We start from the raw sequence: 72,089 nt of genomic DNA on the forward strand, positions 1-72,089 counted from the left end.
AAGAATTCTGTGAGTAGCGTGCCTATGAACTGCGGGCCATTATCGCACACGATTTCTTTTGGAACTTCAAACCGACAGCTGGTCGATGCATGTTATTGCCATATCTTTGGCACTTGTCACATTTGGCCATAAAATGTTCTGCCTCTTCTATTTTTGGCCAGTAATACCCTGCTCTAATTAAAGTTTTTACCAAAGATCTTCCTCCGGCGTGATTTTCACAATGTCCTTCATGTACTTCTCTCATCACATACTCCATTTGAGAAGGTCTGAGACACCTTACTAGAGGACCACCGAACATTTTTCGATATAGATTGCCCCAATCAAAACAATAACGGGCAGCTTTTCGATGAAGTGCCTGAACCTTTTTCTTATCTTCAGGTAGTATTCCGTACTGCAAAAAATTAACGATCTCGTTTATCCAATTCCAAGTTAAATTATTGAAATTTACCTCGTTTTTATCTTGGTCGAGTGCCGAGTGAAACAAATGTATAACATAATCATTATCTTCATTTGTCTCTTCTGCAGCGGATGCAAGATTAGCTAACGCATGTGCTTCAATATTCTCGTCTCTCGGTATCTGCATGATTTTTCAAGTTTGGAATTGTCTAATCAAATCTCATGCTTTTTCCAAATATTGTTGCATCCTCGCCTCTCTAGCTATATAAGTTCCCTGCATTTGATTAACTACGAGTTGCGAGTCGCTTTTGATTATGACCTCTTCTATTCCGAGCTCTCGTGCCAATTCTAAACCTGAAATCACTGGCTCATATTCTGCTTCATTATTAGTAATAGGATGACATTTTATGGCCTGCTGAATAGTCTCTCCTATAGGTGGGATTAGGACAATGCTTAAACCCGCTCCTTTTACATTTGAAGAGCCATCAGTAAACAGGGTCCAAGTACCTGGATTAGACCCGTTAAATACCTATAATTCATTTTCCGCTTCTATTACCATCCCTGGACTAAAGTCTGCCACAAAATCTGCTAAAACTTGTGATTTTATTGCAGTTCTAGGTTGATATGTGATGTCATATTCACTTTGTTCTATAGCCCATTTGGCTAACCTACCTGATAATTCTTGCTTATGCAATATATTAAGTAAGGAGTAGGCAGTTACTATAGAGATATGATGACATTGAAAATAAGGCCTTAATTTTCTAGATGCCATAATTAATGCTAAATCATGCTTTTCTAAACGAGGATATTGAGTTTCAGCATCTAATAAAGTCTTGCTAACATAATAAATCTGAGATTGTTTACCTCTGTCATCTCAAACTAATACGGCACTTACTGCCACTTCTAAAACAGCGAGGTAGATGAGTAGCTTTTCCCATCCTTTGGTTTAGCCAGCAACGGTTGGTTTGACATGTATGCTTTTAAATTTTTGAGCGCTTGTTGACATTCTTCAGTCCATTCAAATTGACTTTGCTTTTTCAAAACTAAAAAGAACTTAAAGCTTTTCTTTAAAGATTTAGAAATAAATCTTCCCAATGCTGATATCCTACCAATGCACTTCTTTTTTGCTCGTAAGTATATCTGGTATTTCTTCAATAGCTTTAATCTACGCGGGATTTACTTCAATTCCACGGTTAGAAACAAGGAAACCTAAGAACTTACCTGATGACACGCCAAATGCATATTTCTCGGGATTTAACTTCATATTGAATTTGCGGAGAATTTGAAATGTATCTGAAAGATGTTGAATATGATCCTGTGCCTGTTGTGATTTGACTAGCATATCATCGATAGAAACCTTCATGGTTTTTCCCAGATGTTCTTGAAACATCTTAGATACTAACCTTTGGTACATGGCTCCGGCATTCTTTAGGCCAAAAGACATAACTTTATAACAGTAAATCCCCCTGCCTGTAATAAAGGAAGTTTTTTCTTCTTCTGAAGGATCCATTTTTATTTGATTATATCCTGAATAGGCATCTAAAAAACCTAATAATTCGTGTCCTGCAGTAGCATCAATTAGTTGATCTATGTGTGGTAATGGAAAAGAATCTTTAGGGCAAGCTTTATTCAAATCAGTATAGTCTACACAAACTTGCCACTTGCCATTCTTTTTGGGCACCACTACAGTATTAGCTAGCCAATTAGGATATTTTACCTCGCGGATAGACCCAATTTTTAAGAGTTTTTGTACCTCATCCCGAATCATCTGGTTCTTGAAGGATCCTTGCTTCTTTTTCTTCTGTTTGACAGGTGGATACATTGGATATTCATTCAACTTATGGTTCATTACCTCCGGCAGTATTCCTGTCATATCTGAATGCGACCAAGCAAAGCAATCTGCGTTAGCTTTTAAAAATAATTAACTTACTTTTCATCTCTGGGTTGAGGTTGGTTTCGATGTAGACTTTTCTGTCCGGCCAATATACAAATAACACCCCATCTTCCAGTTTCTCGATTGTTGTTTTGATGTTTTCGTTTTCTTCTGGTTCTTGAATAGTATTAGCCCTTGAGTTTACAACCGTTTGTCCATCTACAGTTGAGGTTTGTGTTGCTAGATCCTCAACTGAATTGTGTAATTGCTATTTTTCATCTGCAACGTCATTTTTTGCGCTTGAATCTACCACTGAGTTAATGCTTCGAGAAGCATGTTGATCACCACGAATTTGTCTTATTCCCCATTGTGAAAGGAACTTGATAACCTGATGCAAGGTAGACGGAACAGCATCCATCTCGTGAATCCACGGTCTACCAAGAATCATATCGTACGCCATGTCCATATCTATCACTTGAAATTTGGTATCTTTGACTACTCCTTCTGTGAATGTGGTGAGTATTATCTCCCTTTTTGTTACAACGCTCGAGTTGTCAAAACCAGATAAGGTCCGTGCTTTGTGTACCAATTTATCATCGGCTTGCATCTCGTTTACCACTCTTAGAAGAATGATATTTATAGAACTACCTGGATCAATCAACACTCGTTTTGCATTAGTATCATGTACAAGTAAAGATATTACCAGTGCATCATTGTGTGGGATCAACACGCCGTCTGCGTCTGCATCATCAAATGTTATGCTATCTTCTTCCAAAACTTGACGAACTCGCTTCCCATGGGTGACTGTGATTTTTGACACCTTCTTTGCTTCCGTATATGTTACGCCTCCTCCCCTCAACTTATGACATTAACTGTTCTCTTTGGTGATAGAGGTTTTGGTGGCTCTTGCCTATTCTTCATATATGCTTGCTTACTCTTCTCACTAAACAATTAAGTTAGGTAGCCTTGTTTTAATAGGTGCTTTACGTCACCTTGTAGCAGTATGCAATCTGCTATTTTGTGATCGTGATCATTGTGAAACTTGCACCAAAAATTGGGGTTTCTCCTATTTGGGTTCGATCTCATTTCTTTTGGCCACCACACTTTATCTCCCATGCTTCTTAAAACAGCGACCAACTCGGACGTGCTAACATTAAAACTGTAACCACCAAGTTTTGCCTTTGAACTTCTGTTGTTGTCTCACATATCTGGTGTGTCTCGCTCCTTTCCCAACCTAGACAACGAACCCAAATATCTGTCCTTTGGTCTGGAATCATACCCTGGGTTTTCTTGTTTTGAACGTGAATCCCTTCCTGCTGGTCCCATATAAGGCTCGTACCTGTTCTTACTGGACCTTTTTTCAGTTTCTGGTCACCTTGAACTTACCCTTTCATCTCTCCGGGACTGAGTGATAGTGTCTTCTTCTATCCGCAGCTTCGTGCTATACCTGTTATAAACATCATTCCAAGTTGTTGTGGGAAATTCTCGTAAGCTCTCTTTGATTCTTCTCGTGGCTTCTGAGCTTTTTCATTTAAATTGCTGGCAAATGCTATAGCTGCCCAATTGTCAGGTACACATGGCAGCATCATCCTTTCACATTGGAACCTATCTACGAATTCCCTGAGTAAGGCTGGCATGTGGGCCGATAAGGCCCTGGCCGACCCAGGCCTGCGAGCCCATATGGGTAGTGGGCCTAAACGGTCCTAACCGTTTAAGCCCGGGACCAGGGGAGGTAGGCCTACTAAGTGGGCCGGTTCCTTAAAGAAGCCCGTTAGGACCAGACCGTTTGGGCCCGAGACCGGGTGCTAAGTGGGCCGGTTCAACCGGTCCTAAACGGGCCCAACGGCTATTTTTTTTAGACGTTACAACATTTAAAAAATGGTCATTGGCCTGAAAAAATAGCCGTTTGGGCTTATTAAATAGCCATTTAACCCCCCCCCCCCCTCCCCAACTTTGTTTTAACCCCAAACATTTTATAATTATACTTTTTCCCTATTTTCAACTATAAATACCCCCTCATTCTTCATTTTTCTCACAAAATCATCAATCTCTCTCATTTGTCAAACTCAAATTGAAGTATTCAAGTCTTCACTCATCTCTCATTTCTCAAACTCAAATTCTTAATTAAAGTTAAATCATGCCCGGTGATTCTAGAGTGCGCCCATTTGTTTTGGAACACTTTAATGTGGTAGAAGAAAATGAAGAAGCTTACATAATAAAGTGCAAGAACTATGGTCGAGTCTTCACTCATCGTCCAAAGTTGGAGGGCAAAGGCTGCTTAAGGAGGCATATAAAGAGTTGTCTTGCGCGTTCTCCAAACATTCGTATTTAAGATTTTAAGTTGATTTGAGACAATTTGTGTTATTTTAAAATTATTAGACGTATTATGCTTAATGTTTTAGTTTGTTAGATTAATTTGAAGTATTATGTTGAAGGCATTGAACTTTAATTTGAAGTATTAAATGTAAACTTTAATTTGCAACTTTGATACCGAGTTCATCTTAATATATATAAGCTATATAATTTACAAGAAATTGCCTTAGATAAAAAAATTAAAAAAAAATAGGCCAGGCCCACTTAGGCCCACATAGGCCCGGGACCGACCCACTTAGCCCGGGACCATTCGTTCGTAGTCCCGGTCTTGGTCCAGTTACCTCCAAAAGCCTACGAAGCCCGAGACCGTTTAAGCCTGGGCCCACATAGAACCAGCCCACGAGGCCCGTTTAGGCCCGGACCCGGCCCGTTTTCCAGCCTTATACCTGAGTAATTCCGTATCTCCTTGTTTTATTTTGAAAATGTCTTCCATCCTTTTTTAAAATTTTTGAGCTCCTGAGTGTGCTTTTATAAATGAATCTGCAAGCTCAGCAAAAGAATCAATGGAATTTTCAGGTAAAAGAGAATACCATGTCAGTGTTCCCTTCGTGAGGGTTTCACCGAATATTTTGACCAATACTGATTCAATCTCTTGCTTGGTCAAGTCGTTGCCCTTCACACCAGTTGTAAATGCAGTTACGTGATCTCGTGGATCAGTTGTTCCATCGTACTTTGAGATGTCGCGCATCTTAAACTTTTTTGGAATAGGCAAATGAGCGGCACTTGGCTTCCAATGTTGTTGAGAATATTTTTACATATCTACTCCTTTGATTATAGGTGGCACACCCGGTATTTGCTCTATGCGATCGTTCTGCTTCTTGAGCTATTTCTGCAAAGTTAGTACTAAACTTTGTAAATCAAAATTAACTGGGATACCTGACCCTCCATCACGAGATTCGCTGGGAGTTCCTCCGCTGCCTAAATTAGCGAGTCCCCAACGTGGATTCTCTATAGTTGCGGTGTTGTTTGGAGGTGGAGTTGGTGGTACAGTTGGCAACCTATTGACAAAAGCTTGAATAGCATTGTTGGAATGTTCGATGATTAATTGCTTCAATGCTGCATCAATAGATTGATCGTTCTCATGTTAGTCATTCATAATAAATTCAGATTTATCAGGTGTCCCTTCTTGAGATTGTCGAGGAGAGTTTCGTAGTGAGGGGATTGGAGTTCCATCTCCTTGTTGATTTTGCTGATTCAACTGATGTTGCTGATTTTGTTGGTTATTGTCATTGACGTTCGACATAATTTTTTGGCAGAAGAATAGATTTGGAAAGTGAAAAGATTATCAGATTTCCGGTAACGAAACCAATTTGTTTAACCAGAAAATTAGAATTTTGGTCAAAGCCTATTTTTAGAAGCACTCGGGTTACTGATAATCAAGAAAAGGAATATCTTTGCAATAAGAAAGGAAAATTAGAGTATGAATAGCAAAGCAATCAATATAAAGCAAAAGTAAATAAGTGTATTCCAGTAATAATTAGAATGTGTCCATATAAATGACATTTCTCTTCCTTATATAGCCATTTCTAAGTACAACGTCTTTTCCCCTTTATGATCGAGTCATTATGAGCATTTAATGACATTAATGAAATGTTATAACTGGCAATCGTAACTGTTTCGTGAAGATTCGATAACGTTTCTAATCATTCATGCTCATTAATTGAAGACCAACGAATCTGTACTTTTTACTGTCTTAATTCATTCCACCGGTTTCTCTTCAAATTACTAAGAGACTCGAGCATCCGTCTCTTCTTATCTTTTAAACGTTTAGCTCATACCTATTAAGATTCTCATCTCTTTAAGTACTCTTCTCCAACTGTCACTTTTCTAATTATCCACGTGTCTTGCCATGTCAGCCACATATTTAATTCCACGTGTAATATTTCCCCAATGCAGCAGTAAAATATAAAAATTTATCAATTTAGGCTTTAAGGACGTCAATTTCTTTTTCTGGTTGTAAGCTATGTTTTTATTGGAATCATTTTCTACTTCAACTTTGTCTTCGGCATTTTCAGCCTTTGTGTTTGAAGTTGGCATTGACAGAGTTTATACTTTTTTCATCTTAAGTTCTTGTTAATAACCAGCATTTTCATAGAGTCGACGAAGAAGAATTTAGGGTTAGACAAAGGTAAGAGAGAAAGTTCAAGATATTTCTGATAGAACAAAACAAAATGAATTGTTATTGTGTTACAACTGGGTCCTTCTGTATATATACATGGCCCAATACTAGGTAAGAATAAGAGACTAAAATGGACTATACCAGGCTAACCATGTTACCAAATAAATGGGCCTAAACTAATGTACATAAATAAATATTGGGATTTTTTCCTTCCTATACCATATATGAAACTTTATTACCAAATATGTGCATAGTTTCTAATTTACCCACCATGTTCTTACTTTTTCTACAATTATTATACCATTAATTAAATACTAATTATTAGTAGCTGAATCTTCCTAATTAGGCGCGCTACAAATCAGGAACAAAATATTCTAATTGATTTAGCGACCTTCAGATCAAATTTGAAACGGAAATCCTTTATCTTCAATTTAAAATCAAATTACATAGACTCTTTTCTGCAAAAACTCTGTTCTTCGATATTTTTCCTTAAACCACAAATCAAAAAAAGACAAAATCGTCAACAAATTCGAATCAAATTATAGAAATCAGTTCTGCAAAAGCTCAGTTCGTCGACTTTTTTCCTCAATCCACTTATCAAAAAAGCGACAAAATATTCAACAAATTCAAGTCAAATTGTAGAAATCAATTCTGCCGATACTCTGTTCTTCGTCTTTTTTTCTTAATCCAAAAAATAAAAAAAACGACAAAATATTGAACAATACTTCAGCAACGACACGCAATCATACTACAATTAAATGGGAATTGGGATAGCTATGGCAGATTTAGAGATTTTCAAGTTGATGGCATTGTGCTCGATGAGGATGCAAGTTACAGTATGTTGATTTCTATAATTGCGGAGCAATTAATGATTGATATTTCGGAAAAATTGTAGAAATCAAATACATTGTGAATGAGAATTGTCCTCCAATGGAAATTAGGAACGATATGGGGGTTCGTATGTATATGGAGACAAAAAAAGAGAATAAAAACTTAGGATCATATCCGTTATTTATAATTGTATGAGATTTCAATATGGAATTGACTATTACCAATGAGAACACAAGTGCAGGTTTGTTATGTTTCAAATTTTATGGAAGTCTGATTTTACGGTAATATCTATAAAATGCCTACATTTATCTACAAATAAACTACACATCAATTTTAGGATGTATAAAGCAATATTATTTTCATGATTATCTACAAAATTACTACATTTATACTACAATTAAACTACAATCTATGTTGAAAAAATGTTGACTACAAAATTTTTCTCTTCATCTACAAATTTTCTACAAAATTTCTACAAATATACTACAAATCAGTTTAAGTATGTATAAAGCAGTATTATTTGTAAGGGTATCTACATAATTACTACAATTAAACTACAATCTATGTGGAAAAATGTTTACTACAAAATTTTCTCTCATCTACAATTTATCTACAAAGATTCTACAAAATTGTAATGACACTGTTTATCTTTATTTTCATGCAGGTTCATTTGGGACAATAAAGTTACTTGATATGCCAGCCTCTCCCATCATAGAGGAATATCAAAATGAAATAATAACTGAAGGTACACAAAGTGTTATCGAAGAAGGACAAGTGTATCAAGACAAGCAAACAATTGCAACTGTAATGAAGCACTATTCTGTCATGCACAAGTATCAATTCAGGGTTAAAAGATCTAGCCACAGAAGGTATGAAGATATTAATGGTGAAAAGATCATTATAAACAGTATTTTCCTTGTGATATGTGTTTTTCAAACATTGTAAATGAAAAGTAGTTATTTTGTATAGTGTGTTACTTTATGTTAAAATAGTCCTTTGTTACATCTACATTGATAATATGTATTATAAATGCTTTTTTTGTAGCTACTGGCTTATATGCGTAAGAGAAAACTGTAATTGGCACTTCAAGGTAACATCAATTAATGATTCTGCAATGTTCAAGGTCAAGAGCTTCAACCGACAACACGCATGCACCTTAATGAACGATACATTCATACAGCGCAAACGTACTGCAGTTGTAGTTGGTAGCATTATCATTCCAAAGTATTGTGATCCTAAGACAGTTTACACACCAAAGGACATATAAACTGACATGTTGTCCCAACACGGAGTCAACCTAAGCTACATGCAAGCATGGAGAGCAAAGGAAAAAGTTTTACAGTTTTTGAGAGGTCATCTGGCTGACTCCTACAACAAATTACCAAAATATTTTTATATTCTTGAGAAGACGTATCCTGGTTCATTTGTTAAATTGAAGAAGATAGCAGATAAATGCTTTTTATATGCATTTGTTGCTCTTTGTACATCAATAAGTGGTTGGGAATATTGTAGACCAGTAGTATTGGTTGATGGGACATTCTTAAAGTCAGCCTACAGGGGGATTATGCTGACAGCAAGCACAATGGATGCAACAGGTAAAATTGTAGTTATTTTGTAGGCAGTTTACAAATTGTAGATACTTTATAAATATATTGTAGTTTATATGTATTTGTATTTTTATATGCATTTTCAAAGCTGCCAGTTAATTATTTTTTGACTAATAATGTAGGAACAATATTGCCTTTGGCATATGTTGTGGTTGATTCAGAAAACGACGCATCGTAGAAGTAGATTTTTGAGCAATTCAAGCAAGCATATGGTGAAAGAACTTCAATGTGTGTTGTTTCAGATAGGAATAAGAGTATCCTGAAGGCAATATCAATTGTCTATCCGTGCATGCCACATTACTCTTGCATGTGGTATATTTGGACAAATATAAGGGCAAAGTTTAAGAAGGGTCATCTACAATTAAATGAATTGTACTTTGCTACAATACGGTCATACACTCTGGATGAATTTAATGAAAGGATGTCGAAGATTGAAGAGATAGACCCGCGTGTTAAATCATACCTCTATAATATTGGCTATCATAAATGATCAAGAGTACATGCAACGGTGAATAGAACTTGGACTATAACATCAAACATTGCAGAGTCGTTGAATGCTGTAACAAAAGATGTAAGAGAGCTGCCAATATTTGACCTATTAGAGTATATGAGGACACTTCTTGAACGTTGGACGAACGAGAAGTTATTGAAGGCAAATGGTACTTTCACATTCCTTGGTCCAAATTCAACAAAGAATTGGAGAACAACAGAATATTATCTCAGAAACTTAGGTTAAGATTTGTTTATTTGGTGCAGAAAAATAATATTTTAATATACAGTGTTTCCAGATTGTAGATAAATTGTAGACAAATTGTAGTTAATTTGTAAATTGTAGATAATTTATAGATAAATTGTAGATAAGTTGTAGATTAATTGTAGATAATCTATTTTTATGATTGTAAATATTTTTCTTTCTGTTTGTTATGTAATTGTAGGTGAGTGCTTCAACAGATCATATCCATACTGTGATAGATGGTGTGAAGCGGTACATTGTGTGTCTTGAAAGCAAGAAATATAGCCGTGGCTAGTTCCAACTTGATGAACTTCCATGTGCGCATGCTTTGGCAGCTTTAAGGCACATGAATGAAACTTATGAAAACTATTTCTCTCCGTATTACACAAAAGAGAGCCTACTACGTACGTATGAAATACCAGTAACTCCCCTTCCCGATGAAAGCAAATGGAATGTGCCACAACATATATATGATGAAGTAGTAAATCCACCTACGGAAAGAAAAGGCAGGTAGGAAGACCTCAAAAGGAAAGATACAAAACATATGATGAACTAAAGTCAAAGAAGTACAAGGTGTCATGTGGCAACTGTGAAGGTGAAGGGCATAACAAAAGATATTGCAAGAATGCGCCTAAAATGAAATAAATATCATGTAGTTAGAATAGTATTTCAAAATAATTGTTAGTGTGTTCAAGTTAACAGAATTTTGTATGTAATCGTTTAAGTTTTTAAAGATCAAAATGTAGTTAATTTCAATTTGTTTCTGTGTTTGTTAACATGTTTTTCTGTATTGTGTCAAGCATCTACCTCCATTTTTGACATTCTGTATATAGCAGTTAATATTTGATATCTACAATATAACTACAAGTTAAAAAAATTAATTTAAGTTGAACTGACAGTTATATATAGAAATTAAATACAACTGGAGGTATTCCCTACAAATTATATACATATTCAACTATAAAATTATATACAATCTCAACATTCAGTGTTTCCAGATTGTAGATAATTTGAAGTTTTTTTGTAGATAATTTGTATTCTAACAACATAATAACTATGTTTAAGATAATGAAGAACAAGTGCTGTAAATATTAAACAACTGGAGATAAAATCACCAAGTTATTTTCAATGAACTACTACACTGGATAGAAATTAACAAAACAAAAGGTCTGCTACAATAAAAACACAAATGAATTGTTCAGAAAGTTGTGTACTATACTTCTCCTACAAACTAGCATCAACTAAATTACATATACATGACACTACTTCTTCTTTTTCTGGACTCTTGTTTTCTCATTCAATGCAGGTGCACCCTTCCTCCTTGCTAGTATGCCTGTAACCTCACTTTCACTGATTGACCCATCTTCTTGCTTCTTTGTAGCATAGTCCCATAGGAGCGCTCCATAGCGTCTACGATGTTGGTCAATATCAGAAAGGTCTTCTGCGGGAATTGACAAATCTCCAAGGCTAACATACTCCGCAAAGGCAGCAACAAATACACCACAATCGCTGCAGAACACAATTTTTTTTAAATATTTACCAAATTATTAAAAATAAAAAAAGAATTAAATGCATAGAAAGAGAGAATAGATTTTTTATAGTGACCCTTATTTTTGATTGTGTAATCTCTCCAACGATCCACTGAATGTTAAGAGGGTCGGTAACAGGTTTCTCGATGTATGCCTTTGTATTCTTGAAGTTAATGTCTTTGCGCTTCTCATAGAAACCAGTACATGACAAATACAAAGGGATAGTAACAGAAAACTTTTCGACACATGATTCAACAACTTGATGGTTACATGAAGAGACCATCGAATCATACGCATAAAGTTGCCTGTCTGCAATGTCGAAAACGACCAACACCCAATGGAATTTTTCTACAATATTGGCAACTTCATCCCATGCAACATTGGCAAGTAGTCTATACCCCAGAATATATTCTACAACAACATCTTGGGGTTTAACAACCGAATACTTCTTTTGTGGAGGTGAATTTATGAACTTTTCATAAATTTGTTCTATCCTGGTCTTGAACAAACAATCCGTTGTGGTAAACCTGGTCTTGTTATTGGGGCCATACCTGCCTCTTTTCCTCAAGTAATACATTAAAACATCAATGTGCTACAACGAAAAATAGTTGGCATATAAACAACAAGTCAACTTCAAATAATCTACATAAAACTACATTATAACTACAATTTACTACAAAACAGAAACAAAAAATCTACAATGATGTCTAAAAATAGCTCTACAATTTAAACTACAAAGTCAACTTCAAATAATCTAAAAATAACTACAATTTATCTACAGTTACTGGGCAAACATGTAACACAGCATCTACAATCATGTCTACATTATATCTACATTTTATACTACAATTAATCTTGTAATGTTCTACATAAACTACAAAATAATTACAATTACACTACAAGAAATACAGCAACAAACTATTATGTCCACAAAATATATATAGAATTTATATTATAAATAATCTTCAAATATGATACATAATCTGAAACCTAAATACAATTACACTAGATACAAGAAAGACAACATTTACAATCATATCTACATCATATCTACAATTTATACTACAAGTCATCTTCATATATTATAGATATCTATAACATAAATACAATTAAACTACAAAACAGAAGACAAAATATCTACAAATCATATCTTGGGAATAGACTCCTTGATACTTACCGAGTCATTGAGGACTTGTCCGGGGTGAGCCAGGGAAAAGAATCATTCCTTCTTATTAACCTTTTCCACTCCAAGGTCTAACCAAGGCTTAATTTTGTCACACCTCCTTTTTACATACCCGCGAGGGTACAAGGGAGTTTTTTCCAATTAAAGGACAATCGAAACGGGATTGGTTTGTTTATTTCAGAGTCGCCACTTGGGAGTTTTAGGGTGTCCCAAGTCACCAATTTTAATCCCGAATCGAGGAAAAGAATGACTCCATATTACAGTCTGCGTACCAGAAATCCGGATAAGGAATTCTGTTAACCCGGGAGAAGGTGTTAGGCATTCCCGAATTCCGTGGTTCTAGCACGGTCGCTCAACTGTTATATTTGGCTTGATTATCTGATTTTATACAAATATGAACTTATGTGCAAATTTTAACTTTTTACCGCTTTCATAATTGTTATTATTATTATTTTCTACAAGGAATTGCAACGTTGTGAAAATATATCCCGAACCACGTTACAATCAATGTACCCGTGGTCGTCGACACATTTTGACTCTATTGAGATTTGGATTTGGGTCACATCAATGTGCACCCGTGTTTAAGAAGGTTAAATTATTAAAGGTGCGCCTAAAGCAACTAGCGTATTGTTATTTTGGGAAGGCCGTAAAATTCGCTAAACGGCCTGTCCCGAATTCTAAGTATTTTAATATATACATTTAGAGGGCCCCGCAGCTTGTGCATTTTTGTTTGTCGAGGCTCGTCTCATTTTTATTTAAAAGGATAAACCTACAGTGACTATATTTTCCTATTAAGTTCGTCTCTAAAATAAAAGAAAATCTCTTAATTAATTACATGCTAAAAACGTAACTTATTAATTATTAGTTTACGGCTAATGCGAATGGAAAATTGCGACCGAGTTTGTACAAAGAAAAACTGCTTTCATTCTATATTCTATTATTCAATAATACTAAAACGTGAGATTGACACACCATAATATCAAAACAGATTAACTATTCTTTGATTAATTTAAACTAACATTATTAGATGAAGAAGTTATACATATGTGACATCGTTACTAATTTAATCAATCAACTACATTTTTATACAAAGAAAAGAAAATTATATTCAACCACAAATCTAAACAGGAGGAATTCAACAGGAACAAAGCCTGATTAATATTTCATTTTTGCTTCAAGCCGAGATTGTACAAATGTGTACCTGGAAACAGCAGTACAAGAACAAAAGAAGGAGAAGTCAGCAGCAGTAATAACACAGCAACAGCAGATTCAGCAACACCGCAAACCAGTACAGTAGGAATAGCAGAAAACCCAGGAGACTATAAACGACTCCAAGTATAGAGAAGAAGTAAAAGGCAGGAAGGTTCTGACTATTTCAGATCTTAAGCGAGGCAATGAAGCAGTAACTATTCTTTTTCAACTTCAAAACTCTCCAAAATGAATTCTGCCCCTGTATATTCAGTGTATCCAGAATGTATATCGGGTGTATACTTCTCACTCCGCCCCCTCTTTTTTTCTTCTCTCTATCTAGTTTTTCCTCTTTTTTTCCACCCCTTCTTCCTAAATTTTCTCTTCTATTTATAGCAAAATTTTCGAAATTTTCAGATTTGTTTTTTTATTATTTTATTATTTTTTTAATTAAAAGAAATCCCACTTACAAATTGCTTTTATTTTTTTAGAAAAAGAAATCCCACCTTTATTTACTTTTATTTTTAAAATTCCAACTTTAATTACTTTATCTTATTTAAAATCCCACTTTTTATTTTTTTAAAAGAGAATCTCACTTTATTTAACTTTTCTTTAAAAAACAAACCACTATCTTTTCTTTTTCTTTTAAAAATGCTACTTTCAATTACTTTAAATTTTTTAAATTTTCAGATACCTTTATATTTATTTTTTAATTCCAACCTTATTTTACTTTTAAATTTTTTAAAACTTTTTACTTTTTTTAAATTTTCTACATTCTTTTACTTTTTTTATTTTTTTATTTTTTATTTTTTTAAAATCATTTCCGAAATTACTATATATATATATATTTTTTAAAATAAAATATTTTCGGATTTTTTTATATATAAAAAAACAAAAAATAAAACTATTAATAGTGATAATTCACTTTTTATTTTTTATTTTTTTGGTTTTGTTTTGTGTTGGACAAAAATGAAGAAGGGGTGTTGGGTTAATGGAGCGGACCGGATCGACCCGGTTTGAAACGGACCGGGTCATGGGGAAAGTTGGGCAATTATTTGGGCCTGTGGTTTGAAATTGAAGAAGTGGCCCAATCCGATTTTTCTTTGTATTTTTGTTCTCTTTTCTTCTTTTATTTTTCTAAAACTAAATTATAAAAGTACTTAAATTATTATTAAGAACTAAATTAAGTTATAAAAGCGCAAATTAACTTCCAATAACAATTAACGCACAATTAAGTAATAATTAAGCATAAAATTGTTCATTTGGACATTAAATGCTAAAAATGCAAAAGATGCCTATTTTTGTATTTTTTATTAATTTAACAAATAAACATGCATAGACAAACATACAAATAGTTACACAAAATATCACAAAAATTGCACACCAAGAAAAATTATTTTATTTTTGAATTTTTTGGGAGTAATTCTCATATAGGGCAAAAATCACGTGCTTACAGCTGCCCCTCTTTGCCCGAAGACACGAATGGTTTTCGTGCAAAGATAAAGCGAGCGATTTTTGCCCATCCGAGTACTCCGTGTGAAGCATTTTTTTTATTTTTTTATTTTGAAAAAGATTTGACCGAACCTTTGCTTCAAAGGTTTCCTACATATCCTGGGCTAAACAGGAATCAGGTCAATGTAGTTCGGGAAGTTTTGGTAGCTGGGACTACCGTGGGACTGCAATGTTACTGTTGTTGCATGCTATTACCACTGCTTACCGATCTCTTTGTTACACCGTGCTTAAAAGAAAACAAGAAGCTAGGCTAGACTGCAACTTGTTCTTGTTGCCTTCCTTTCTTGTCGGCTTGTGTTTCCTCCGGTGCTTTTCTTCCGTGAATTTGGGGATGACACTGGCCCTTTGCTTTTCTGAATACCAGTTTTCATCATTTTGTTCGGTCCGCTGGGGACATGACTTCCTTCATTAAGCTTTTTGGCGGTTCCTCTGGGGATACGGCTCTCTTCATCAGATCTGTTATGCTGGGCATAATTTAATGTTCACAGGCCGCTTCTTTCAAGACGCGTCTTTTCTTCCTTTTGACTCATGCGCTTGAACTTGTGTTGGGACCTCTTGTTACAACTTTCTGCTTTCCGGTGCTGGGGATTTTTATTGTTTCCTGCTGGGGATTCCTGTTGTAACCTTCTACCTTCCGGTGGGTTACTGATTTCAAGATTTGCAGTATAAGACTCAAAAGTATTCCTCTTGTTATACAGGTGGGTGCCTGAATGCAAAAATATGAAATGTATGCCCGCATTATACTGGTGGGCGACCTAGAACAGAAATGAAAAGACAGAAATGTATTCCCGCATTATACTGGTGGGCGACCTAGAATAGAAATGAAGAGACAGAAAATGTATTCCCGCATTATACTGGTGGGCGACCTAGAACTGAAAGTATTCCCGCATTTTACTGGTGGGCGACCTAGAGCTGAAAAGTATTCTCGCATTTTACTGGTGGGCGACCTAGAACTGAAAGTATTCCCGCATTTTACTGGTGGGCAACCTAGAGCTGAAAAATATTCCCGCATTTTACTGGTGGGCGACCTAGAACTGAAAAGTATTCCCGCATTTTACTGGTGGGCGACCTAGGACTGAAAAGTATTCCCGCATTTTACTGGTGGGCAACCTAGAACTGAAAGTATTCCCGCATTTTACTGGTGGGCGACCTAGAGCTGAAAAGTATTCCCGCATTTTATTGGTGGGCGACCTAGAGCTGAAAAGTATTCCCGCATTTTACTGGTGGGCGACCTAGAACTGAAAGTATTAAAATTGTTTCCTCGTTCTTCCGAGAAAATTTTTGACAATCGGCAGAAAATTTTTTGCCCCGGTTTTGGTGATTTCCCTGGCATCGCGTCCTGCTGTCATCATCAATCCTTCGCTTTCCTGCAGCAGACAAAAGGATTTAGTTAGTTTTAATCATGGTGGGTGGAGGTGCCTTTCCGGTGGATGATTTTTCCTCTCTTTCCATTTTCTTGCTCTGTGCCCCCATAACTGGTTGGTGGACAAAGTTGCTTGCTGGGGGTTTCCGGCCTGCTGGGGATTGGTTTTCAATTTATCCCCTTTTCTGCTTTCTCTTTACAGTACATGCCGTGGGAGTCTGCTTTTACTCCCGGAAACACTCCCTTTAGGAGTTTACTTCCTCCAAAACTGCAGGGCACAACATTGCATTGCCTGGGGCTAGCCTTTAGGACTGTTGGGGTTACCCTGCATCGGATGAATCCCTCTTCGGTCTCTGGTAGTAAGCTTTAAAAAATCCTTTTCAAGACAAATTTTTAGAAAGAGAAATAAAAAGATAGAAAAGGAGAAAATCTTTCTGAACCAATACTTGGCGGGAAAAGAAATTCAGAAGAACTTATCTGGATGACATGACTGGTCCCCGTGATCATGACGTGCACCATAGATTCCCGACCCAGTCTATTTGTATTAATCAACTTGCCCGATGGTCTTACTTGCTGGGGATAAATGAGTGTCCATTTCTTTGCGAATGTGGACCCTTTTGTTGATCTGTCTTGTCGCCTCATAGTGCCCTTCGAGGGGTTTTCACTAATGAGCCTTATGGTGCCTGTGAAGGTTTTCACCGATAAGACTCTCTCATTTTATATCTCTCATCTTATGTCGCCTTTCGGTGCCTATGAAGGTTTTCACCGATAAGACTCTCTCATTTTATTTCTTCATCGAGGAATCGGGGTGTTGTCGATGTGACTCTCTCTTCTGGAGATCCCTTTGGACTATCAATTCATTTCCAATTTCATGATCCTCTTCTTTGCTGGGGATCGGCGTATTATTCTCGGCTTTATTTGCATGACTTGGCACCTCTTGGATATTGATCGGGAGGTCTTTTGGACGTCGATGTTGGTTTTGGTGTGGGGCTAAAGCAAGGCTATCAAAATGAAATAATTTGATGGGTGATCTGCTACAAAATTAATAGTGATAATTCACTTTTTATTTTTTATTTTTTTGGTTTTGTTTTGTGTTGGACAAAAATGAAGAAGGGGTGTTGGGTTAATGGAGCGGACCGGATCGACCCGGTTTGAAACGGACCGGGTCATGGGGAAAGTTGGGCAATTATTTGGGCCTGTGGTTTGAAATTGAAGAAGTGGCCCAATCCGATTTTTCTTTGTATTTTTGTTCTCTTTTCTTCTTTTATTTTTCTAAAACTAAATTATAAAAGTACTTAAATTATTATTAAGAACTAAATTAAGTTATAAAAGCGCAAATTAACTTCCAATAACAATTAACGCACAATTAAGTAATAATTAAGCATAAAATTGTTCATTTGGACATTAAATGCTAAAAATGCAAAAGATGCCTATTTTTGTATTTTTTATTAATTTAACAAATAAACATGCATAGACAAACATACAAATAGTTACACAAAATATCACAAAAATTGCACACCAAGAAAAATTATTTTATTTTTGAATTTTTTGGGAGTAATTCTCATATAGGGCAAAAATCACGTGCTTACAAATTTGGTTATCCTTTATGGAAAACGGAACTTTCCTCCTGTAACAACAAATAAATGTCAAAAAAAAATTGTAGATTGAATTAGATGTGTAAAAGATAAATGCTAAAATGCAAGTGTCAAATTATGCATTCATACCTCTTTGAACCTTTGTCGCTATAGTGGTATAACCACTTGTTGAAGTTATCTAAAACCTCCGGATCTACATCTTCACCCATAACATAACAGTAGTAAAAGGGTGCTTGAGGTAGAAAATTTTAGGTCCAACCGAGTTGCTGCCCCCAGAACTGTATAGAGGGATAAATGTTGATCGGACATACTTTCTGGATGCCTTGTTCTCCCCAGATGCATAGGTGTTACATCGTCTTGTATGGGCTCGCCAAACTTAACCAACTGGGATAAGTTTTCAGGAAACTCAAAATCATCTAGTGTGACCCCCTTCTTCTCAACTCCTGATCCTTCTTAATCACCTAGATCCACATATTGTGCATCTGCACCTTCATTGTCATGTTCCTCAATGACCTGTTATGTCTGAGCTGCTACTGTCGCTCCATGAATTGGGGACTGTACATTGATATCTTCCATCACTGTAACACAATTCATATCTTACTTAACAAGAATGTTAAAATTTATAAACAACAAGAAAATATCTCTGAATGACAGTATGATACATGTTTTGTCTTCATCAGCTGCAACTTGAAAATGAGTATATAAATCACCATTTGCTGGAAGATTTTCTTGACCAACTGCACCTTCAACATGCTCTATTTTATAATTAAAAATGGTAAATAATACTGGATAATGGTGGCTTGAAAGTTGTAGCATATGTGTATCAAAATTGTAGATAATTTGTGGATAAGTGTAGATATGTTGTATATACACTGACACAAATTGTAGATACTTTGTAGGTATTTTGTAGAGACCTGTTTTGCTGGTGCTGGCCTACACTTGTTCCCTAATATTAAACTGAAAATGCTGATTGTTCAAGTCTTTTTGTTGATCATTGTTTTTTGTTGAACTGCCAGCAAACTGAATGTTTTATGTTAGTTTGTATATATTTTTTCATATGTCTAAATTGTTTTGCTATAAAAATAAATGTCAGATCTTACCTTTGCATCATCTTGCACATTTCTACTGTTTATCATCTGCAAAACAGTCTGCACAGACTCATTTATAAACCCTCGAAGGCTATCGAGTTCTACAAAGACAGCTTTCCTAAAATCTTCAAGCTTTCCATCAACCTACAAGTTACAATATAGTAAGTTGTTAACTTCATAATATGTCCTAACATACATTCAAAAACATATGCAATTATATATAGATATATATCAGAATTTACAAATTTGTAGATATTTTGTAGACAGTTTATGAAATGTAGATATATTGTAGATATTTTGTAGATATATTGTAGTTTATATGTATTACCTGCTCAATTCCTTTTTCTAATCTTCTTAGCAATAGACTCCCTGTCCTCTTCTCCATCTGTTTGTTTGGGTTCCAACGTAGGAGGATCAGCATTGGGAACCTCAGATGTTTGTTCACCTTCTTAAACTTTGTACTCAATTTTGTCGGGCAAAATCAGCACTGCAATCTCTTCTCAGATTCACATAGTTGGTAAACTGAATGAGGAAAAATAAATTAGTTTGATCAAGGCAGAAAATGCAGAATAATTGTAGATATTTTGAAGGTAAATGTATAATCATAAAAAAAAGAAATTTTACCTTTATCCACTCAGGCTTTATCATCTTCTCTTCAAAGGCAGCTAACCAAATCTGCCCCTTACTACCTGACCATCTTAGTATGCGAGGTATTGAGTTAGAACACCTCGTAGCTAGATCAGTGCTGACAGCAGAGCAACACTCATAAAGTCATATTTGCAATGCTAGTGAGCATCTCCGTATAAGATAAGAATGTACATACGGATTTAGTCTGTGCCTAACAGATTCCATCATCTGGGTGAAAGATTTAATACCCCATGGGTATGACTCATACTGCCCAGATTCTACCAAATAGAACCTAAAGTGATCTACAAAAGAAACATGATCTTTGTCCGAAGGACAAATGAAAAATTCTAAAAGAAAAGGATGCACAACTTCACCGCATCCTCATCATTTACCCAGGATCTAGTGGTTACTATCTATTTCAAATAAGACTTCTCCACTCTTAATTTGTTAGGAAAATAATTGCTTATTATTTTGCTAACATAAGTGGGAGCATAACCAAAATCAGTAACCTGGGTAACACATCTTAGACCAGTAATTAATGCAAACTCACTCAATCCAAAATTTAATGTTTCACCCTTTAACTGTACAGAAAAATATGATGCATTGGATTTGGTCAATTCATACTTCATCAGAAGATGAATGACTTGGTTTTTCTTGCATATGGTGGGAAGAGACAGTAAGTATCCAAAACACGTCTTTTTGAAAAGCTTCAACCCATTTGAGGATAGAAGCTCTTTAATCTGGCTAGGAATGCTAGGATCACACAAAGTGTGGAATCTAAGCACCACATAATCAACATTATGTGGGGCAGTGTCCATTCTGCACAAATAATAAATTATTTCACATTGATAAAATGCATAAAAAGAATAAATTCATTTAAATTTTATCTACAACATAACTACAAATGATTACATAATATCTACAATTTAAAGCATTTTCTATAAAAAGGCAGCAACAAAAGATAACTACAATTAGTACAAGTTACCTAACAATATAACTACAAAAAAACTACAAAATATCTACAACTATAAAGGCAGAACATCACAACTACAAATAATCTTTAAAATTAAGACAATTACTCTACATTTGTCTTAAACACGTATAACACAGATTTTACCACCATAAACCAAACTAAAAAATTAGAAAAGAAACTAATAAATGTTTACCTTCACCAATGATTGGTTGCGAATAATTTTAGGGTATTTTTTTGAATGTTTCTTCATTTTTGGATTTTCGAACAAGGAGACACCTTTGTTTTCTTTCCTGTTCGAAGATTAGGGACCTCTTCTACAAATTCGTCATCTACCAAAATCTCTTTTCCTTTTCGTTTGATTTGTTTGCCTGGTGTAGAAGTTTCTCCAGCATCTACATCATGTTTTTGTTTGGTTCTCATCTCGGATCTGATTTGTCGGGGAGAGGAACTATGAGTAGTCTCTGCAATTGCATGTGGAGATTTGCCTTGCGTTTTGGGTGATTTTGGTGATACAACACCCAAATCAAATGAGGGTATATCAGTTACTGCTGATTTTTTAGGACTTTGTTTCGAAGCTTTGTTGTTTTTCATTGATGAACTTCAACGGGAGTAAAATGGGGAACCAATTTTATTGAACGGTTTCTTTAATTTTCTGTGAATTTAGAGGGAGAATTTGGTTTCAGAAGATGGAAAATGGTAAAAAGAACGTGGGTATGGGTAAAACGTGGGTGGGGCTGAAAGGTTAGGAGAGAGAAACGTGGGATGAGTGGAGATACTGGGATATACAGATTCCTTTAATTAAGGAGTAAAAAACGTACAATTAATTATACCCTTAATTAATTATGGTATAGAATTGGTAATTTAGTATACTAAGTGTAATTAAATCAAATCTTAAATATTAAGGGTAATAAGGTGTAAAGTCCCAAAAAATTTTGCTAAGTAATCTAAGATTTTGTGGTGCCAAGATAGGCTAATTATTTTATCTTGTGTGCAAGTGAGGGTTCATGATATAATGGATATCAATTAAATAAGTTAATAACTGTATAAGTCATATTATAAGTAGTTTGGGGTCTAAGGAGAGGCCTAAGTCTAAGCTAAGTTGGAAAAATTTCATAAGAAGCTAAAGTTGTAAGTGAATGCGCACAAGACCTCACTTTGGACAAGCATATCTCTAGTTATATAACGTGTTGAGTGATGCACAATACTATCAAATTAAATCCCTTTGAGTCTAGTTCCCAAAGCAACAAACCGTTCGTCAGTTGGAGGTGTATACAGAAAGTTATGACCATTTTACTAAACATGCGTCACCAGCGCGCCCAAGAGCGCGGCCACGGCGAACCGCGGCAAACCAAGGTTTTTCTGCCTGTAAATCACGGAAGACCACGGTGGAACGCGGTGGAACATGTAAAATGTCTAAAATACCCCTGGTCAGCGTAAAAACCGAAGGGGTATACATTTCCTTCATTTTTTGATCATTCAAGCTCGAATTTTAGGGTTTTCTTCACCCTCTCAAGACCTCCAACCCCTCCCATCTTCAACGTAAGCAATCTTCATTAACTTGGTGTAAAATCCCATTATTCTTATGCTAGTATTGATGAATCTACTCATAAAACACATAGATCTTCAAGAAATTCCTTCAAGAACTCAAAGGAGGGTTTTGCAAGATTTCTTCAAAAAGGTAATCCTACCCCCCTTAGACTTACATGTATGAATTTATTATGGGTATATGAGTGTGAATTAAGTATTGGGACTCTTGGTGTGGTGATTAGAAGCCATAAGTTCCTAATATAAATACATAGTCATTGTAGAGATTGGAAGGTGATTATTTGATGGAATTTTGTTGGTTGGGTGAAGATGGGTTGTCACACATATGTTGTTGGAAGTTATAAATTGGTTAGGAATGATGGTGGAATGAATTGTTGGTTAATGGTGATAGTTGGGTGAACCAATACTATAGTTATGGGGTGTAAAGATCTATACCTACAAGGTGTTTGATGATATGCCTAAATGGCATAAGTTACGGAATTTATTACTAATATTGGCCCTATTGAATGTTGTATTGTAGATTGAGGTTGCTTAAGTGTATTGGATCATTGTAGTATCACTAAAGGCGAATTTGAGGTATGTATGGCTAACTTTAACCTTTGTAAAGTCACCTTGTTTGGTGTACGAGTAATTGGTATGTGTTATTTATGTGGACCATTTGTGAATTCTTATGATTAATATGCCTTGAACGTTGTTGGCTAAGTTTCCTGATATAATGGTGTAAGTAAATGGAAACAACCCAAGCATGTGTGTGTGAAGGTTCTTATGTGGTAAGAGATGTGTAACAAATGATGGAAAGAAATCGTAATTGATGCAATTGAAACAGCTGTGGTAATATCATACGTGACTTGTCGCGGCAATTATCGTTGTGACTTAAATTGTATACGGACTGTTTCATATAATGGAAATGGTATTGATGTTTATGAATACTCTTTGTGAATTGTTGTGCTGTCGTGTGAAATGTAATTGTCCGGTGGGATCGGGTTGCGCGCCGCAACACGAAGTTATAAGGTGTGGGTTGTGGTGATAAGGGTGGCCGATATAATAAGGGTGGCTGAGGTAATAAGGGTGAAAAAGTGATCGAAATCAATATTGAAATGAAAATATGTGAAAGTTGTGAAACCATTGATGTGATGAAATAATATTGAAAGGGTAAAAGGAGAGATTGTGGAACTTGTTTGGCTTTGGTTGTTCCTTTCATGTGCATTGTGTTGTTGATTCTATTACTATTTATTACCTGTGTATTTCTTGATTTTACTTGGGGTAAAGTTTGTTCATACATGTCGGTACAATTCAAATGTACTGACGTCCCTTTTGCCGGGGGCGCTACATTCGTGTTATGATTGTAGGTGGTTCTATAGCAGGTACTCCAGTCCACCGACAGTAGCACTCCTTCACTTTCCGTCAGTTGTATTGGTGAGCCATTTTTTCCTCTCGGGGCCCTGCGTGGCTCATGCCGTTTTTCCTCCCGGAAATCTTATTTTGGTAGTTGCATAAGGTATAGCCGGAGCCTTGTCGGCAAGTATTGCAACACTCTTTTGTATCCCTAGAGGCTCCGTAGACGTTTGTGTGGGTTATGTATGGGTATTGGATAGGTCAATGGACCGTGTTGTAACCTTGTACTCTTGCTTTCTTCTACACTATAACTTGTATGGAACCTTGGAAGTTTAACTACGTTTTAAATGTTCTGATATAAAATGAACTAAGATGTTGAATGTACTATCTTTCCTAGTTTAAATAAAGGTAAGCATGTCTTCTTTATTCCTATCGAGTTGTGTAGATAGCGGTTGATAAGGCTTGCTCAGTTGGGTTCACTCGGTTGAGCGCCGGTCGCACCTCTGGAAGTTGGGGCGTGACAAACTTGGTATCAGAGCATTAGGGTTTTAAAAGGGTCCTAGGATGTCTCGGAGCCATGCCTAGTAGAGCCTTTCTTATCGGTGTGTTGTCAACCACATCTATAAGTAGGGGGCTACATGGGCATTTAGGAAATTACCCTCTTCTTTGTTATTCTATATCGTGCGGTGAAGTGAAAAGTGGAAGTATTCACGTCTAACTCGTGCTCTGTTTCGAATTTTTCAGTAATGGCACCTAAGAAGAGGGATAGACTCGGCCTTGGGGCCAATGCTACCCCAAGTGTGGCTATGAATCATGTACCTGATGTCGTTGGTGAGAGTGACTCCCCGGTCTTGAATCTGCCTGGCCCATTTATTCCAGATCCAAGTATTCCTGTTCCAGCTGCGGTAGAGGGTGATACCATCCCTTCCGCTGATATTCCTGATCCTGATGCAGTTCCAGCTTCCAGTCCCGGGGTTTCTGATGGGGACCTTAGAGGAGCTATCCATATGTTGACCCAGTTAGTGTCCGCTCAGGCCCAGAGATCTCATGATGCCCCTGCATCCTCCAGCGGACAGGGAGATTCCGCCAGCTCCAGAGTCAACCAGTTTCTGCGGTTGGCCCCTCCAGAGTTCACAGGCACAGACCAAGAGGCCGATCCGCAGGATTTCCTTGATGAAATGTATAAGACCCTTCGAGTGATGAAGGCTACAGAGACGGAGGGGGTTGAGTTGGCTTCATACAGGTTGAGGAGAGCAGCGTATTCATGGTTCGAGATGTGGGAGGATTCCTGTGGGGAGGGAAGACTTCCGGCTAGATGGGGTGAGTTTATAGATGCATTCATGGACCACTTCTTTCCTACCGAGACAATGGCGGCCCGTGCCACTGAGTTTGAGGTCCTCAAACAGGGCAGTATGAGTGTTTGGGAGTACCACATGGAGTTTGTGAGGTTGTCCAAGTGTGCTCCTCAGTTAGTGTCGACCATGGATGCTTGAGTTCGGCGATTTGTTCAGGGTCTTAGTCCTTTGGTGGTGAACGAGGCTGCTACAGCGGCCTCACACTCAGATATGAATTATGGGAAGATTGTGGGATTCGCTCAGGCCACAGAGGCTAGGAAGTTGAAAATACGGGCAGAAAGGGAGAGTAACAGCAGGGCCCGATCAGTGGGTCACTCAGGGAGACCAGTTCAGAGAAGGGGGCCATTAGGGTCATCCCAGTCATATTCCCAGTCCACAGCGAGTGCACCGCCATCTGTGCACAGTTATCAGCAGAGTAGTCACTTGAGACCAGGTTCAGATATTAGGAGACCCCATCAGTCCGGTCGTCCAGGAGGTAGATCACAACAGCAGGGGAGGGCTTCATGCCCCGAGACTTGTTATTTGGATATCCCGGTATGTTATAGATGCGGGGTGAGAGGTCATATCCAGTGGGACTGTCGTGCGCCCAGTCAGGGCACGGGTAGGGGATTTGCTCAGCCATCCGGTTCTTCAGCCACCACATCGTCCGCGCGCCCTCCAGCTCAAGCAGGGCGTGGTGTAATTAGGGGTGGAGCTCGTGGAAGAGGTGGACCTAGCCGGTTTTACGCTTTGAGTGGTCTCCAGAGTGCAGAGACTTCTCCAGATGTTGTCACAGGTATCTTGTCTGTTCAGGCCATTGATTGTTATGCTCTTATTGATCCGGGGTCCTCTTTGACTTATGTCACCCCATTCATTGCTTCAAGTTTTGGGGTAGAACCCGAATAGCTTTATGAGTCGTTCTCTGTATCGACTTCGGTTGGTGATTCTATCATAGTCGTACGAGTTTATAGAAATTATGTTGTCACGGTATGTGGTCGTGCTACCACGGCCGATCTTATTGAGCTTGGAATGGTGGATTTTGATGTGATTATGGGAATGGACTGGCTTTATTCGTGCTTTGATAAACTTGACTGTCGAACGAGAGTCATGAGGCTTGAGTTCCCTAATGAGCTAGTTATTGAGTGGAAGGGAAATGGGGTCGTGCCGAAGGGTAGGTTTGTTTCTTACCTTAAGGCTTCGAAGATGATTAAGAAGGGGTGTATCTTCTATTTGGTCCGGGTGGCGGACACCACTTCTGAAATGTCTGTCCCCGAGTCCATTCCAGTCGTGAATGAGTTTATTGAAGTGTTTCCGGACGAGCTTCCAGGGATCCCGCCAGATAGGGAGATTGATTTCGGGATTGATGTATTGCCAGATACGCAACCAATATCTATTTCACCATACAGAACGGCGCCCGCGGAGTTAAGGAAGTTAAAGGAGCAGTTGAAGGATTTATTAGAAAAGGGGTTCATACGGCCAAGTGTGTCGCCGTGGGGTGCTCCAGTTCTTTTTGTCAGAAAGAAGGATGGGTCGCTCCGGATGTGCATTGATTATCGGCAGCTTAACAAGGTCACCATCAAGAATAAATATCCTTTGCCTCGGATAGATGATTTGTTCGACCAATTGCAAGGTGCAAGGTTCTTATCCAAAATTGATCTGCGGTCCGGGTATCACCAATTGAAGATCAGAGAGCAGGATATTTCTAAGACCGCTTTCAGAACTCGCTATGGTCACTTTGAATTCTTGGTCATGTCTTTTGGGCTAACCAACACCCCGGCAGCTTTCATGGATCTTATGAATCGGGTCTTCAAGCCGTTTCTAGACTCCTTTGTGATTGTTTTCATTGATGACATCCTTGTTTATTCGCGGAGCCGGGAGGATCATGCCGATCACCTCAGGGCAGTTCTGCAGACTCTTCATCAGCACCAGTTGTATGCTAAATTTTCAAAATGTGAATTTTGGTTGGAGTCCGTTACCTTTCTAGGTCATGTTGTTTCCAGTGAAGGGATTCAGGTGGATCCCCAGAAGATTGCAGCAGTGAAAGATTGGCCTAGACCAACGACCCCGACGGAGATCCGTAGCTTCTTGGGTTTAGCGGGGTATTATCGGAGGTTTGTGGAGGGATTCTCTACCCTCGCCTCCCCATTGACTAAGTTGACGCAGAAAGCAGTTAAGTTCCAATGGTCCGACGCTTGTGAGAAATGTTTTCAGGAATTGAAGTCGAGATTCACCTCGGCGCCGATATTGACCTTACCGAAGGGCACGGAAGGATTTATGGTTTATTGCGATGCCTCCAGGGTTGGCTTGGGGTGTGTGTTGATGCAACATGGGAAGGTTATAGCGTATGCTTTAAGGCAACTCAAGAATCATGAGAAGAATTATCCGACGCATGATTTGGAGCTTGCGACAGTTGTATTTGCCTTGAAAATATGGTGGCATTATCTTTATGGGGTCCATGTGGATGTGTTCTCAGACCACAAGAGTCTCCAATATTTGTTCAAGCAGAAGGAGCTGAGTTTAAGGCAGCGATGGTGGTTAGAATTGATCAAGGATTATGATATGGACATTTTATACCATCTAGGGAAGGCGAATGTGGTGGCCGACGCTCTCACTCAGAAGTCCATGGGTAGTTTGGCTCATTTAGGAGCGGATCAGAAGCCTTTGGCTCGGGAGGTTTATCAATTAGCCAGTCTGGGGGTTTTTATTTCGACCTCAGACGAGGGGAAGGTTATGGTGCGTAATGGGGAAGAATCGTCACTTGTAGCGGAAGTCAAGGAAAAGCAGTTCACTGATCCAACATTGGCACAGATGAAAGAGGTAGTTTTGAATAACAAGACTTCGGCATTGTCACTCGGTGGCAGGGATGGCGTATTACAATGTCAAGGTAGGCTATGTGTTCCAGATGTGGATAATCTTAGAGAGAGGGTAATGGCGGAGGCTCATAATTCCAGGTATTCTATGAACCCAGGTTCTACAAAAATGTATCATGATCTCAAGGAAATTTATTGGTGGAACCACATGAAGAGGGATGTGGCGGATTTTGTAGCAAAATGTCCAAATTGTCAACAAGTGAAGGCCGAACATCAAAGGCCCGGTGGATTGACTCAAAGCATAGAAATTTCAATGTGGAAATGGGAGATGATCAATATGGATTTTGTAGTAGGGCTGCCGCGCACTCCGCGTAGGTTCGACTCAATTTGGGTGATCATTGTCCGACTCACAAAATCAGCGCACTTCTTGCCAGTTAAATCTACCGACACAGCGGAACAGTATGCTCAGTTGTATATCAAAGAAATAGTCATGTTGCATGGCACTCCAGTCTCAATCATTTCAGATCAAGGGGCTCAGTTCACGGTCAACTTTTGGAAGAAATTTCAGCAAGGTTTGCGTACGCAGGTAAACCTTAGCACAGCTTTTCATCCACAAATCGATAGGCAAGCAGAGCGGACTATTCAGACGCTTGAAGACATGTTGCGTGCTTGTACTATTGATTTCAAGGGTAGTTGGGATGACCATTTGCCACTCATAGAATTTGCTTACAACAACAACTTCCATGCTAGTATCTAGATGGCACCATTCGAGGCACTATATGGTAGGAGATGCAGGTCTCCCATTGGGTTGTTCGAGGTTGGAGAAGCAGAATTGATAGGGCCGGACCTCGTGCATCAGGCCATGGAGAAAGTCAAGATTATTAAGGAGAGGTTGAAAACTGCTCAGAGTCGCCAAAAGTCTTATTCGGACATTCGTCGCAGAGATTTGGAGTTCAAAGAAGATGATTGGGTATTTTTGAAAGTTTCCCCCATGAAGGGCATTATGCGATTTGGGAAAAAAGGGAAATTAAGTCTGAGGTATGTCGGACCATACAGTATCATTCAGAGGAATGGTCAGGTAGCATATAAGCTCGAGCTGCCACCCGAGATGTCGTTGGTACATCCGGTCTTCCATGTGGCTATGTTGAAGAAGGTAGTGGGAGATCCGTCCACTATTGTGCCAGTTGAAACTATTGAGGTTAATGAAGAACTATCTTATGAAGAAATTCCAGTTGTCAGTCTTGATAGGCAAGTCCGAAAATTGAGAAATAAGGAAATTGCCTCCGTAAAAGTGTTATGGCGGAACCAGCAGGTTGAGGAAGCCACTTGGGAAGCCGAGGAAGAAATGAGAAAGAAGTACCCACATTTGTTTGAATAGTCATGTAATAGCTTTTATGCATTTGGTTCCTATGAACTCTTATCTTTTGATTTGATCCATGTTAAACTATTCCATTTTGATTACATGTGTTGCTTATGCGGCCATGGTTGGTGTTGTACAAGTTATGTTATGTCTATGAAACATGTATATGCTGTTAGGATATGTATCTGGGGCCCTCTAACAGGTGGATAAGTCTAGTTACAAAGGAAACTCTAGCGAAATTTTTCGGAAATTTAAGGAGTTAGCCAAATTCGGGGCTGTTGATATATTTCATGATGTAAACAAGACGAAGTTACATAAGGATGTCTAGTGAATAAACCTTGATCCTCATTCGAGGATGAATGATCCTAAGCGGGGGAGAATGTAAAGCCCCAGAAAATTTTGCTAAGTAATCTAAGTTTTTGTGGTGCCAAGATAGGCTAATTATTTTATCTTGTGTGCAAGTGAGGGTTCATGATATAATGGATATCAATTAGATAAGTTAATAAGTGTATAAGTCATATTATAAGTAGTTTGGGGTCTAAGGAGAGGCCTAAGTCTAAGCCAAGTTGGAAAAATTTCATAATAGGCTAAAGTTGTAAGTGAATGCGCACAAGATCTTACTTTGGACAAGCATATCTCTAGTTATATAAAGTGTTGAGTGATGCACAATATATCAAATTAAAGCCCTTTGAGTTTAATTCCCAACGCAATAAACCGTTTGTCATTTGGAGGTGTATACAGAAAGTTACAACCATTTTACCGGACATGCATCACCAGTGCGCCCAGGAGCGCGGCCGCGGCGAACCGCGGCAAACCAAGGTTTTTTCTGCCTGTAAACCGCGGCAGACCGCAGTGGAACATGTAAAATATCTAAAATACCCCTGGTCAGTGTAAAAACCGAAGGGGTATTACATTTCCTTCATTTTTTGATCATTCAAGCTCGAATTTTGGGGTTTTCTTCACCCTCTCAAGACCTTCAACCCCTCCCATCTTCAAGGTAAGCAATCTTCATTAACTTGGTATAAAATTCCAATATTCTTACACTAGTATTGATGAAATCTACTCATAAAACACATAGATCTTCAAGAAATTCCTTCAAGAACTCACAGGAGGGTTTTGCAAGATTTCTTCCAAAAGGTAATCCTACCCCTCCCCACCCCCCACCCCTTAGACTTACATGTATGAATTTATTATGGGTATATGAGTGTGAATTAAGTATTGGGACTCTTGGTGTGGTTATTAGAAGCCATAAGTTCCTATTATAAATACATAGTCATTGTACAGATTGGAGGGTGATTATTTGATGGAATTTTGTTGGTTGGGTGAAGATGGGTTGTCACACATATGTTGTTGGATGGTATAAATTGGTTAGGAATGATGGTGGAATGAAATGCTGGTTAATGGTGATAGTTGGGTGAATCAATGCTATAGTTATGGGGTGTAAAGATCTATACCTACAAGGTGTTTGATGATATGCCTAAACGGCATAAGTTACGGAATTTATTACTAATATTGGCCCTATTGAATGTTGTATTGTAGATTGAGGTTGCTTAAGTGTATTGGATCATTGTAGTATCACTAAGGGCGAATTTTAGATATGTATGACTAACTTTAACCTTTGTAAAGTCACTTTGTTTGGTGTACGAGTAATTGGTATGTGTTATTTTTGTGGACCATTTGTGAATTCTTGTGATTAATATGCCTTGAACGTTGTTGGCTAAGTTTCCTGATATAATGGTGTAAGTAAATGGCAACAAGCCAAACGTGTGTGTGTGAAGGTGCTTATGTGGTAAGAGTTGTATAACAAATAATGGAAAGAAATCGTAATTGATGCAATTGAAACAACTGTGGTAATATCATACGTGACTTGTCGCGGCAATTATCGTTGTGACTTAAATTGTATACGGATTGTTGCATATAATGGAAATGGAATTGATGTCTATGAAAACTCTTTGTGAATTGTTGTGTTGTCGTGTGAAATGTAATTGTCCGGTGGGATCAGGTTGCGCGCCGCAACACGAAGTTATAAGGTGTGGGTTGTGGTGATAAGGGTGGCCGAGGTAATAAGGGTGGAAAAGTGATCGAAATCACTATTGAAATGAAAATATGTGAAAGTTGTGAAACCATTGATGTGATGAAATAATGTTGAAAGGGGAAAAGGAGAGATTGTGGATCTTGTTTGGCTTTGGTTGTTCCTTTCATGTGCATTGTGTTGTTGATTCTATTACTGTTTGTTACCTGTGAATTTCTTGATTTTACTTGGGGTAAAGTTTGTTCATACATGCTGGTACAATTCAAATGTACTGACGTCCCTTTTGCCGGGGGCGCTACATTCGTGTTATGATTGTAGGTGGTTCTATAGCAGGTACTCCAGTCCACCGACAGTAGCACTCCTTCTCTTTCCGTCAGCTGTATTGGTGAGCCCATTTTTCCTCTCGGGGCCCTGCGTGGCTCATGCCGCTTTTCCTCCCGGAAATCTTATTTTGGTATTTGCATAAGGTATAGCCGGAGCCTTGTTACCGGAAAGTATTACAACACTCTTTTGTATTCCTAGAGGCTCCGTAGACGTTTGTGTGGGTTATGTATGGGTATTGGATAGGTCAATGGACTGTGTTGTAACCTTGCACTCTTGCTTTCTTCTACACTATAACTTGTATGGAACCTTGGAAGTTTTACTACGTTTTAAATGTTGTGATATAAAATGAACTAAGATGTTGAATGTACTATCTTTCCTAGTTTAAATAAAGGTAAGCATGGCTTCCTTATTCCTATCGAGTTGGGTAGATAGCGGTTGATAAGGCTTGCTCAGTTGGGTTCACTCGGTTGAGCGCCGGTCGCGCCTCTGGAAGTTGGGGCGTGACATAAGGTTTCCTATGTGGCATAGGAATGTAAAAATTCCAATATACAATGAATGGGACGCATCTGTTTCAGCCCAGATCTAAACTCCCAACAGTTGTCATCGAATGTTAGGATGAAAAGTCTTTCGCCAACTCTAGAAGATATATTTAGTTTATAAACTCTCAAGTTGTACTCAAAACTGAAGTTGATACATAAAATATCTTTTGTTATGTTGTGATAATTCAATTTACTCTCAAAGGCTATTCAGAAGTAATTCCTGTTGGGCCCGTCTAATAGCACGGGTATACAATATACTAGTAAGAGATAGGTATCTGAGAGACATGGTTGTTCTGCTGGTTTTTACCAAACCTTCAGCCCGTCACCTTTTGTTTTCTCTATAATTTGAAATTTTACCAAAAATCTTCAGCAGCATAGGCAAAGAGGTTAGTCCTTTCGTTCCACAAAGTGAAGACATGTCATTACTCTCCAAGGCAAATATATACCCCCCTTATTTGATTAGTACACAGAATGTAAAAGATAAGAGAGCATCACGCACCAACTAAAAAGAAAGGTAACATAATTTGCTGTTAACCTGATGATAAAATAAGGCCCACTTGTGTTCTCTATAGTGTATTGACAAGAAAGCAAAAAAAATAAGCCTTAAATTATCATCTTGAATGGCATTCATATTCAGTTGCGTTTTCAATAATTATGGCGTTTTCTGAAGCATGAATTTCAGTGGACAAAGTTGAATTCTGAGGAACAATTAAATTATTTCGGTACTAGTAACTGTTAGGAAATTATCATCTTCTACCTGTGATAACTGCTGAAGGGCCGTGGCGGACCTATGTTGTAAAGAAATGAGATACTGGCACCCGAAAAGTTCGACAAAATTCAATATATACATATACATTTCCTTAAAAAATAGTGTTACTATATTAATAGTTATATTCTAGGTACAAAACAGAATTTGATTGGGTACAAAAATACCTTATCGACCTTTAAATCCTAGGTCCGTCGAGAAGGTACTCTCAAAAGTAAAAGCTAAAGGAAAATGAGACCAAAAGCATTACGTATTGTTGACCTTCCACTCTGAGGACATCAAGGGTTGCTGCAGAACTATGTGTGGAAAAGAATTAATTTAGTGAATGAAAAGGACAATAGGAAGGGGGTGGGGAAGAAGGAATTTTTTGGGTTTTACATTGGAAAAAGCCAATTATTGACTGTTCTTGATTCTTTCACCCAAATGATTGACTTGTAGAATTAAAATTTCCATTACAATCTCTTAATTCCTTTAGTTTCTGTCACTACATGTTCTCCATTATATGGTCCAATTCCCCCACCCAAAAAAAGAAACTAATAAAATAAAACTTCAAACCAGGCACAAACGACAACACCACATCAAATTTTATAAAGTAGCATTGATTTCAACAACTTGAAAGGAAATATAGAATCAAGAACCAAAGCAAGAATATATACTTCTTTATGTAGTGCCTTTAAGCAGATTCCCATTTTTACATTTCAAAGAGAATGAAGAAATTCCTTTTCTGATTTTGTAGTCTTGGCTAGTCATTAGGGTGCACGGATCGGATCGGATCGGATCGGATTTTAAAGTTTGGATCGGATCAGATATCGGATCGTATTATTATGCCTCAAAGTTAAACTAATATGTATATTTTCTTTGTAAAAGAGGCAATACATTAAGAAAAATTCATGTTTATGCAATTATGAGAGTATTATGGTGCCAATATAGCTAAATCTAGCAATTGTAAAGGTAATAACTTGGAGGTTGATGTAAATTAAAGTGTAGTATTTATACATGTCCTAATAATTTTGGATTTCGGATTGGATTGGATTAAAATATACCGATCCGAAATCCGAAATTTTAATAAACATAATCCGAAATCCGATCCAATCCGAAATCCGAAATTCAAAATTGAATGGATCGGTTCGGATTTCGGATATCCGATCCGAATGAACAGCCCTACTAGTCATTATGTATACTTGCTTTGGTCTTCAATAAGTTGAGGAAACAGTAATTAAAAACTGATAAATCTTGTATAAAATTAAAACAACAACTATCACAGTATAATCCCACAAGTGGAGTTTGGAGAGAGTAATATGTACGTAGACCTTACCCCTACCGTGATATAAAAAGACTGTTTCGAATATACCGTCGGCTAAAGGAAAGATGCAAGTAAAGCAATATCAACAAGCAGTAACGACAACAACAAAAAAACAAGGCAAAGGAACAACAAAGTGATAAAAATCTACCAATAATATAATACAAGACTGCCACTAAAAATCTTGTATAAAATTGATAGATACAATTTAGTGTCTAGTAATAAACAAGTTTGTGTTTTGTGTTGGATTTACTTAAGAGTGAAGATGTTTGGAAAGTCACTCATGTCAATTTTAAGTTTCTTTCTTTAATATAAAAGGCAAAGAGCAACCTGTAATATATAGTAGCATTTCACTTTAGTAGCAAGTGGCTAGAACCATAATAAAGCATTGATTACTTTGATGAATGTCCAACCAACATGATCATGTTAGTCAACATACCACTATCTCCAATAAAGCAAATTAAAGAAAGAAGAACAAAAAAAAGGAAGGAAAAGGAAAACAGAACCCACAAGAAAAAACAAGAAACACCAATCTAAGCATTCTCATTTTTTCTGTTTTTGTTATCTGCTTTCCTTCTAAGCTGCTTTGGTCTGCCCCCTTTTCACCTTCATTTGCTACTACAATACTCTTCAAAGCCACACTTCAATCTTTCACACCCTTTACTTCCTTCTATCTGATATTAATATAACCAGTCTCAGGTAAATTCTTTTCATTCCCCTGCCTTTCCCCCTGTTTTCTCCCTTATTTTCTAATTTGATTCATTGGTCTTGTTACTATATTCTTAATATTTTGTGTTGTTATTACTTGTCGGCACTGCTTCTTCCCATCTTTTCTTCAGTCAAGGGTATCGGAAACTGTCTCTCTGCCTTTCAAAGGTAGGGGTAAGACTGTGTACATTCCACCCTCCCAGACTCCACTAGTAAGAATACACTGACTTCATTGTTGTTGTTGTTGGTCTTGTTACTATTGCTTGAGATAGGAGAGTAACCTCTTTTGGGCTACACCATTTTTATTTTCTTTTTCTGCAGCCCCATGTATAGTAAGAGTCTTTCCAACGACGAGCAATTGGTACCTATAAGTAATCCAAGAACTTGGGTACCCTATATGAGTACAAAGGACTGTTCTCAAGGATTTTGCAGTTTATACTGCCCACAATGGTGTTACATAATCTTCCCTCCACCACCTCCATTTGAATTCCCTGATGATGATTCTAGCCCTAATTTCTCCCCTCTAGTTATCGCGATCATCGGAATTTTAGCCAGTGCTTTCCTATTAGTCAGTTATTATGCTATAATATCAAAGTATTGTGGTAATAGGAATGTTACAAGAAGAAGAGAAAATAATCAAGAAGATTCAGAATTAGAAGATGAAGATCATGACCCTTCGAATCACGAACCATGGCATGTAAATCCAGGTGGTTTAGATGAAGCTTTAATCAAGTCTATTACTGTGTTCAAGTATAAGAAAGGTGGTGGATTATTGACTGAAGGCACAGATTGTTCTGTTTGTTTAAGTGAATTTCAAGATGATGAAAGCCTTAGACTTTTGCCAAAATGTAGCCATGCTTTTCATGTAATGTGCATTGATACATGGCTTAAATCTCACTCCAATTGCCCTTTATGTCGAGCTAATATCATCTTTCCAAATGCTTCACCTCCTCCAATCATGGAAATTACTCCTCTAACTAATGAACCAACTCCACAACTCCAACCTGAAAATGATATAGAAATGGGCATTAGAGAAGAAGAAGATGTAACAAGCCATATAAATCAAGAATTTAGGAGATCAGTGTCAATGGACTATGGATCACAAGGTCGTTTATCGATAGCTGATGTACTAGGAATTGATCACGAAGAATTCCAAGATTGTGTAATGGAAGAAAGCCAGTTGCAAAGAGATGTTGGAACATCAAAATTACAAGACAATAATGGTGAAGAAATGAGTAGGAGTGGGATTAGAAACAATGTACTTACACATTGTGTGGCAAGTCCAATGGTGATGAAGAGATCATTATCCAGTGGGAGATTATTGTTTCTCAAACGTGGGAGAGGACAAAACATTGTCATTCCTTTGTCAAATATTTGATTATTTTTGTGTCAAGATTTAGGAGGATTTTTCTATGTCTTTAAACAAATTAAGAGTCAGTAACCATGAGTTTGAAAGGTCTTTTTTTCTTTTAGAAATTGAGCTTTTCTGATTTTATTTTTCATCCACTATTTTTGTATGGTTGAGTGAATGGAAGATTGTTCTATGCGAAAATCAAGGGAAAGTTCATGTCTTAGGGATTCCATTGGCTGTTTGATTATTGTGTCAGAGGCTAGTCTTGTTACAGTTGTTGTGTTGGAGTTGGATTTAAAAAATGTTGCACCAATAGAGGGATTTAAAATTGTAAGGGGATGGGGATGAAGAGTGGAAGAAAATTTAGTATTCAAATTTCATAGAGTTTGCCTAAGAAAGCATTTGGCAGGGGGTTGTTTGGTTTCTGTATAAAACTTCACATTAGTGTTACAATATTTGGTTAGCTTCTGAAATTTGCATAAAATTTAGCATTATATGATAGTATGATCGGCATTTTTATTGCCTCAAAACTAATGCCTACATAAGTTATGGAAGAATTAATTTATTAATTCGAGATAGAAGGTAGAATAAAAGTAGGAGGATTAGTAACACTTGGGTTACAGCAACTAAAATGACCATAATAACCCGCATGTGTTAAATATTTTTTTGTTAAAAGTAAACAAATCACATTTTAATCCTTATTCTACAATATTTGCATTAGTAATCCATGCAATTAATAATTCTTACATTATAATCTCTCTATTATTAATCTTTGTATAACTTGTCTCCAAACTAAATAATCCTGATGAGTATTACTAATGATACTTAAACATTGTCATTAGAATTTGCTATAATGTTTAATGATGAAGTATGTTTAAATTGGGTAATTGCGTAGGGCCTGGGGTCAGGGCTTTGGCTCTAATCTTAAGGCAGCCTATCAGCTCCCCAGTAATTGTCTTGTACATTTTGGAAAAGCCATAGACAACAAAATATTGTTATACTGGCACTATAGTTAATTTTATCACATTATTCATGTAATGCTAATTTATATAATTCTTTTATGTTGGAGTTCTCACTTTTATAATAATATCGATTAAAAGTTTTTAAAAATTAAAGTAGAAACTAAGATTTGATGTTCTAATCAAATAATAGTACTATGGTTTGAGAGAAAGTAACAATTACACATTGGTAACATCAATTTGAAAAAAAACAAATAAACAACTACGGATGTACGAAAAATATACACTGGGCCAGTTGATCAGGAAATATTGGGAGAAATTCAAAAATTGTTAGATTTACAATTGGTCATTCAAAAATAGCACAATTTTAAAATTAATCAAAATTTAGTCACTTTTCATGTAAAGATAAATTTGAACGAAAACATTGTTCAAAATTCGAAAAATACTCCAGCATAATATACTGGACTTCCAGCATAATATACTGGAGTTTCAGTATAATATACCGATCCAGCATAATATGTTGGAAGTTTATACACATGTGCTCCAATCTCCAGTATATTATGCTGGAACTTTCCGCGTGTTAGAGTTCCAGCATAATATGCTGGAAGTTCATACACAGGTGCACCGATCTTTAGTATATTAGCTGGAACTTTTCGTGTTGCCGCAAAAATAGTGGTTATTTTCAATAACTTTATAAACGCTAGTCATTTTTTAAATAACCAGTCTGAAACCTGGCTAGCCCGTGCTATTTGTACGGAAATATTCAGGGCCTCTACACTAATAACTTTTAAGACGGGCTTTAATTAGTTCAAGTGGGTAACCCTACTCAGTCGAGCCCATAAAATTATTGGAATATATTGATTTAGTTGTTATTGTAAAAATTGCATGGGGCGCCCTATTTGGTCACCCTCATTTAACCTATACCCATTTTTTTAAAAAACTTTTAACTTGTACCCGTTTTTTAAATAACTTCAGCCCTCTTTCTCCTCCTCCTTCGTTTTCTTCTTCTTCTTCTTTCTTCTGTTGTTGTTGGTGTTGCTATGGAACTTCAATTCATGGGATGATTGCCATAAATATGTTTATCAGATTATTTAAAAACAAATTGTGAATAATTACAAATGAACTAAATAACTAGCTGAAACTATATTAGATGGGTAGATTCTTGGTGTATATGTTTGTTTGGGATCTTGTTCATCTGCATTTTTGACCCTTGTATTATCATTCACTTTTTTTCTTCTTTCAAAGCTATGTAATAGTAAATTTAGACTACGTTACTTATTGATGTAACCAATTAGTTCAGAGGCACGTTAGTTTCAGTTGCAAGATTTTTGTTGAAATTGGTAACTTTATTGATCAGTGAATGATGATGAGTTATTAGATTTGTGCATACTCTCGTTTTCTTTTCTTGTTGCATAATTACAAACAAAATACAGATGACCAAGATCCCAAACAAACATAAATAGTGTTGAAGTTTTTACAAATGAACTAAATAACTTCAGCTCTAGAGTTGAAGTTCGCCTGTTACAAAACAAAAACTTCAGCTCTAGAGCTGAAGTTCGCCAGTTACAAAAACAAAAACTTCAGCTCTAGAGCTGAAGTTCGCTAGTTACAAAACAAAAACTTCAGCACACTTGGTTTAACACACTTGCTACTTCAGGCCCGTCTACTAGAATGCTGAAGTTTTGCGTGATTGTCTTTGCTACTTCAGCCCCGTATGCTGAAGTTATGCAAAAAAGCGGGTACACTTATAATTTTTTTACAAAGTAAGCACAACTTAAAACGTGACACAAAAAACGGGTATAGATGCAAATGTCGTTGTCATTAGACTATGGACCAACTTTTGGCTTTGGGTATGAAAAGTGAGAAACTAAGGACCCGTTTGTTTATACAAATTTTTTTCTAAATTTTTTCTTCAAAATTTGTTTGGTATATGGTGGATAATATTTTTTAAAATTTTTTTAATGACGAGTTTCCAAGTTTGAAAAAGTCAGTTTTACCACTTTTTTCATGTAAAATTTCATTTCCCTGATATTGTTTGAGTCGTCGCTTTTTTCGGTGTTTAAGTTTGCAAATCATGCTAATAATGTGTAATTTTTTTTTATAACATCAAATTAAAGTTACCTATAAAAATAGGTAACTTACACAACAAACCGTCAAATCTAATAATGTAATAAAACAATAAAAGTAAAAGAACAATATTGCAAAGAAAGAGAGAGTAATTCTTATTGAATTTTGGGATGATTTACAATGGGGTAAGATCCCTATATTTTTAGGAGAAAAATGACTTAGCCACAAAGTAAAACTCTCTACAAGATAGATATTCACTCTAAATAGAATTCTATTCTTAACACTCCCCCTTGAATGTCTACTCAATAAGTAATGTGCCTCGTTAAAACCTTAACTAAAATAAAACTCAATGCGAAAAAAAAATCTAGAAAAGGAAAAAGAGTACACATGTTTAATAATACGCTTTTTGGTTGTCTCGTTAAAAACCTTGCAAGGAAAACCCAATGGGACAAAACCTTGTAAGGGAAAAAGAGTGCAACGCGCATTAACTCTCCCTGATGAGAGCATCAATTCACATCCTTGAGCCTTCGCATCCCGATCTTGTACACTAGCTTCTTGAAAGTTGACCTTGGTAGAGATTTTGTGAACAAATTAGCCATATTATCACTTGAACGAATCTGTTGCACATTGATATCATCATTCTTTTGAAGATCATGTGTGAAAAATAACTTTGGTGAAATGTGTTTTGTCCTATCTCCTTTTATGAATCCTCCCTTCAATTGAGCTATGCATGCTGTATTGTCTTCATATAAAATCGTTGGTAGTTTGTCACACTTCAAACCACATTTGTCTCGAATAAGTTATATTATAGACCTCAACTACACACATTCTCGACTTGCTTCATGAATAGCAATTATCTCAGCATGATTAGATGAAGTAGCCACAATTGATTGCTTAGTCGATCGCTAAGATATGCCAGTGCCTCCACAGGTAAACACATAATCTGTTTGAGATCGAGCTTTGCGTGGGTCAGATAAATACCCAGCAACAGCATAACCAACAAGATCGGGACTGCAATTATTGCCATAAAATAAGCCCATATCGGTAGTCCCTTTTAGATACTGTAATATGTGTTTGATTCCATTCCAATGTCTCCTTGTGGGAGTAGAGCTATATCTTGCTAAGACATTAACTGAAAAAGTTATGTGAGGCCTTATAGTATTAGCAAGATACATTAGTGCAGCAATTGCACTAAGATATGGTACTTCAGGACCAAGTTGCTCTTCATTCTCTTCTTGAGGTCGGAATGGATCTTTATTTACATCAAGTGATCGAACAACCATCACAGTACTTAATGGATGTGCTCCATCCATGTAAAACCGTTTCAATACCTTTTCTATGTAGGCAGATTGATGAACAAAAATTCTGTTTGCCAAATGTTCAATTTGCAAACCAAGACATAATTTTGTCTTTCCGAGGTCTTTCATCTCGAATTCCTTCTTTAAATAATCAATTGCCTTTTGGAGTTCTATAGGAGTTCCAATAAGGTTTATGTCATCAACATATACAGCAAGTACAACAAATTCCGATGTTGTTTTATTTATAAAAACACATGGGCAAATGGCATCATTTATATAGCATTCTTTTAATAAATACTCATTAAGACGATTATACCACATTCGTCCTGATTGCTTTAGACCATACAAAGATCATTGCAATTTGATTGAAAACATTTCCGGGACTTTGAATTTTGTGCGTTAGGCATTTTAAATCCCTCAGGAATTTTCATATATATATATATATATATATATATATATATATATCTCATTATCAAGTGAGCCATAAAGGTAGACATTAACCACATCCATTAAATGCATGTCAAACTTTTCATGGACATCAAAACTAATGAGATAACGGAACATTATAGCATCCATAACAGGTGAATATATCTCTTCATAATCGACACCAAGCCTTTGTGAAAATTCTTGTGCAACAAGGCGTACCTTATATCTTTGTACCTCATTTTTCTCATTCCTCTTGCGTACAAAGATCCATTTATAGCCAACTGGATTAACACCATTAGGTGCTTGGACTACAGGCCCAAAAACTTCATGTTTTGCAAGTGAATTCAACTCTGATTGGATTGTTTCTTGCCATTTTGGCCAATCACGTCTTTGTCGACATTCTTCAACAGATTGAGGTTTAAGATCCTCACTATCTTGCATAATGCCAGATGCAACATTATATGCAAAGACATAATCCACCATTATATCCAATCGATTCAAATTTGTCTCAATATCGATTGGATTTATTAATAGTTCCTTATTTTCTTGAGTCTTGGGATCAGTGGTTTCCTCATGGATCTCAGAATTTATTGAATCGTGGATTTCTTAGTGAGACTCTTTCGTAGTGTCATTTTGATCATTTGTTTTTCTTTTTCTAGGATTTCGATCCTTAGAACCTAATGGTCTGCCACGTTTTAGGCGTGCTTTTGACTCATTAGCTATGACACTAGAAGATTGTCCAATAGGGACATCAATACGGATTGGAACATTCTCTGCAGGGATATGTGATTTTGTTATCCTTTTCAAATCCGTAAATGCATCCGGCATTTGATTTGCTATTCTCTGCAAATGGATAATCTTTTGCACCTCTTTTTCACAAATAGAAGCACGTGGATCAAGATGAGATAATGATGGATTTTTCCACAAAATTTTCCGTTTGATTTCACCAACTTCTCCCCGTAATTTTGGGAAAAGTGTCTCATTGAATCGACAGTCTGCAAATCATGCAGTGAACAAATCCCCCATTAATGTTTCGAGGTAGCGAATAATAAAGGGCAATTCAAACCCAACATATATTCCTAACCTTCTTTAGGGACCCATTTTGGCACGATAAGGCGGTGCTACAAGCACATATACTGCACATTCAAAAATTCTTAAATGGGATATATTAGGTTCATGACCCAAAACTAATTGCAACGAAAAATATTTATGATAATTTGTCGATCTGAGATGAACTGGCATTGCTGCATGCAAAAATGGCGTGACCCCAAACAAAAGTGGGAAACCTCATTTTCATGAGTAACGGCCTTGCTATCAATTTTAACGTTTAATTAAAGACTCTGTAAGGCCATTTTGAGTGTGAACATGAGCTATAGGATGTTCCACTTTTATCACAATTGATAAGCAATAATCATTAAATGCTTGGGATGAAAACTCAGCAGCATTATCAAGTCTAATAGACTTTATTGGATTATCGCGAAATTGTGCCTGTAATCGAATTATTTGTGCCATTAATTTTGCAAATGCGAGGTTGCGAGATGACAATAGGTATACATGAGACCATCTAGAAGATGCATCTATTAAGACCATAAAATATTTAAACAACCCACTAGGTGGGTGAATAGGTCCACAAATGTCCCCTTGTATACGTTTCAAAAATGCAGGAGACTCAATCCCAACCTTTGTTGGTGATGGTCTAATAATTAACTTGCCTTGATAACAAGAAGTGCAAGAAAATTCATTATTTAAAAGAATCTTTAAATTCTTTAATGGATGCCCATTTGAGTTTTCTATAATTCGTCTCATCATAATTGATCCAGGATGTCCCAATCGATCATGCCAAAGTGCAAAAGTATTGGAATCAGTAACCTTTTGGTTTACAATAGAATGTGCCTCAATTGCCTAATTCTTGTCCAATACAGACCACAAGACAAAGATGGGAACTTCTCAATAACCCTTTTTTGGCAAGAGACATTCTTGGTAATGATGAGATATTCAAAATTATTCTCATTTATTATCTCAATATGATATCCATTTCAGCGGATATCTTTAAACCTCAACAAGTTCCTCTTGGACTTGGAGAAGAACATTGCATTCTCTATGATAAGCATTGTTTCCTTAGGCAGAGTTATAGTAGCTCTTCCAGAGCCTTCAATTAAATTATTACTACCAGAAATTGTAGTAATATCTGCCTTACACATACTTAAATGAGAGAAATATTTCTTCTCTTTGAATATTGTATGTGTCGTACATGAATCAATTAAACAAATATTTTTACAATTGAACTTTGATCCAAGTTTGTTTTGTGGGATATTCATATTTGCTTCCCATGGTTTGACATACAAAAGAAATATACGAATAAATATTAGTATTTTGAGAGATAAAGGAAAAGAGACAAAGTGAAGTCAATAACTCAATAATGACTTATTCAATAAGTGTGATGATAATTTTCCATAAGACACAATCTTTGATTGGACAACTTAATTAGAAAACAGATATTGCATTTAATAAGAAATTTTTTTAGTGTCAGTTGATTTAAAATCAATCCTAACTTATTGAAATGCTTTAGCAAATAGTTTCACACTAGTTTTCGTCCCTTTTTTTTCGTTTGCAAGTTTTTGTTTCACGCTAGTTTTCGTCCCGTGTATAGTTTCACGCTAGTTTTTGTTTGCAAGTTTTCGTCCTTTTTTTTGTAATTTTTTTTTCACGATTCAACCATATCACAATCTAAATGAATACTTGCCCGATACTTGGCTTTACTAGCTTAGTACAGAAAACATGAAATTTGAGATATGCCCTGCAAATAATATCTAACTCCTAACATAAATTACAACTGATGCTGACTATAAATTTTGACTATTCTCAAAGTTTATTCAATAATAGATTATACTAATTCGCCATACTAATTAAAATTACTACTCATGTAAACTATAATAATTACATGATATTTATTCACTAACTAATACGAATAAGCAAAATAAAATAAAATCAAACTACTCCATCTTCTTTACTCAAAGATTCATCACCTATCAAGTGGTCTATTTTTCCATCAGGGCGCTCATAGAAGTCTGTCACATCTAAGTGGGTGATGTCAAATTTATTGTCATAGACAAAATTAGCTTCAGAGCTTTTATTCTTTAGAGATGCTTGATAAAGCTCAACCAAATGTCTTGGTACACGACAAATATTTGCCCAATGCCCTTTTCTACCGCAACAATAACATTCAGTTTTTGAACCATTTGCCTTTGGCTTCTCATCTTTCCCTTTCCACTTTTGGTGGTTATTTTTCTTTGGGGGGTGATTAACACCAGGAAAATTTCTTTCTTGTCCACGGTCACAGCCACGACCATGACCACGAATAGGGTCACGTCCTTTTCCACGCTTAGCACAATGAGAATACACCTCATCCACTTCAAGCAATGGTGTAGACCCAATGGGTCGATTTTCATGATTTCTTATGAGCAATTCGTTGTTTCGTTCAGCCATAAGGAGAAGAGAAATCAACTTAGAGTACTTCTTGAAACCTTTCTCTTTGTACTGCTGTTACAAGACCATATTGGAGGCATGAAACATTGTAAACCTTTTTTCAAGCATATCATAGTCAGTGATAGTATCTCCATAGAATTTCAATTTAGAAGTAATTCTGAACATCGCATAATTATATTCAGAAATAGACTTAAAGTCTTGGAGCCTCAGATGAGCCCAATCATATCGTGCTTGTGGAAGAGTGACCAACTTTAAGTTGTCATATCTTTCCTTTAAGTCATTCCACAAAACAAGTGGATATTTGACTATGAGATATCCTATTTTCAACCCTTCATCAAGGTGATGGCGCAAGAAAATCAAGGTCTTTGCACAGTATTGGGTAGATGCTTTATTTTTGTGTTTAATAGCGTCTACAAGACCCATTACATCTAAATGAATTTCAGCATCCAACACCCATGTCATATAGTTCTTGCCCGAAATTTCAAGGGCAACGAACTTTCTTTTCATAAGTCAGTCATAATTAAAAAAAGGAGAAAAGTTATATCTTAATCTTCTCAAAGAGCTTCTTGAGACGGTAGAATCTCGTGCTGATAACGTGTAATAAAACAATAAAAGTAGAAGAACAATATTGCAGAGAAAGAGAGTAATTCTTATTGAATTTTGGGATGATTTACAATGGGTAAGATCTCTCTATTTATAGGGAGAAAATGACTTAGCCACAAAGTAAAACTCTCTACAAGATAGACGTTCACTCTAAATAGAATTCTATTCATAACAAATAAGGTAATTTGAAAATTAAAGTGATTATAGCCAATTAAATGATAGTGTAAAAATTATTTTGTCACGATCCAAATTTTCCTCCGTAGGATGTCATGATGGCACCTAATCTTAGGGACTAGGTAAGCCTAACATTTATGAAATAATAACCATATTTAAATAACGACTGACAAATACGAAATAGAAATCTCTGTACAAGACTTACAATCCCAAAATCGGTAGTACAAGTCATAAGCTCTATTGAGTTTGCTAGAAACCCTACAAATACAACTGTTTCAAAATAGATATAAAACAGTGCAAGTACAGTATCAGAAGGTGACTCGGAAGTGTGAACGCAGCAACAAGTTTACCTTAGGTCTCCACAGCAAGATCTGAACAGCTAGCTAGCGATCGACTGACTTTGAAATACCTAGATCTGCACAAAAATGTACAGAAGTGTAGTATGAGTACACCACAACAGTACCTAGTAAGTATCAAGGCTAACCTCAGTGGAGAAGTGACGAGGGACAGTCAAGACACCTACTGGACTAGATAACCTGGACAAGTATAAGTGGAGAACTAACAGGGTATGATATCTCTACAAATTACACATAATGACAACAATAATACGGTGCTTGCAATAAGATTTAGAAGCAATAATTAGCAGCAGAACATAACAAGTAATAATATAGTAGAGTAAGCTGAACACAGTTTAAATCTGGTGAAAACAAATAAAAGAAGGACAAGTAGAAACTCGACAAGAATAACCGCTTCCAAATCAGGTTTATCCAATAATCTCCACGAAGTATCAAGCCTCCAAAAGAGTTACAAATTCACAGGTCCCAATTCGTGAACCCTAAACACTTGGCATCTCGTGCCATCATTACAACTGGTAACTGCACGGACGACTCACGTGCCAATAGAACTCACATAGAAGACAAGTAGACGAGGGTGTGTAGGAATGATCAATAACATCAGGATCCATCTTCTTAAACCAATAGGGGTGATTAACTATGTGTATGCTTGTGCAAGTGTTCTATCACAGTTCAGGCCAACTAGCAAGAGTAGGGAAAATAAACGGCACGTAAGAAATGATTCCCACAATTTGCACAAGGTAAAACTGACAATAGTTAGGCACGCCACTACACAAATATCAACAACAACAATGCCTTCAGGCCATCACAAGTCATCACAAATCAATCCCCGACATAGTCCACCTTGTCTCTCTACGTGCACAATAATAAAGTAAATGCTCGCCTTGTCTCGCCGCACGTGCTTAGTAATATTTCCTCATTGTCTCGACACATGCACAACACAAAGATATAGCCCACCTTATCACACCGCATGTGCATCATCACTGGTAAAATAGCACGTCAGAAACCTCATACAAACGCCCGAACAAATTCTTCCAACAATACCATGTGCCAAAAATAAAATAACACAATAGAATGGCTTTCACAACATGTGCCCATATTCCATAACAAATTTCCTCTAAACAGTTTCAATACCACAATCGTGCATAGACCTCGGCTCAGCAAACTGAGTACCACAACAACCACCACAACAATACACGAGAATAGGACAAGTAAATCAACCCAAGAGCTTTATAACACAAAGAAGCGATAGAACGAGCTCACAAAGTATAAATGAAATAGAGGATGCTAGTCTCAATAAGAATAGCTCAACAAGGGATAAATAATACGTAGCAAATGATTCCACAAAAGTATAATTCGACAACAAGGAAGATAACATGAGTCAATAATTCTAAATAAGGATGAGGCATCTATGATAAAGGATAACTAACTTCATTTAGGGTTGAGCAAATACGAAAGAGATACAACAAATTCAATTAAGGATAAGCAACGGAAAAGATAATCATAACTTCAATTAAGGATAAGCAATTAGGAAAGGATAGCATGGCAATTGAAAAGGCAACAACTTCAGTTAAGGAACACAAGAGTCAAATAGGCAATAAGAGTGTAACATGAAGCAATTAATTTCAATTAAAACATGTAGAAATAAAACTAGTAAATATGGAACTTAATCATAACAAAACAACTTCATATCCAATGAACATAAGTACCTAAGAGCCCTAAAAGGTTAATTTTCCATAAATAAGCCCGAGCACGTACTCGTCACCTCACGTACACGGACTTTACATGACACAGTTAGCATCAAAGACTCAAATCCTAAGGGGTAGTTCCCCCACACAAAGTTAGGCAAGATATTTACCTCAAAGAAGCTAGACCAATACTCTAAAATGGCCCTCTCAAGTGAAACAACCTCCGGACGGCTTAAATCTAGCCAAAATAACTTCAAATCATAAATAAAACTCATAAGAAATAATCCCGGATAATAAAGTCTCGATCTTTAACAAAAACTAAAAAGTCAATTCAAAAGTCAGCCCCCGGGCCCGCACGTCGGAACCCAACAAATTTTCATAAAACTAGAACACCCATTCCGAAATGAGTTCAACCATGCCAAAATAATCAAATTTCGATATCAATTCGTCCCTCAAATCATCATTTTACATTTTGAAAGGTTTCTTCAAAAATTACCATTTTTCCTCAACTCAAATCAATAATTATAAGATTGTTACGACCCAAGTTCTTCCTCCACGAACTGTCATTACGACACCTAGTCTCTACGACTAGGTAAGCCTAACAAATTGCGGGAATGGATTAAAGATGCAAAACTAGCCAACTAACAGGTAAATATAATTAAAAGAGTTTAAAATGCCGCTCGGCATATACAATAGTAACACTCTCGACTGAATATAACACTCTCAAAACCCAGAATCTCATGAATCACAAGTTAAAGAAATACATAGTGTTCTAACTCCAGAAGTCTAAACAAAGAAAAATACGAGAAATCTATAACTGAAAGGAGAATAGAGAGGGACTTCTAGGTCTGCGGACGCGGCAGATATACCTCAAAGTCTCTGGATCGCCTCGCCTCACGGGTAGTATGGCTGAGCAGAAGAACCTGGATCTGCACACAAAAAAATATATGCAGGAAAGGGCATGAGTACACCACAGCGGTACCCAGTAAGTGCCAAGCCTAACCTCGGTCGAGTAGTGACGAGGAAAGTCAGGGTCCTACTAGTTATATATATATATATATATATATATATATATATATATATATATATAACAAGGAGAAACAGTATGAAAGGTGACAGTATAATTAAAATACTAACGGTCAATAAAGATGAAGTCACAGAAAGAAATAACTCAGTACACATAGATAGTAACAGGGGATCTCCCAGGATAACGTCCCGTAGTCCCAAACGTAAATATGCAGAGGATCTCCCGGGATACCTTCCTGTAGTCCAAATCGTAAATGTGCAGGGGGATCTCCCGGAATACCGATCTGTAGTCCCAAAGTAAATATCCAGTACAGGGGGATCTCCCACAATACCTTCATGCAGTCCAAAATATAAATGTACAGGGGGATCGCCCGGAATACCGATCCGTAGTCCCAAAGTAAATATCCAGTACAGGGGATCTCCCGGGATGTCGTCCCATAGTCCCAAATATAAATGTGCAGGAGTCTCCCAGAATACCGATCCGTAGTCCTAAAGTAAACATGCAGGGGGATCTCCCGGAATAACGTTCCCTAATCCCAAAGTAAATACACAACCAGATCAATATACGCAACAGTCTCGGGGGAAATCTACAGTTCTATTCAAGTTCGTATCAAATAAATAGGAAATTTCTACCCTAAACATGCTACACAGAATCCAAGTAAGCAGTTAAAGCAGATAAGGCGGTTAAGTCACATAAACATGCTTTCACATAAACATGCTTTCCTAAACTAAACATGAGGTTTTACATACTAGTATTGCTCAATTAAAGGAGAAACGTAGATAAGTATTTAATGAAAATAGGGTTTTTCAGCAATTAGCACGTGTACGCACTCGTCACCTCACGTACACAACATTCATATAACAACAATACCAAAATCCTAATGGAAGTTCCCCCACACAAGGTTAGGCAAGCCACTTATCTCGAACCAGCTCAAAATCAATCCGATAACACGTTCTTGCCACGACTATCCAACTCCGAGTGGCCCAAATCCAATCAAATCAATTACATAACGTAAATAAAATTACAAGCAGCTAATTTAGCTAATGAATTTAAAGCTAAGATGAGAAAATAGAAAAATGCCCAAAAATCTTCTCCGGGCCCACGTCTCGGAATTGGGCAAAAGTTACCAATTTAGAACACTCATTCACTCACGAGTTAACTCGTACAAAAATTATCCTAATCCGACGTTAAATTCTTGTTCAAAACTCAGATTTCTCATTGGGGAACTTTTTCCCCTATTTTCAAACTTCTACCCGCAAATTCCTTAATTAGATGAGAAAAATAACAATAGATTAATGTATTAGAACTAAATTAGAGTTAGAACTTGTTACCCAATAGTTCTCCTTCAAAATCTCTCAAGAAATCGCCTTCCACCAAGCTCTAAATTATTTTTTAAAGTTATGAACTCAAACCCTCGATTTCACTCTTTTTTGCCCAGTGATTTCCATTTTTGCGAGGGGTCCACAGCACCTGCGATCTCGCTTCTGCGGCTCGGGCTCCGCACCTACGAAAATTCATTAAGTCCCCAGGCACCGCACCTGCGCTCCACTCCTCGCAGATGCGCTCCTGCTTCTGCGGTCCTTGAGCCGCATCTGCGACCAATGACCTTCAAGCCTTAGACCGCATCTGCGGTTGCCAAGCTGCTTCGGCGGTGCCACACCTGCGGTCCAAAATCAGCAGGTGCGAAAACAACAGGTTCAGCAAATTTCAGAAATTACCTAAGTCCAAATTCAATTCTGTTAAGCATGCGAAACTCACCCGAGGCCCCCGGGACCTCAACCAAACATATCAACTAATGCTTAAACATTATACGAACTCAGTCGAACCCTCAAATCACATCAAACAACGCTAAAATCCCGAATCACTCTCCAATCCAAACCTAATGAACTTGAATTTTCAAAATTCTACAACCGATGCCGAAACCAACCAAACCATGCCCGATTGACCCCAAATTTTACACACAAGTCATATTCAACACTACGGATCTATTCCAACTTCCAGAATCGGATTCCGAACCCGATATCAAAATTTTACTATCGGTCCAAAAACTCCAAAAATTCAACTTTCGACATTTCAAGACTAAATAAGCTACGGAACTCCAAAACACAATCCGGACACGCCCCTAAGCTCGAAATCACCCAACAGAGCTAATAGAATTGACGAAATTCCATTTCGGACACGTCTTCATACTGTTCCGACTACGGTCCAAATTTTAAGACTTAAACTCTCATTTAGGGACTAAGTGTCCCAAAACACTCCGAAACTCAAGATGAATCGTCCCGGCAATCACAATAACAGAAATAGACTCGGGGAAAGTAGTTAATAAGGGATCAGGGCGTTAATTCTCAAAACGACTAGCTGAATTGTTACAAAGATAGAATCATGGAATATAATAAAATTCGGGTGAAGAACACTTACCCCAATAATTTTCTTGAAAAACTCACGAATAATCGCTCAAAATCGAGCTCTACAACTCCAAAAATTGATTAAAAAAAATGGATAACCCTCGAAATAGAGTACTTTTATATTCTGCCCAGGTGTTTGTACATCGCGATCGCGGAATTTTAACTGTGATCGCGAAGAGGAAATGACTACTGTCCAAAATTAAATGCTATGCAATCGCGAACAAATGAGTGCGATTGCGAAGAGGCAAAAATTTTGATGCCCAAGGACTGCACTACGCGACCGCGTGAGGTGATATGTGATTGTAGAGGAGGAGGGGGAAATCACCAGTTGTTACAACTGAGCTATGCAAACACGGATAGAGAGATGCGAACGCGGAGAAGGAAATTGATCAGCCCACCTGAACATCCTTCGTGATCGCGTCTTCACCTACACGATCGCATAGAAGGATATCAGACACCAGATTTCAGAATTCTAAAACTTGAGAAAATGGCACGTGGCCCATCCGAATGCACCCCGAGCCCCTAGGACCACGTCGAAACATGCTAACAAGTTTCATAACCTAACACGGACCTGCTCGAGGTCTGAAATCACATCAAACAATGTCGAAACTATGAATCGCACCATGAGTCAAACTTATGAACTTTCAAATCTTCCAACTTCCAAAACTCAGCGATGAAACATATCTAATCAATCCGGAATGACGCTAAATTTTGCATGCAAGTCCTAAATGACATAACGGAGTTATTCCAACCTCGATATCACCAAAGTCAACTCTTGGTCAACCCTCTCAACCTTCCAAAACTTCAACTTTTCCAACTTTCGCCGAAATGCTTCAAATTATCCTACAGATCTCGAAATCCAAATCCGGACGTACGCCTAAGTCCAAAATTATCATACGAAGTTGTTGGAATTTTCAAAATATCATTTCGGAGTCGTTTTCTCAAAGTGAAAACTCCGGTCAACTCTTACTGCTTAAGCTTCTAAAACAAGAATCCCTCTTCCAAATTGACTTCGAACATCTGATAACTGAACTCGGCCACACACAGAGGTCAAAACACATAATATGAAGTTTCTCGAGATCTTAAGCTGCCGAATGAGATGTAAATTCTCAAAACGATCGGTCGGGTCGTTATATATATAAGTCCTTTCATAATTAATAATGAAACAAATATATAAACATGTTTCCATGTTTACCATAACTTTATCGTTAGTAAACGTGTTAATTGTTTTTTTTTTTGGGGGGGGGGGGGTTTATCAAAATTTAGGAATTAAAATGGTAACTGTATACTTGTTGGTTTCCTAAAAATGAAAAATAGCCGAAGAACCACAAGGGTTATCAAAATTTAGGAATCCTTGGAGATTTCATCTGAAAAGCAACCTCTCTTAGCCCTTAGGTGTACCGAGAAAACAGAATGTTCCCCACCCCCCCACCCCCCCAAAAAAAAAAAAAATTACTATAAGATGGGATAATATGACTTTTTATTATTGAAAAGTATAATATAAAAATACGATGTTTGGTTCAAATTGTGTACTATGATTTTCAAATTTTAATTATGTTCGAAAGCGAACCTTACCCAAGGACTTTATTAATCTAAAAAAATAATGTATATACATCTACTATTTGACAAGCACTGATAGCAAATCTCTCTTAATTTTCCCAGCTAGCTAGCTCAAATTAGACTTTTAAGTAAATGATTAGACTTAAAGCAAGCACCACTAGGTTGCCAAAAAAAAAACAACAACTCACAATTCACATGGTGTCACTTAAATTGTTGCCTTCCTATTATTATTGACTTCTCTACCCAAACATGATTAAATGCCTTGCATTTAGCCATTTCCATGTTTTTCCCTTTTATTACTTTTTCTTTTTCTCCCATTACACCCAAGATGTTTGGTGTTGGGTGGTGGGGCTGGGGAAACTTTACATGATTGTCATCAAATTTAAAAAATATGAACCACTATGAAGGGAAGGTTACCATTTTTCATCCTAATGTAATTATATATGTCTAGTCAATTTGCAGTTTCATGATAGGCAAACATCTTGATTATTTGCATTTTGGTCTATCTGGGACTGGCATCCCCTAAAGTCAACCATAAGCTTGTTCAGTTTTTTGTTGCTGATCCTCTGCTGGATTATTCTTGTGTCATTCTCCATACTATCATATGCACACAAAAAAAATGAAAAATGTTATGTAATGTATATATATGTGAAAGAATTGAAATAATAAAACCGCAAATATATACACATAAAACTTATGGGATAACATTATTAAATGAGGCATATACCTTTGAGGGGGAGAAGGCAAAGGGGACAACATATTGGCAAGCTGAAAAGCATCTTGTTGTTGGTTAATGATGTGATTGAAGCACAAATATCGACCGTAGGTTGCTACTTTTTCATATACACAAATGTGGGCATCGACCAAGAAATCAAGATCGACAGTCACAAACACACCATCTTCGTACATCTCAGCTGCTCCTTTAAGGTAAGGATTTGAGATTGTTAAGTCAGGACCCATTAACAGACCTGCATTTATAGTAACCATGTTGATTCCTCTGTCCATTGCCAATGCCCAAGCTGTCTTCTCTGCTAGTGTTTTCGATATAGCATGCCACAGCTGTCCATTTTCAAATCAAAACCACTTATCATTTTCTGTGCGCAATTCTATGACACTTTGAATTTTGCACTTAGCAAGTAGGTTTGGAGTAATGATAAAGTTATCTTCGAATAACCTATAGGTCACGTGTGGAATCAACCATTGATGTTAGGCCCCATACTTTTGGTGCCCCCTATTTTGTTAATAGTAGGTTTTATGTCTAATTTCATCAAAAACTACTTAATATTTTATGGTAAAATTACAAGATTCTTAAAAAAAATAAAAATGAAAACTTTTTATTCATGTAATTGATTAGCTATATTATCAATTAAAAAAATTAGAAGAAATCGATTAAAAAGTTGTTAACTACTTTGCATCTTAAAAAGATAGACTTTAAATGAAATACACAAGAAATGTTTTTTTTTTTTGAAAAAGAAAACTTAAGGTCTCGTAACAAAACTATGCTTTAGGCCATTAATTTTGTTAAGCCGCCCCTGGCATTAGGGTGGGTTCCCTATATCACACCCCTTGAAGCTAGTGTGGTATTTTCTCTGACCTGTATGAATGCGAGATGCTTCATGCACCGACTGCCCCTTTTCTTTAATAAGTAGCTTTTAGCACTTCAAGTATTCCTTTTTCTTTTATTATAAAATTATTCACTTAGAAATAACTGACCATGTAAACGAATTTTTACACTATTAAATTACCTAAAATATAATTAGAAATAACGGTTTGCAGTAAGTAGCATTAATTAGTATCTTAACAAATAAGGTAGGTAACTTGTTACAATATGTTAGAATACAAAAATAGTACATATAAATACACAATTCAAGTAGGTAAATTAAATCCTTTTGCAAATCATCTATGCATGCAAATAGGACGGTGAATGTATTCAAAACAGTAAAGGTAAAAATAAAAACACATGATAAGTATGCATAATATATGACACGCACCTTGAATTTACGACAAAAGTTGATGTCAGTCCAATGTCTTTCATCAAGATAATCCGTAGATGCAGATTGATCTTTAACGTGTCCCCAAATAATAGTAGTTGCAGAGGAAGTAAAGACAACTTTTTCTATGGTGTCTGTTTGCGCGCATGCTTCCAATACATTATGTGCTGCCCTCACCTCCACTTCTGCCATATCTTCCTGTCATCGTACATTTATTCATCTTTGTTAATTATTCCTGCTTGATCGATCTCATTCAACCTCTATTAACCAAGTAATTTATCAATTCTTAATTAAACACCTCGCTAAATAATGTTTTGACTTTAGTACTCCATCCGCCTTACAAAACAAGTAACCCTATACAGGGAACGGCTCTGTTAATTAGATTATGTTTTGCATTAATTGCCACACGATGATAGCAGTAATTAGTTATTCTAGACCACCGTATTTATATTAAATGAACACGGCTAAAATTATGTATTTTGATCATTAGATTTATGTTATGTACATAAACAATGTAAATAATTTTGATACTGTCATAGCATTGAACTGATTATAGCAAGTCGTCACTGCATATATTTTTCAATTTACACTTTACTGTATCAAACTTGCTACGAAAAGTTACTACATATTTTACACGATCAGTACAATTTAAATTATTATAGTATGTCTATATTTTTCAGTTAAGCATGTTAGACTTACGATGAAAAGTTGTCTACTGTTGGGGGCAAAATTTATCTGATAGTGTAAAAACTTATATATTGTACATAAAACTTAAACTCATTGTCATTAATTATATTACCACCCAGACAAGAGTATTTAATGATCACAAAATTAAACCCATGATGGATCAAAAAATTACAACGCATGCTAGCTAGCTGTAGAAATTAATTAGAAATTCAAGTATGCTTACATCGTAAGTGGGATAATCAGAAGGAGGCTGAAACGAGTAGAATAAACCAGAACAACCCTTCAAAGCAGCAAGTATGGTATGGTAATCAAAAGGGTCGGACTCAAAAATTTTCAATTTCTTCTTATGATCACATTCAATCCCCTTCAACGACAACGAATTCTCCCCTAATGAACATATCATAACTCGTTAATAAAGAAGAATAATAATTGAAGAATATATAGTACTAAGCTCTAACCATGAGTTTGAAGTGCAGCATGAACTGTGTAACCTCTCTTGAGAAGACGCTTTACTAACTTTGTACCAAATCGACTGGAACCGTCCATTACACATATGGTATTGAATATGCAATTATACGAAGCTGGAGCCATGTAAACAAGATTAATATTATTTGGGCAACTTTAATTTATGTGTGTGAGAGAAAGTATGTATATATCTCAAGTAAGTTTGGGTTGTAGAGAGTTTGGTGGAAGATCTCCGTATATAAAGCAAAGTGAAAGAGCCTAACGAGATGGTCCCAGCCAGCCCAATAATAGGACTGATTTGTAAATTATTTTTTTGGTTCAAAGTGGACTCATAATTACTTACTTTTAAGTGGGCAATGGAAAAAATTGGACTCATGTACAATGAAATAACAACTACTCCCTCCTTATCCACGTTATGTATTGGCAAGGTTTAAGAACGTCAAAGTGCTTAATTATATTATTAATAATTCAAAATATTTAACAAAAAAAATGTGATCTAAGAAGATTAACATATTGATTCCGAAATAGTACTAATGTAATTGTTACATAAATTGAAAGAAAAGAAGTATTAGCTTTAAGTGAGTAGCTTGATTGGAAGAATTCTGTTACAATTATTATTTCTTTCCCTATTCAACTTAGTTAACCCTATGAAAATTCTAAATAGTGGTTAGATGAGTGTAAAATGTGAGGACTTTAACTTATTATAAATAATGATAGTGTAAGTAACAATAATTTACATATTAATGTTTAATTTTCTTAATAAGTCGAACTAGTAAGGTAGAAATAAATTTATTACAACATATTTAAATGCACTGATAGTTTAAAAAATAGGCACACTTTCACATATAAGAGTTTCTCATTTTAATAAAGTTGTGACCTCTTTAATTATTGGATTGCCTGATTATCCATAGTTGTTGGCTTAACCTATAGTCTATCCGTGTCAAGCTAATTAGAGAATAAAGCATGTCCACGTTAATTAAAGAAGAAGGTTTATCGTCATGTTATGGTTGACATCTACTAACTGTGCAACTGCAATTGTTGGATTCATTCATTAGCTAATAAATGCAACCGTTGACCATGATTTCTCACGAACTCCCAACTCCCGTTGACGTGTTCTAAATGCATTCACCTCATTTATACTTACTATATATAACTTGCAACACGGAGAAATTAAATGATTATTATATTGAATAGACTAGTAATATTTTTATCAATTATTTAATATTTGGGCTACGTAATACTCCTTTCGTTCACTTTTATTTGTCTATTATACTAAAAAAATATTTTCACTTTTACTTGTCCATTTTATTAAATCAAGAGAAAGACAATTTTTTTTCATATTTTACCCTTTGTATTGGTCAAAATCTGACCACCCCGACCAGGTTGCCCACGACCCCCTTTTTAGCAATCGAGTAACGAAAGTCAATAGAGTCCACTTCATTTCTCATCCACAATATTCGACAAATCGAAAAGAGCAACGCCTGGAATCACGACCAGAACGCACCGCTGGCCCGAGCGCGTCAAGTCACGCTAAGGGTGAAGGGATTTATATATATATATATATATATATATAGCCCAGGAAGGCTTTCAAGGGAGGGGCTTCTCCATTTTTTTCCCACAGAAGGAAAATAAAAACAAAGCTCCATTCTTGTATCTTGTACAAAAATAAAACAATTGTAATATTCTTTCTTCAGGGACTGAGGAAGAAGGCAATATTGAATCTTAACGAGATTGTCGATATTTTCGTCATCCCCTACACATTTGTTATTATGAAATCTCTTGGTTTGGAATCAATTAAGTTTGACTACGCCTTTATCTTTGATTGATTTGTCCAAAAGAGTTTAACATCTTTTGAATCAAACAATTTGGCGCCGTCTGTGGGGATTTCCTAGTGAAAACTCCTAGTTTTTCCCAGATCAAAGCCGAGAAACACAATCATTCACCAAGAGAAGCACGAAAGGAGAATCTAACTCACGCGAGACATGGGAATAGCGCGTTGAGGGAAGGAGAAACAAATGAATTCACGAAACCTAGAATTCTTCGCCCCATCAGCTGTGAATATCCTGAACAAGGCAAACGATGCTACAATCCAACTCCCCCCCAACCGGACCACCAGACGGGAGCGAAGAACATCTCGCTCTCACCTCCCACACTTCGTCAAAGTAAGCACATAAGATCTGCGTGGATGAATGTACACAACAACATCTAGATCGAAGAACAAAAATCACTTTGATGCAGCCGAAGCCCTCCCTGCCGGCAGCATCTCCGAGCTGAACGGCCGGAGTCAGATAGGAAAAGTATAATGCGCGCATAGCGCGAGCCTATGCGAAATGTTGACGCTTCGTGTCCACCAGTGTTGAACCATCTGATGCAAGCAATACCAAACAAACTGGGACTTCCACGGAAAATGCCCGACCCTCCATAAACTAGAAAGGTTCGACCTCGCTCGAACATCGACGGGATGTTATTTCGATAAGTTCGAACTAACACCCATTAAGGCCAAGGGCCTTCGCCATCAAAGAAAAAAGAAAGGTTAGACCTCGCTCGAACGTCGACGGGTTGTTATTTCGATGCGTTCGAAATAACACCCTTTAAGGCCAATGGCCTTCGCCATCAAATGAAAGAAAGGTTCGACCTCGCTCGAACGTCGACGAGTTGTTATTTCGATACGTTCGAAATAACACCCTTTAAGGCCAAGGGCCTTCGCCATCAAATAAAAAGGAAAGGTTCGACCTCACTCGAATATTGATGGGCTGTTATTTCGATAAGTTCGAAATAACACCCTTTAAGGCCAAGGGCCTTCACCATCAAAGAAAAAGGAAAGGTTCGACCTCGCTCGAACGTCGACGGGCTGTTATTTCGATAAATTCGAAATAATACCCTTTAAGGCCAAGGGCCTTCACCATCAAACGAAAGAAAGGTTCGACCTCGCTCGAACGTCGACGGGTTGTTATTTCGATAAGTTAGAAATAACACCCTTTAAGGCTAAGGGCCTTTGCCATCAAAGAAAAAGGAAAGGTTCGACCTCGCTCGAACATCGGCGGGCTGTTATTTCGATAAGCTCGAAATAACACCCTTTAAGGCAAAGAGCCTTCGCCATCAAAGAAAAAGGAAAGGTTCGACCTCGCTCGAACGTCGACGGGCTGTTATTTTGATAAGTTTGAAATAACACCCTTTAAGGCCAAGGTCCTTCGCCATCAAACGAAAGAAAGGTTCGACCTCGCTCGAACGTCGACGGGCTATTATTTCGATAAGTTCGAAATAACACCCTTTAAAGCCAAGGGCCTTCACCATCAAAGAAAAAGGAAAGGTTCGACCTTGCTCGAACGTCGACGGGCTGTTATTTCGATAAGTTCGAAATAACACCCTTTAAGGCCAAGGGCCTTCGCCATCAAACGAAAGAAAGGTTCGACCTCGCTCGAACGTCGACGGGCTATTATTTTGATAAGTTCGAAATAACATCCTTTAAGGCCAAGGGCCTTCGCCATCAAAGAAAAAGGAAAGGTTCGACCTCGCTCGAATATCGACGGGCTGTTATTTTGATAAGTTCGAAATAACACCCTTTAAGGCCAAGGGCCTTCTCCATCAAAGAAAAAGGAAAGGTTCGACCTCGCTTGAACATCGACGAGTTGTTATTTCGATAAGTTCGAAATAACTCCCTTTAAAGCCAAGGGCCTTCGCCAAAAAGGAAAAGAGTTTGACCACCACCGGAAGAAAAGAAAAATCGAGACTCGTCGGGCGAGCCTCTGTCTCGCTCCGAGGCCATGGACAGTTAGAATAAAAAGTGAAGTACAAGGCAAATAGCGAAAAAGGAAACTTTAATTTATGCAATGTCATAGTACGGGCTATCGCCGCTTACATATAGCCAAGGCCGACCAATAAAAAAAGGGAAAGAAGAAGAGGAAAAGAAGACGGAACGAACAGACGACAATCAACAAATAAAATAAAAATAAAAACAAAGGACAACACTCTTCATTCGGCGTCATCACCACCATCATCACCGCCACTATCATCACTATCTCCACTCGGCTCATCATTATCATCATCCACACCCCCATTGGCTTCGGCTATCGCCGCATCGTATCCACAGTTGATGCGAGCCTTCGATCGCGCTTCCTCGTAAGCAGCCTTGGCCACGACGCCCGCCTCCCACAAACTCTTATAGATGTCTCGCTCGGCTTCAGCATAAACCCAGAGCTCATGCACTTGGCGCGGAACGGCAGCGGAGGACGACGTAACCTGGGCCTGTAGTCGTGCATTTTCCGCCTCCAAGGCCGCAACTCGATCTCCCAGAATCGACGCCTTCTGATCAATCGTTCCAATGTGTTCCTCGAGCCTCGCCTCCCTAAGGGTAGCTGTCACTCTCTCCGACTCCTGTTCAGATTGGAGTATGTGTATGGTGTCCTCCAAGGCTGTTGCCCTCGCCAAAGCCTCTGACCAAGCTCTCTCAATGTTCTCCAAACCAGCGACTTTGCTCTCCAGTGCGGTCAATTTTCTCATCCACTCTGTACTCATCGCCTCAACCTTGACCAAGTTCTGGTCCATCTCTGACTGCATTGACCTCAACCTACCCTGAAAATGCTCACACTCCGCCGCGATCCCCTTGCCCAACTCGAGCTCCTCGTCCTTGATGTGAAGCTGTTCCTCAAGTTCGCTCTTACTACAGATCATTTGCATCAATTACTAGTCCCTTTTTTCCAACTCCTCGCCGAGAGACCGATTACGGGGATCCTCCCTCAGCCGCTCATGCATCTCGTGACATCTGTCGCGGTAGCGACGGTACTTCCCTAGCATCTTCAAGAAAATCCTTGCCCCGGACGTTGGCCCTGCAAATGTTTTCTACCTCCACTATGTATGTCTGAAAATCATAAGGACGGGGTTAAACCAATACTTTCTGATAGAGGAAAAGTCCTAAAGCAAAAACAAAATGCAACGTATCCTCAAGCCCATGACAGCCACCTCATCCCTCAACTCAGCATCGGGGATATCCCGAAGGTACTCATTCTCAGCTTCTGAACATAAATGGCTGAATTACGGCACCAGATCCTCCCCCTCCGCCAAGAGGTTAACGCTGAAAGGGATCTAAAGAATACGAGCCGAGCCCCCCGCGTGAACCACCGAATGAGTGAGGCCCTCTTCGAACATCCTGACATCATCGGGATCCAGGTCTGACTCGGACTCATACTCGTAAACCATCATGCCTTTTCCTCTTTCTGCTGCCGAAGGAGGAGCACGATCCGTTGCAAAAGAGGAGGGCACGTCTAAAAGCACAACAGCGGCGCCAGAGGTCTGGTTCTCTACCACGACAAGGTGTTGATCGCCAGTAACAACAGGGACTTCTAGCTGAGCCACGGCGGTAGCTGGAGTTTCCGAGCGCTGACCGCCGACGCCAATTTCAACAATCCCCTATGCCTCTATGGGAGATGCTGCAGCAACACCTTCTCCTAAACCCGTCGGGGGAGAATCATCCAGGAGAATCACTGTCGGAGGCGCCATCTCAAACTCTACTCTCCGTCTCTTCGATGGCCCTTCCTCCTCCCCAGTCGATGGTGACTCATTCGTAGAACGGACGGCACTGGTCGGGATCTCGTCCTAAGAAGCAGCCCTCGCTGGATTAACCAAGGACGAGCGGATGCGGCCGTCTAGCGAAAGGCTAGCTGAGGGGCCCTTGCTCTCCGCACCCTCCCTGACAACGACGAACAATACATAAGAGGCTAAACAACAATAAAAAGGGGGGAAACAGTAGATAAGGACGTCATCTCACCTGTAAGAGGCCTGCGTCCAAACCTCTCATGGAAAGTCGACCAGGTACAAACTCCCACTGTGTGGGGAAGAATGGCCTCCACCCATTCGTGAATCCCTTCAATAGGCAGCGGGGGAAATCTCTCAGCTACAGAAAAACAAAGTGGTTTAGCATCCACGAAAAATGGTCGAACATTTCATTAATTAAAAGACACAAACTTACGGGCAAAGTTCCATCTCTCAAGGAATCCCACCGGGTCCGCCACAATATGCTCGGTCCGCACATAAAAGTAATTTTCATAGAAACAACGATTGGTTCTATCGTCCATCTTTACCACTAGACCCTTTGATCCCTGAGGACGCGCATGAATCATCGTACCTCGAATTAGTTGTGGAGCAAAAATGCTAAGCATATGGCCCAAAGTGAACTCACGGACCGACAAGTTCCGCATATTTGAGCAGCATGAGAAACAACTTGTACAAATAAGGAGAAAGCTGAGCAGAGCACACCTCGTAGTAGCGGCATAAATCTACCACCAACATGGGGAGAGGAAGTGAGTACCCTACAATGAAGGGGTAGGTGTAGAACATACAATATCCGGGGTGGTCGAAGTGAATTATGTCGTCCCCCTCTGTCGGCCGAATCTCGACAAAATTGGGGATTCCCCACTGTTCCCTCAACTCTACGATTCCCCTTTCTCTCACAATGGAAGCGATGGTTCCGGCTCCGCTCCACCGCCGAAACTGAAGTCATTCGCGTCCCTCCCTAGGCGAGGCAGAATTTCATCTACCGAGGGAATCTCCTCATCCTCTATCGCATCCACTTCTCCGGTGGCCTGAACAGAGCTCTCTATTACCGAATCAGCGGCAGAAAGATTATCACAAGAAGAATCGCCGGCCATTTTTAGCAGAAAACTCTCCGAAAGAAGTGATACGAAGAAAAGATTAAAGGTTGCAGTGAGCAAGAAGGTAAGCAAGAATTCAGGGTATCAGAAAAAGCGATATCTGAAGAACATTTCAAATGAATGATGAAGCGAATTACTCAAATGACAAGTTCCCCTATTTATAAGATACATAAATTCCCTGAGCCCTAAACCCAAGAGTCGCCATTTGAATCTGATAGGGCACGATACGTTTCAGTTTCCCAGGAACGTGTGTCATAATGGTGGCATCCACGAACTAACGCTTCATTGTCAACCGGCGTTTCAGTTCCGAAACCATCGCAACGGTCCACGAGTATCAAAACAACACCTCCACTCCGCCAAAAAGTTCACAAAACGCGACTAAGAAACAGAAAGTTGGAGGTCAAATTCCTCTCGACTATGCTGCAAATATGATCTGTCCGTCGAGCCCGACAAAGGATGGCCCCGACGGACGGAGGGACTAACTGTATTGGTCAAAATCTGACCACCCCGACCAGGTTGACCACGACCCCCTTTTTAGCAATCAGGTAACAAAAGTCAATAGAGTCCACTTCATTTCTCCTCCACAATATCCGACAAATCGAAAAGAGCAACGCCTGGAATTACGACCAGAACGCACCGCTGGCCCGAGCGCGTCAAGTCACGCTGAGGGTGAAGGGATTTCAATTATATATATATATAGCCCATGAAAGCTTTCAAGGGAGGGCTTCTCCATTTTTTTCGCACAGAAGGAAAATAAGAACAAAGCTCCATTCTTGTATCTTGTCCAAAAATAAAACAATTGTAATATTCTTTCTTCAGGGACTGAGGAAGAAAGCAATATTGAATCTTAATGAGATTGTCGATATTTTCGTCATCCCCTACACATTTATTATTATGAAATCTCTTGGTCTGGAATAAATTAAGTTTGACTACGATTTACCCCTTCATCTTTGATTGATTTGTCCGAAAGAGTCTAACATCTTTTGAGTCAAATACCCTTATCATTAATTAATCATTCTCCAAATCATTTTTTAAGTTTTTTTAAAATACTATCATTATTATGAATAGAGCTGTCAATATCAGCCTAGCCCAGCCCATGCAGGCTTTGGCATTTGACGGGCTGGGCTAGGTCGACCCACTATTTGGATGGGCCTTAAAATGGTTAGCCCAACCCAGTCTTATGTGGGCCACCTGTTGTCTCATCATTTTTAAAAATTATATATATATATGTGCGCACGCGCAAAAATATACTTGTTGGATATAAAGTTTCTACAATACTTAATATCTTTTGATATTGTTCTAATAGATTACTATAAAATATAAAAAAGGAGGACAATATTTCATTCATTAAAAGTTAATACTCAACATAAACTACATTTTCATGGTACTAATGGCATATCCAGCACCAATAAATCATTTTCATTAAACACATTTGAATCTTCTTGTGAAACAAAGATGTGTTAACATCTTCATTTTTATTTAAATCTATAATTATATGCAATGTTAATTAGTTAAATATTAAGAAATAACAAAAAATTTAAGAACAAAAATACTTAAATTCACATAAAAATATTATCAATTTGAGATTGACTACGTTTCTTGTTATTTTAAGTTCCCTCCAAAAAAAATTATATTTGTCATTAAATACATTTATTAAGTCCACGGGCTGGCCCAGCCTAGCGTCGGCCAAGCCTCACGGGCTACGGGCTTACTTGGTCCGGGCTTAAAAGCCTCGTTTTAAACGGGCTCCAAAAATCTTAGCTCAACTCACTTAAATCACGGGCTGGATTGGACCGGTCCAGCGGGCCAAGCCCATATTGACGGCTCTAATTATGGGTAAATTGTAAAATATATACTTTATTTATTTTTTATTAAAGAGAGCATAAAGTCAAAAGTGGACAACAAAAGGTAAACGGAGGAAGTATATCTATACTATGTCAAAAGCACGAAGACCTTTAGCAAAATATCGTTCGTTTTTTTTACCTTTTAAAATCAATTTTATATTGGACAAAATTGTCATTTAATTATTTTTTTAAATTTTTAGGACTTTGAAATATACTAAAATTTTAATTATTAAATGATTCCTTATTTGAACTATATAAAAAGGCCTAAAATTTAGAATTTCAAAATCAAATAAGATTTTACCAAAAATGGACAACGTAATCGTAAGGACTTTGAACCAAATATTAGGAGTATCCGACTTTCCATTCAACTGCTGTTCACTTTTTGTGTTTGTATGTGACTTTTTTCAATTTATTTTAGTTGTTTTTCCCTTTTTTTTCGGGTTCCAAGAATATTATTTTGTTGGTCAAGATGACTCATTAAATGCATTACTCTATATTTCGTGGCTTATCTATTCTCATCTTAGTCATGTACCCGAGATTTCTTCTTATTTTAGTCGTCTATTACTAATTTTTTATATTTTAAATTTAATCTTATATATCATTACTTTAAATCCAATCAATTACAATACAGACCCAATAAATCGAGCAAAAATGAATAAGAATATTTTTGAGTAAGCTTATAAGCAGGATAAACGATTTTGTTTTAATATTCATCTAATTAGTCAATATAATAAGTACAATCTTAATTACTATCCGCCTTACACATATATAAGATAAGAAAATTATTTTTAATAAGAGTTGTATATTCTTTAGGAACAAAATTGATTATATTATGTAATCCATCATGCGTAATATGAAATACTTTAGAAAGACATCATATGTAGAGTAAGATGTGATCGAGATATCATTTGTATGAATGATTAATATTTGTCGAGTTGCGATGCTTAGTATGATTACTAAGGCATAACTAAAATAAGGATACAAGTTAGAACTCTCGTAAATTAAGTAAAATAAGGATAAAATATTTTCAATTGTTGATAATCTATCAAACTCAATTTTTAAAAAAATTAATATGACATAAACGCACGTGTACATAGCAAGGTTTCATACGTAAAATCGAACAACCTCAATATCTTTTAATCAAACATTAGTCCCACAATGTTATGTTTTTGCACAATGTAGCAATTACTAGAAACGAACTGGAAGAAAGAACACCACACTGGATCCAAATCCCTAAACATATGATTAATATTTCTTATTTTTTAGGAACTTGTAATTTTTGTGTTAATCTTTGCTTTATAATAGAGATACATCTGAGTATTATTTATGTTATTTTTAAAAATAATTATGTTTTTAATATAAGGTACACACGCAAAACGCGTATGTAAGCACGTAATTTTTGACCCGCGCAAATTTTAAAGTTAGTTTTAGTATTTTAATATTTTTAAAATATTTACTTGACTTTATTTTAATATAATTTTAATCTTTTTACTTTTAGTCCTAAGACAAAAAAAACATAAAATAGTTTTATTTATCGTGTTTATCGCTTTTCTATATTTTTATCTTTAGTTTAAGATTAATTAGTATATTTTTATTCATGGTATCTTAATTTTATCATGACTTTAGCCTATTTTCTTTACTTTTTACTTTATTGTTATAACATTTAAAAATACAAAAAAAAGTAGTTTCATTTTAAAATTTTGTTTATTTACTTAACTAAGTTTAATTAATATTTTCGTAGGATTTTTGAGTTTGTCTTTGTCCAACAAAAAAATTTGTAGGCCCGAAGGTGTGAGTCCATTTCTTTTAACTTAAAGCCAATTATTCTTAGCCCATTCTTCTCAACCCATTAGCCCATTTATGTGCAAGATTTAATCCTAGCCATCTATTTCCTTCTAATCCAATGGTCATCATCCCTTCCCACCTTCATATAAAAATACCCAATTATAGAAACCCTAGCGATCATCTTGGACCCGATCGTTCTTTTTTTCCAGCAAAAAAAAAACGACCCTTTTTATTTTAAGCAACCAGCAGCAGCGGCAGAACTTGGAGGACATCCATGGCTGCTTGCTTCTTCTTCTTCAACTAGACAAGACTACAAGAGAAACCCCATCAGCGCCTGTCTCTTTCTTCAACCTTAGAACACGACCAAGAGCTAACCCAACGACCCTAACTCCTCCAGCACCAACAACCGTTCCTCATCGAACTAGCCGGAATCAACCAGCCACCGCCCGCCAATCTCTCTAAAACCTCGCCGGAAAAGATGGCCTCCATCCCCTGAACCTCTAAGTCCATCCTAAGACTCCTTCCTCTCCAGAAACCGGGTAGCAGAGAACGGCCAAATTCCAGATTTCGCTTTCCAAAAATGAAATTTGTTTGAGGTGGTTCGAAGTTCGATTCGAGTTCCGTTCAGTCGTACGTCGAGGTTACTGTCCGAGTTCCTATTGTTGTTTTCATCTTGTTCGTACTGCGATTCGCTCGATTTTGGCTTAAAGGTTTTGTACCATTTTCAAGTGTCGAAGAAAATTTCCTAACTCCTTTTGAGGTTCCTCTCGTTTCCTTCTCTTTATTATGTGTGCTATTATTTTTCATGTGCTATGCTAATTGCATGATGATGGCGTAATGTTCTCGGTTGATATAAGTTTTGTCAAATTGATCATTTTAATTAATTACTATGAATAGAGTATAATTTATGATAAGTGAATCAACTCATGAACTATTGGTTTAAGTTGGATTAATGGGCAGTGGATTGGTAAACTCTAGAAAAGAAATATCGGCCAAGAATAGTGAAATTGATATGGGATCTAGAGTTGGAAGTTAAAAGTAACAGAATTGAGATTTTAGTACTACATTTGTTACTTTATTTCATTCTATTATCCGCTAGTGATATGTTTAGGCCGGTAACACTTGAGTAGGCAAGCCTTAGGATTTTGTAGTTTTGAGGCGAGAGGTCGTTCCCTTAGTTAAATTTATCCGGGGAATGCCCTGTTGACTTTGTATATATTTTTATCCGGGGTATGCCCCGAAGTGAATGTAAATGGAGGCCAAAAGTAGGAAGTTGTAGTATTTTATTTTATTTTCATTTTTCTTTTCTTTATTTTAGGTGGGGACGACCTCGAGCCTCTTTTGTGTTTATTTTCCATTTTTTGTGTGATTTCGCCTCAATTCGAACATTTTAAAAGCCAACTAGATCGAGTACGCAACCGTGACCTTCACGGGACTCGGCGAGTGCCTAATACCTTCTCCCCGAGTCAAATGAACCCCCTTACCCAAATCTCTGGTGTAGACTTAGTTTTAGAGTTCAAAGTGTTTTGAAAGGAAAAGTATTACTTTTGGAAAACGGTGACCTGACACACCGAAATCAAATGTCAGGTGGCGACTCTGAGTTAATCCTTTTGAACACACAATTTTATCACTTTTCAAATTGAAAACTTTTTTTGAGCTTTTACTAAATCTTTTATTTTAAGAGGGTTTCGCGAGGTTTGTTAAAAAAGGGGTGTGACATCTCTGGCGACTCTGCTGGGGAAACTTGCGGGTTCGAGCTAGTACTTGATTTTGTTGGCTTTTAGAATATTTGGTTGAGATTTTATGCTTTTTCATTAGCTTTACTTAATTTTTATTATGTTTTTATATCTTGTTATTTTCTAGTTGTTTATGTGTTTACAGTTTTTGCTTTATGTGTTTACTGCTTTATAACTGTCATCATATGCATTACCAAGTCAATTCTTTCTGCAACAAGTCTCGGAGCACGCGTCGCGTGCACGAACTCTTTGTTGAGTCAACCTTGATTTAGGAGGGGGGTCGTCGGACGTATGGAGTGGGTGGAAAGCTTGAGCATCCACCATCGACCATACGCTCCCCCGAGTTGCCTTGTTAGTGAACCCCAAACTTAGGTCAGCCTTTAGGTCATTTTTATTTGCATCATGTCATTTAGACCTAGTAGGGCTCGGTCCCAGGTACCGTGTCCCTTTGTAGGAAGTCTGTCCAAATTTTGTCAAAATGGGCTCGTGACCCAAAATGACATTTAATCATCCTATGTGCTAAATGTTGCATCTGTGAGGGTAAAAAGGTCATTTGGCGGACCGATGCTTGGGAAAGAAGGGTGAAAATGAAGAAAGTAGGGCCCACTCACATTTTTTTTTCATAGTTTTCCAAAAATCAAAATGAAAATGAAAAATCCAAAAAAATAAAAAGATTTTACACTTTTCCATTATTTTCCAAAAAAAAATTGAAAATAGAAAATCCAAAAAGATTTTACATTTTCCAAAAATTCAAAAAAAGAAAATCCAAAAAGATTTTACATTTTCCATCATTTTCCAAAAATTCAAAAAGGGAGAAAAAGAAAAATCCAAAAAAAATATTTTTCAATTTTCATCAAAAATACCAAAAAAATGGTTTTTCTAAATTAGTTGCATTTTTAAAGGCTTCATCCCATGTTCAATCTTCCCGAACTACGTGAACCTGATTCTCGTCTTCTGAGGCGGGATACGTAGGCAACCCACATAAGGTCCGGTCTTCCTAGTAGGTCCTAGGTTCTTGGCTTCCGGGGTCGTAGCCAAATCTTGCATGTATAGCCATATTTGGCCACATTAGCCGTTTTTGCAAAAATAGAAGTGTTTTATCAAAGTAGTTTGTTATCTCTTATCTTAGGATCTTGAGTCTACAATAAAGTGTCCTCTTAATTCTAAGGTTCATTCCTATCAAATTTGCAACCACTTTTGGCCACATCGGCCATTCTTGCAAAATAGGGTTTTCGCAAGAGTGGCTCAATTACCCATGTCTTAGGATCTTGAGTTTATAACACGATGTCATATCACTTTAAGGTCCATCCATGTCGTATTTGCGTCCCTAGCCACATTTGGCCACATTGGCCATTTTTGCAAAAAAAGGGTCCATTCCCGCAAAGTAATTTTTAAGACCACGATTGTCGGGATATTAGAGTCATGTAAGCTTTAAATGGAGTATTTCTCATGCATTAGGGGTCAACTTTGTCAAGTTTGCGCTAATAGCCACTTTCAGCCACTTAAGCCATTTTGCAAATATAACCAAGTTGTGTCCTGCATTTGTCCACTAGGAAATGTGGTGGGGTCACGTAGTGTCCTGAGTCGCTAACCATGTTTGCTTTATTGAGGTATGGACCCGCTGATTCGATCCAAAGTGCTGATGGTAGTAAAGATTCCTAGGAAGTTGATCAAGTGGTGGAAAATATTTTCATCGTTAGAGCATGAGTTAATGCAGAAATTGGGCACCCTAACTTCCCTTCTTGATATCACACCCCGCCCAGACTTAGTGGAGGCGATGCTGACTTATTGGGATCCGCAAAATTTGATTTTCAGATTTGGAGAGTGTGAGATAACTCCTACCTTGGCGGAAATGTCTGGTCTCACTCGTTTAAGCTATATAGGCAAGGACATGATACTTTCTGAGACCACTCTATGACAAGATTCCTCAGCGACCTGGGCCTGAAAGATAATAAGCATTTAAAATGTCTCGAGCAGTCCTGGATATCCTTGGATTATTTGTTTGCTAGATTTGGACCACATGATAGTTTTGACGTCTTTTGGGATGAGTTCTGCACAACCAAGGCAAAGTGGAAAAGACGTCGCCTCGAAGCTTTCAGCCTTGCTTTGTTGGGATTATTGGTTTTTCATTAGATGAGAGGCACATTAGCACCCGTCTACAGTCAGTGGTAATGGCACTATTTCATGAGAAGCAACGTAAAACCGTTACCGTTGTGCCGATGATCTTAGAAGAGTTGTACCGAGCCTTGAGTGAGGTTAGGGGAGGTGTCAGATATTTTGAGGGAAGTAACCTTTTGCTACAGCTGTGGATGATGGAGCATTTGCACACCGCTTCCTTACTTTGTCCAATCGACCGTGCCTTGAGGGATCGGGTAGTATGCATCGAACGTAGGATGAAATCTCCTAAGTTTACGTACCGGTCACACCTCCTTTTTGCGCGCCCGCCCCGAAGGGTAAGATGCACGATGGGAGTTTTTCCAATTTAGGTGACAATATTCGAAATGGGATTATTTATTTAATTCAGAGTCGCCACTTGGGAAAGGTTTGGTTCTTCGTGTCCCAAGTCACCGGTTTATCTTGAATCCCAAATCGAGGAAATTTTCAACTTTTCCAAATGAAGTCTGCGAACCAGAAATTCTAAGTAAGAAATTCTGTTGACCCGAGGGAAGGTGTTAGGCACCCTCGAATCCCGTGGTTCTAGCACGGTCGCTTAAATTGTTATAATGGCTAAATATCTGATTTAAATACATGTCATGACTTAGGTTCTTTTATTAAGTTTAAACCGCTTTTACTATTATCATTTATTTTGTATAGAATTGCAACGTCGTGAAAATGCATCTCGAACCACGTCACAATCAATGCACCCGTAGTTGTTAACACATTTCGACTCCGTCGAGGTTTGGATTTGGGTCACATCAATGTGCACCCGAATTTAAGAATGTAATTTTAATTGAGTCGCGCCTAAAGAGTCTAACGCGTTATTATCTTTGGAGAAGACAGGGAAATTCACTAGACAGCCCATCCCAAATTCTAAGTATTTGTTATGATTAATTATTGAGGGCCCCACAATGTGTATCTTTATTTGACGAGGCTCGTCTCATTATTTTTAAAAAGGATATCCTAAAGTGACTACATTTCTATTATGTTTGTCTCTAAAAAATAGAAAGGAGAAAAAGAGTACGTGCTAATTCAATTGCATGCTTTTGGCCAACTCCGGATTTCCTGTTAATCATCTGATTAGTTGTTTACGAGATGAAGAATGCCATACCTCGTGGAACATGCTTTTAATTTGATAAAAATTACATACAAGCTGATGAAACGCTACACTTACTCCAAACATTTCTTGAGTTGAATTTAACTAAACTTATTTAGGCTAGATTAAGGGAATTAACTACTAGACATTGTTACTAATAGGATTCGAACGTGATCCTACATACTGCCTAACGGGACCCGATAAAAGAACTAAAAATAAAACAGAACTACGTTGTATAAAGTCGAAGTATTCTATCCTATGCATACCATTATAGCTGAAAAGGAATCTCGTCAGTCACTGTGTCAACTATCCATGCATTCTATGGATTGTACAATTGCATACCTCGTACCAACAAACAACTATAAACCAAAACACAAAACAAAAAAAAAGAAGACTAAAACTCAGTTAAGTATCAATTAACTATCCTTTCATACTATTGAATTACAAGCTAGTCAATTATACAAGCCCATCAATATACCATGAGTATTACAACAAATATTTAAACTTCTTCAACATATTTCATTTCATGCTTTCAAACTGTTACAGTTACACCAATATGGGACTCGAAATGTGTACCTGGAATGCTGAAAATGCAAAGGAGAAGAGGAAGAAGATAGGGAAAATCAGCAGTAGCAGGAACCAAATAACAGCAGCAAACAAAGCAACACAGCAGAACAGGTTCCAGTGCAAGAATGCAACTATAGCTGATGGAAAAGTAGCCAAATTATAGCAGCACACAGTGGAGTAGAATCAAACTCCAGATAGACCAAATTCAGGACAAACCAATGAAAACAAACAACCACTAAACTCAATTGGGGCTTGGAAAAATCAGTATTGATCAAACCAGTCGAAACAAGCGAAATCAAAAACCACAATGAGAAGAACAGTTTCTGATTTTTGTCTATGTTTTCTATTTCTTGCTCTCTCTCTATCTGTGTTTTTCTCACTCAATATATGTCTGTATATGCATGTCTTTGTAGTATCTCTCTCTGTATCTATGTCTGTCTAAAAATCAGTCCCCTTAACTAATGGAAGTTCTCCTCTTTTATAGCCTAGCATCAGCCTTTCACAGCCTGTTAAACAAATCAGGACCCCAGCCAATCCCTTGCTGTTTTTCCACTCAAATTATAAAATAAAAACCCCCTCCCATGATATTCCCTGACAGCCCTTTTGATCAACTTATTAAACTAAACAGAGGTATGGGCAGCCTGAATATGGCCTGCCAGCACATGCTGTCCTAT

At 37.4% G+C, this 72,089-nt stretch overlaps 4 protein-coding genes across 5 annotated transcripts; 1 reads left to right on the plus strand and 3 right to left on the minus strand.

Annotated features, from left to right (window-relative positions):
• Nucleotides 1-2,537: 2,537 nt before the first annotated feature.
• Nucleotides 2,538-2,876, minus strand: LOC138871648 (uncharacterized). The gene has a single exon (XM_070149541.1). The coding sequence runs from the start codon at nt 2,874-2,876 to the stop codon at nt 2,538-2,540; it is 339 nt and encodes a 112-aa protein (XP_070005642.1).
• A 31,841-nt stretch (nt 2,877-34,717) lies between these two features.
• Nucleotides 34,718-36,617, plus strand: LOC104235138 (E3 ubiquitin-protein ligase Os04g0590900-like). 2 transcript variants are annotated; one of them, XM_009788825.2, is made up of 2 exons: nt 34,718-35,255; nt 35,365-36,617. In XM_009788825.2, exon 2 carries the CDS (start codon nt 35,369-35,371, stop codon nt 36,419-36,421), a length of 1,053 nt encoding a protein of 350 aa, XP_009787127.1. In that variant the 5' UTR covers nt 34,718-35,255; nt 35,365-35,368; the 3' UTR covers nt 36,422-36,617. The 2 variants fall into 2 exon arrangements, with proteins under 2 accessions (XP_009787127.1, XP_009787128.1); XM_009788826.2 differs by having other exon boundaries at nt 34,718-35,034.
• Nucleotides 36,618-44,132: 7,515 nt separating this feature from the next.
• LOC104235139 (uncharacterized) lies at nt 44,133-46,371 on the minus strand. Its single transcript, XM_009788827.2, has 3 exons — nt 46,317-46,371; nt 45,613-45,665; nt 44,133-44,684 (listed from the first exon to the last, which is right to left on the minus strand). The coding sequence occupies exons 1-3, from the start codon at nt 46,369-46,371 to the stop codon at nt 44,133-44,135; spliced, it is 660 nt and encodes a 219-aa protein (XP_009787129.2).
• A 6,270-nt stretch (nt 46,372-52,641) lies between these two features.
• On the minus strand, nt 52,642-55,790 carry LOC104235137 (cinnamoyl-CoA reductase-like SNL6). Its single transcript, XM_009788824.2, has 5 exons — nt 55,577-55,790; nt 55,342-55,505; nt 54,432-54,629; nt 53,168-53,499; nt 52,642-53,037 (listed from the first exon to the last, which is right to left on the minus strand). The coding sequence occupies exons 1-5, from the start codon at nt 55,707-55,709 to the stop codon at nt 52,905-52,907; spliced, it is 960 nt and encodes a 319-aa protein (XP_009787126.1). The 5' UTR covers nt 55,710-55,790; the 3' UTR covers nt 52,642-52,904.
• Between the last annotated feature and the right edge of the window lie 16,299 nt (nt 55,791-72,089).

The sequence above is a fragment of the Nicotiana sylvestris genome, chromosome 6 (genome assembly GCF_000393655.2).
Source record: "Nicotiana sylvestris chromosome 6, ASM39365v2, whole genome shotgun sequence".
Taxonomy (NCBI): Eukaryota; Viridiplantae; Streptophyta; class Magnoliopsida; order Solanales; family Solanaceae; genus Nicotiana; species Nicotiana sylvestris.

What these genes read in the sequence shown, in the direction of transcription:
- LOC138871648 (XM_070149541.1), bottom strand. Translation starts at nt 2,876, where the DNA reads ATGCAAGCCGATGATAAATTGGTACACAAAGCACGGACCTTATCTGGT.
- LOC104235138 (XM_009788825.2), top strand. Translation starts at nt 35,369, where the DNA reads ATGTATAGTAAGAGTCTTTCCAACGACGAGCAATTGGTACCTATAAGT.
- LOC104235139 (XM_009788827.2), bottom strand. Translation starts at nt 46,371, where the DNA reads ATGGATCCTGATGTTATTGATCATTCCTACACACCCTCGTCTACTTGT. An exon ending in CTCGTCTACTTGTCTTCTAT is followed by an intron (nt 45,666 to 46,316) that starts GTGAGTTCTATT and finishes TTGTATTTGTAG; the next exon opens with GGTTTCTAGCAAACTCAATA. An exon ending in GTACTACCGATTTTGGGATT is followed by an intron (nt 44,685 to 45,612) that starts GTAAGTCTTGTA and finishes GTCTTGTAACAG; the next exon opens with CAGTACAAAGAGAAAGGTTT.
- LOC104235137 (XM_009788824.2), bottom strand. Translation starts at nt 55,709, where the DNA reads ATGGCTCCAGCTTCGTATAATTGCATATTCAATACCATATGTGTAATG. An exon ending in TGCTGCACTTCAAACTCATG is followed by an intron (nt 55,506 to 55,576) that starts GTTAGAGCTTAG and finishes TATGTTCATTAG; the next exon opens with GGGAGAATTCGTTGTCGTTG. An exon ending in CTGATTATCCCACTTACGAT is followed by an intron (nt 54,630 to 55,341) that starts GTAAGCATACTT and finishes GTACGATGACAG; the next exon opens with GAAGATATGGCAGAAGTGGA.